The sequence below is a fragment of the Bombina bombina genome, chromosome 3 (genome assembly GCF_027579735.1).
Source record: "Bombina bombina isolate aBomBom1 chromosome 3, aBomBom1.pri, whole genome shotgun sequence".
Taxonomy (NCBI): domain Eukaryota; kingdom Metazoa; phylum Chordata; class Amphibia; order Anura; family Bombinatoridae; genus Bombina; species Bombina bombina.
Window position 1 is genome coordinate 82,912,855 of NC_069501.1, and position 72,089 is coordinate 82,984,943.

The 72,089-nt window shown below is 38.9% G+C and overlaps 2 protein-coding genes across 4 annotated transcripts; one reads left to right on the forward strand and one right to left on the reverse strand.

The window, feature by feature from the left end:
* Nucleotides 1-19,122: 19,122 nt before the first annotated feature.
* On the reverse strand, nt 19,123-24,472 carry LOC128652900 (uncharacterized). Of its 2 annotated transcripts, XM_053705895.1 has the most exons (2): nt 24,463-24,472; nt 19,123-20,234 (listed from the first exon to the last, which is right to left on the reverse strand). In XM_053705895.1, the coding sequence occupies exons 1-2, from the start codon at nt 24,470-24,472 to the stop codon at nt 19,123-19,125; spliced, it is 1,122 nt and encodes a 373-aa protein (XP_053561870.1). The 2 variants fall into 2 exon arrangements, with proteins under 2 accessions (XP_053561870.1, XP_053561869.1); XM_053705894.1 differs by lacking the exon at nt 24,463-24,472 and having other exon boundaries at nt 19,123-20,256.
* A 20,076-nt stretch (nt 24,473-44,548) lies between these two features.
* Nucleotides 44,549-67,886, forward strand: TFF3 (trefoil factor 3). 2 transcript variants are annotated; one of them, XM_053704535.1, is made up of 3 exons: nt 44,549-44,698; nt 66,602-66,973; nt 67,709-67,886. In XM_053704535.1, the coding sequence occupies exons 1-3, from the start codon at nt 44,626-44,628 to the stop codon at nt 67,738-67,740; spliced, it is 477 nt and encodes a 158-aa protein (XP_053560510.1). In that variant the 5' UTR covers nt 44,549-44,625; the 3' UTR covers nt 67,741-67,886. The 2 variants fall into 2 exon arrangements, with proteins under 2 accessions (XP_053560510.1, XP_053560509.1); XM_053704534.1 differs by lacking the exon at nt 44,549-44,698 and adding an exon at nt 62,050-62,153.
* Nucleotides 67,887-72,089: the final 4,203 nt, after the last annotated feature.

Genomic DNA, 72,089 nt, shown 5'->3' on the forward strand with positions numbered 1-72,089 from the left:
GTTCTGGTTGCTTTTTTGTTGGCCCCCCCTACCTCTTCTGGTGGATCTGAATTTAAAGTTACATCTCCATCTAAAAAATTCTTCCTCTTTCTTCCATCAGTCTGAATTTGCGTTTGATTAGATGAGACAGGATTAGGAGGTTCATCACTGGGGTTGTCAGAGTCCTCGCCCTCAGTTTCTGTATCACTTTGAATAATAGTTACCCTATGGCGATTGGAAAAGTTGCCAGTATTGAACTTCTTTTTCCATCTATACACTCTGTTATTCTGAAAATCTTCAATATCTCTATTTAGTTTCCCCATTTTGGTTTGCTTAATCTCAGCTTCATATCTGTCTAATTCTTTTTGATATTTTTTATACGCATTCTCAAACTCTTTCATAGTTTCATATTGCTTCAATTGTGTGTTCTGAGTTTTGATTAATTCCTCCAGTCTATCATACTCAGCGATATCATGCTTTATTAATATGCTCATTACAATATGAGAGAACGCCTGCAAGAGATCGTTAAAAGGACAACTTGAAGAATGAAATTTATATGTGCTATATAACAACTAAACATTAAAATGACATTAAAAAAAGTAGAGGATCTTAAAGTTACATTCTGAAGTTATACAAAACATCAAAACGATATTAAAAGAAGTAGAGGATCCTAAAATCACATTCTTAAGCCACACCAGTCCACCTATATATCACCCATCACATGCATTTCAAGTGCATACCACACACTCCCACTCCTACTCCCCCCTTTTGGTAACTTTGTTGACAATAATATATGTACATCGGCATCACTAGTAATAAATAGACACTTTAATATATGATTAATAATTCTTTTTGTATCAACTAAGCCCATCTCTAGGCACACATTCTTAAGCATCTCAAATCTGAGGTGCCTTTCTTCCACCAGCCCACTTTATTTTCATTCTCACTTTTATTTCACATTTAACACTAATTATTTTTATTACTTAACTTTTTAATTTTAAATTTTCATACTTTATTTTTATTTTGACCTGTAACTATAGCACGAACCAATCACAACCATACTCTTGTCACTATAGTTATAGGGTACCTCCACCAATATATGAAAACATTCAATTAAGAGTGAACTTTACACTAACAACTACTACATTAATAAAATGTTGATCAATACGAACTATATATTCACTTAGATCCTGACGAAATTACTATCCACCAGCATTTATTTATGTTACACTTAAATACCCATTTCTTCTATGACTCTGCAAAAAATGTAAAAAATAAGAATACCTGCTATTAGAAACATAATATCTAAATGGCATGCATAGTATCTTCCACTCATTTATAATAAGCAACAAGAATGACTACTTAATTTAACAACACATCTTGACATAAGACCCATGAGCATAACATCAATATAGTGATAATAGAATATTTGTAATACTATATATCACCAGAAATATACATATACATACTGCACTCCAAGAATGTTTTAAGGGTAATCAGACAAATGATTGAATTAACCAATCGTTTATACTTCCTGCAATATAAACGAAGTCAGAAAATTCTATATAAATGCATAGATTAAACATTCAGATTAGAATAATATTCTGACACTCTCTAAAACAATGACATCGATATTGAGCCAATCAGCAAAAGGCTATTGGTTGGTCATAATGTTAGAACCATTCTCATTGGTTCACAAAGTACAATGAATCTGATAGGACGTGACGTCACCACAAAGGGTTGGACCAGAGTCTATAAGAGACCACGCCAAACGCCGCGCCGTACCCTTTGAGAAAGCCACGTTGGTGGCGAAACATGTCAGGGCTTTGAATATGTTGTTAGGCTTTAAGCCAAACTTTTTTAACTGCTAATGTTGAAATCAGGATATAGTATTTAGTTACACCACTGAAACCTTAGTGTTACAATTACGGAAGGCGCACTGCCAAGTTATAAGTAAAAAGGTTGAAGTTAGGTGTATTACGTTTTAGAGGACATCAATATAGTTTAGCTCACTAGAAAACTACTATAGTGACTAGCCTACACCTAAGCATTATAGAACGGCTAGCAAGCCAAGTGCATGAATGTAAGGTGGACCGCCACATAAATGAAAATATTGAGCTAACTATAAATATAAAGCTAACTGTAGTATATCTTACGATTATAGCAAGTTATGCTAATGGGATTTAACTAATAGTTGCTGACTTTGTGCAGCTCTTGGGCATTTGAGTACGAATGATGAATGAAAGAGTGCATTATTAAATTAAAAGACTAATTGTACTAAAGTTCTAGCTAACAGCAGCACAATTGCTGATATCAGTGCAAGATATCCATAGCATTGAAATACTTGATATTGTTGGCACCAAGCACCAGGGAATATGCGCTAAATACCCTCAGAGAAACATAGCCTAACAATCGGAATAATCCGAATACAAATTGACATTGTGTTAATCTGCATAACGCAGAGTATAAAATACTGGGGGATAAACAACAAATACCTCCATAAAAACATAGCCCAATAATCTGGATACAATTCACACTGTGTGGACTTGTATAACGCTATGTTCTAATAGTAACATTTGTATCAACGTTGAAAATTGCATACAGCCCTATAATAGCTATATATTTATGTTAAATAACGGAAAATTACATACCTAATACTATTAGGGCATACCGTTTAGTTATGCCAATTCAATAGGTTATCTTATCTGTATTAAGAACTTAGCTAAATTAACCCTTCGAAATGGGAGGTATATAACAAGCTCACGATAGCAACTATATGTCCAGAAAGTGATAATTCAACAGTATCACAATAACTAGTGCTATGCATTAATAATATCACTGCTTTAGCAGCATTAATATCAAAGAACCCAAAGCACATGCCCGAGAAGCATATACAATTATATTTATAGGTACTATACTGCAAAATAAATTTATTTTCAAAAGATTTTTGAGACCATGAATAACTACAATATTTGAACCAGGAAATAGTACCATTATTTTCACAAGCATTATATATCACATACAGCAGTAGCTATAACCAGGAGACATCCAGGGAACCAGGAATACCCCTAATCATAAGCCTGAAGATAACTCTCCTTACAGATAGCTACGTTTAGCATCTATATCCTCTTGATATTATCCTCCTCAACATTAAGTGTTTTTAATTCACATATGTTTATGTTTGTTTTGTGGAATCTTTTTTAACAATCCTAATAAAGGTTATATTTTATTTTTACGGCACAGACCGTCCCCCCTTTTGGCACTAGAGGTTCTAAATTTAAAGCCACATCACCACGAGATGTGAGTGCTAATAAGTGTACACGCTTCAATCCTTGTATTGAATCAACCCCTCTTTTGAAGTACAAGGAAGTGTCTGTGTGAAATATATAGGAAAGGAACGGGGGGCGCACAGGGTGCCAAGGTAATGGCACCCCTCCAGGATAATGCTAAATCAATGTAGGGTAAAGGAAATCGTGAAGGATGGTCTCCTCTGAGAGAGAGCCTGCAATATCTGTATAAAATACAGAATTGTAAGTACAAGTCTTAAAAAAAGCGTAAGGGGCCAGGGGCATGAGGAGCAGTATTAAGTGTGTGGGCCAAAATAATTATGCTAGAGTACTAGGACATTGACTATTATAAGAGTATGTGTGGAGATTGACATTTATAGTGGTTTTGTTGTAGCTGGCCTGCAGAAGAGTTAGTGTTGGGATGAGCTAAAGGGAGGTTCGTAAGGGATTTTAAGAACTAGGTTGGTGGGAGCATCGCAGGAAAACTGTTCACAATTACCTGTAGCCCCGTGTTGGTGCGGGGCTGTGAGCTATGAGAGGATAGGGTATAGGAATGTATTGCTCTCTGGAAGAGGTAAGGCCTCTATTTTCCTATATAGTGCCAACCGGGAATGTAGGGCGGATACATCTCCAGTGCCAGATATACCAAAACAAACATTTATGCATAACAATAAACAGTGCCATACAAACCATTAAACAATTAGCCACCTCCACGGCAACATGTATGTAGGTGGTTACTATATAAAAGATATATACTTATCTGAACTATTTCACAAAGGGAATAAAGAAAATTATCTAGCGACATTCTACATGTGAGGAGGGGAGATCTCCTCAAGGCTGAGGGTCAGGGATAAAGTGGAGTAAGCGATTAAGGAATGAAGGTGTATGTGAGGTTATGGCAAGTCCTAGAGTAACTCTTGCCTGTGCTCGCGATGGGAACGGAAAGTCCCGGTAAGGTAATGGTATCAATTTAAGGAAGGAGTATGGGTATGAGGTGGGGTGGATTGTGAGCTTTAGGGGTTGTAGGTGAGGGTGTCCTGGGGAAGGGGAGGAGGGACTTGGACTATGTGTTTCACCTACAGATAGATTACAGATACGTGGTGTGGAGGTGAGAGGGTGACATCCTGAAAGTAATATACATGGTTAAATTTTAATTAAACATAAAACCTTGAATATGCAGTGAGATAGTTAACATAAACAGGTGTTTAAAAGATAAGCCCTAAGAGAATGACTTCTAGTAAATTAAGTCTTAGGGATGCATTGTATACACATGTTAGGTAAATATTAAAGTTAACAAAACTACAAGTCCGGTTAAGGGGGTAGTGTGGCCATTAAGACCATAGTGAGGGGAAGATCCCCTATATACATCAGAGTAATTGTAAAAGAGCTGAAAGTGGGTAAGACATGTACCCATTTGTGAGGTCTGAAAGTACCTGAGTCATGGAGTTCCTCCTAATTGAAATGTGCCACAATAATCACGGTCGACAGAGCTCTCTAAGAGTAAGATATGTAAGCTCTCGTCAAACATGCTCAACTGTGTTTCGATCAGTGAGAGGGCAATGGGATGTACTCCACATTAGGGATCTCTGGGCCATCTCAGTCTTGTCTCTTCACTTGTTGTTCTGTAGCTGGAGGGTGTGGGCTCCAGTCAGGAGCTGAGGCATTGAGAGAGTCAGAGGTTTCTTTAGACTTGAGGTTTGAGTCCCGAGAGGAAGATAGACCCAGTGTATGAAGAAGTTTCATACCCTGCTCTGGAGATGAGATCACGTAGGAATGGTCCTGATGTTTCAGGAATATTTTCACTGGGAATCCCCACCTGTATTTGATGTTATTGTGTCGAAGGACTTGGGTAAATTGCTGAAAAGTCCTTCTCTTGGCAAGAGTATGTTGTGAAAGATCTGGAATATCTGTATTTTTTGGTACGGGTCTTTAAGAGCTCTATTAGTGAAAGATGCTCTAAGTATTCTCTCCCTGGTTGAATAGTAGTGCAGTTTCAGGATGACATCTCTAGAGGTGTCTGAGGTAGAATTGCGAGGACAAAGGGCCCTGTGGGCTCTGTCAATCAGTAGTTCATGTGTTTTTAATGTGCTTTTAAACAGCCCATTTAGGTATTCTGAGAGCTCTGCTGTGGCGATAGTCTCTGGGATTCCTCATATTCTCAGATTGTTTTGGCGGGGTCTTCTAGGTCCGCCAATTTGCCCTCTAAGTCTGTGATCTGTTCTGCAAGATTTTGAGAGTAAGAGAGGAGATTGGAGTGATCTACAGAGAGATCTTCATGCTTCTTCTACAAAGTTTCGGTGCACTCTCCTAATGACAAGATGTCTTTTTTATTCACTGACTGACTGCCGGAGCTCCTTGCGAAGAGAAGTATAGTGTCAGGTTAGGTAAAGTCCAGAAGAAGACCCAAATGCTAGGGCAAACTAAAACAACACCCTTGCACTCTGAGTTTAATCCAGGACGTGACCCCACGACAACTTCTATAAGACAAGGTACTCACGATATGGAGCAGTGTTGGTCTGAGTCCTCTGGAAAGAGTAATGGAAATCTTGATAGCAGCAGGATAGACTTCAGAATAGGGAACTATAATCAGGCAGTTCAGGAATAGTCCTCCACAGTACCAGAGTTGCAGAGTAAGACAACTTATTCTCAGACAGAAGGAGGGTTAAACAATAAACAGTTAATAATGCAGGAGTAGGTAACTTGAAATCAGGCAGTTTGAGGGTTAAGCACAGCGTAGTCAGTAATGCAGAGTCTGGCAACAGGTAATCAGGCAGTTTGAGGGTTAAGCACAAGCGTGGTCAATAATGCAGAGTTTGGCAACTTGTTATCAGGCAGTTTGAGGGTTAAACACAGCGTAGTCAGTAATGCAGAGTTTGGCAACAGGTAATCAGCCAGTTTGAGGGTTAAGCACAAGCGTGGTCAATAATGCAGAGTTTGGCAACTTGTTATCAGGCAGTTTGAGGGTTAAACACAGCGTAGTCAGTAATGCAGAGTTTGGCAACAGGTAATCAGGCAGTTTGAGGGTTAAGCACAAGCGTTGTCAATAATGCAGAGTTTGGCAACTTGTTATCAGGCAGTTTGAGGGTTAAACACAGCGTAGTCAGTAAAGCAGAGTTTAGCAACAGGCAATCAGGCAGTTTGAGGGTTAAGCAAAAGAGAGGTCGTCCAGGCAAAGGTTCAGGAACAGAAATGTATACTTCCAAAGATACTGAATACTCACAACAGCCACGGAGTTAACAAACAAACGGGCACCGGAGGAACAGGAAGACCGAAATAAGAAACCTAGCCTGACGTCTGCTGAAGGGGACAGCTCAGCAGAGCGGGATGTTGCCAGGCAACCAGGCATGCGAGGTGAACCGCCGGAACTCCCGGTGGCCGAGCGTGACATATAGTGAGTGTCCATCTTGTCGGAGAGCATTTTGATTACATCTAGGAATTGAGACAAAGCTGAGCGGTCCATTCTTGGCATGTCTGTTTTGGTGTTTCTACTAAAGAACGTGGTTGAATCTCTGGAGTCATCTTCCGATAGCTCTTGGTCTGATGTATTTTTACTATGAAGGTGATCTGTTAAGGTTCTCTTGGGATTTTCTTGATGTTTTTGTTTTTTCCTCATTGCATGTGCCATTCTGGTTAGGTTGCTGAAAGGCCTCAGGTTCGAGTGACACAATGCAGAGCTGTTATGAAGATAGCATAGAGTGGTTTCCTTAGTTAGGATAGAGCCTGCGGACCATGGCTTTTGTGTAGGACGCAACTAAGAAAATGTCAGGAAAGACCAACTAGAGCAGCTGAACTTTATTTGGGGTTAATCAGAGGCACTTTAAATGATGGCAGGCGTGTGATGACTCTTATTTAACATGGTTTTGAATGTGATTGCTTAATTCTGAACACAGCTACATTCCACACTTATGCAACCACATTATTTTAGTTTTTTTTGTTTACTTCCCTCCACCTTAAAGATTTCAGTTTGTTTTTCAATTGAAAATAAGAAGAAACAGAGGGGCGCCTCATGTGTAGTATCATCAGATATATGTGGATTACAATGAAAGGACAAGCCAAATGGGTACTCTCATATTACAAAAGCACACTTATGTGCTAGTAGGTACAGGCTGTAGATTTGAACAGGTGTAACAGCTCACCCACAATAGAGTTTTTCCTTTGTGCTGCAGTACTGGGAGGGAGTGAAACAGAAAAACAGGCACTACATGTGCAGATCATTCAAAGTGTAATTGTGTTCACTTTAATAAATTCCAAAATGGGTACTCACATTTAAGATGAGCACACATATGTGCTGTTAGAAGCAGGCTGGCAGATTAGGGAGAGGTGTGTCAGCTCACCCCATATATAGAGATCCAAAAGAGGGTGTAGAAGTTTGTAAGATTAGCCTCCCAAATGTTAATCAGGATGGCAGGCAGGTAGGATGATTCCACTCAAAGAGTTGTTTCCATAAAAAATATGTATTTATTAAAAACAAAGTTTAAAATACAACACAGCAGTGTTATAAAAGTGGATCAGGGGTATTTCAATGACCCCCTAAAAAATGCAACGCGTTTCTCGGTTTAAAACCATCTCCTCAGGCATATATACGGGGTGAGCTGACACACCTCTCCCTAATCTGCCAGCCTGCTTCTAACAGCACATATGTGTGCTCAGCTTAAATGTGAGTACCCATTTGGGAATTTATTAAAGTGAACACAATTACACTTTGAATGATCTGCACATGTAGTGCCTGTTTTTGTGTTTCACTCCCTCCCAGTACTGCAGCACAAAGGAAAAACTCTACTGTGGGTGAGCTGTTACACCTGTTCAAATCTACAGCCTGTACCTACTAGCACATAAGTGTGCTTTTGTAATATGTGAGTACCCATTTGGCTTGTTCTTTCATTGTAATCCACATATATCTGATGATACTACACATGAGGCGCCCTTCTGTTTCTTCTTATTTTGTATAGCCTACCCGGACCTGTCGGTGAGGAGGAGGCAGCCAGCACCTGTCCCCTTGGAATCAAAGAGGACTCTGTTATACTTAATGGTCAAAAGAGACATTTTATCCATACCAATATTATATTCTACTGTTATATTTTAAATATCCCCTGTATGCATGTATGTGTTTGTATATGTATATATAAATAGATATATATTTATTGTGTATATAGCATTGCACTATTCATATGATAAGTAAGAATTACACTACTGAATACACATTCAATTCATTTGCATATCGCTACCTTTAGGTCAGCGCCCCTCCCTGTAATTAGGGTCTACCTTTATTATCATGTTTTTCAATTGAGTTGTGTAGTTTATAGGTCACATTAAAGGTGGAAAAAATTCTGAAATGATTTATCTTTGTCTAATTTTTTTACATCACAGAAACCTGACATTTTAACAGGGGTGTGTAGACTTTTTAAATCCACTGTATATAAAAAAAAACCCACAGTGTACAAAAAATATATAAGCGCTGGTAGAAAACTCAGACCGCTAGAAACTGGCAGTTTAAAATATGTAAGATACCTTACTCCTATCCCGTTGAGTTAAAAACAAACCATCTTTGAAACAAATCTCTGTTAGCTGTTTCGTGAAACACCGACCGGATGAAGATATTGTGGCTCACTTCAGGTGACACAACTCCAATCCTATTGGCTGTAGCGTTGCACACCTTTACTCTGATAGGTGGTAGTATGGGTCAATCCAATGCCAACTATTACGCTGTGGATAGATAGTCCGTTTTGTTGCAAAGGAACTTGGTTAACCTTTGTGCATATGTCACTTTATATGTGGAATCTTTGTGTGGAATAAAGCCCTTAACCACAACGTAGGCTGTGTGCTTCTTACTTCTCCGTTCAGTGTCTGCGGTCAGTACACGGAGGAAGTTGATTGCAGAAAGTGCCCTCTGTTCCAATATTTCCAGTTGTTGCTCAGTACTCCCTGATCATTGTCTTGGCTTTCTCTCCTAAGCCATAGAAAAGAGTCCACACAAGAGAATGAAAAGAATTTGATAATAGGAGTAAATTAGAAAGTTGCTTAATATTGCAAGCTCTATCTGAATCACGATAGAAAAAAATTGGGTTCAGAGTCCCTTAAATTAAAGTTACAATTATTAACTAAATAATACCTATTTAAACTAAAAACAAACTTACCTGTGAAATAAAACCTAAGCTAGCTACACTATAACTAATAGTTATATTGTAGCTAGCTTAGGTTTTATTTTTATTTCACAGGTAAGTTTGTATTTATTTTAACTAGGTAGACTAGTTAGTAAATAATTATTAACTATTTACTCACTACCTAGTTAAAATAAATACAAACTTACCTGTGAAATAAAACCTAAGCTGCCTTACACTAAAACCTAACATTACAAAAATAAAAAAAAAACTACCATTACAAAAAATAAAAATCACTAAAATTACAAAAAATAAAAAATCTACCATTACAAAAAATAACAAACGAAATTATCCAAAACAATAAAAATTATTCCTATTCTAATACCCTGTTTAAAAAAAAATACACCCCACAATAAAAAAAAACCTAATCTATAATAAACTACCATTAAAAGGGCCTTAAAAGGGCATTTTGTAGGGCATTGCCCTAAAGAAATCAGCTCTTTTTCTACAAAAGAAAAACAAACACCCCCTAACAGTACTAACAGTATACAAATCCCCACCCCCAAACCCACAAAATAAGAATAAAGTAAAACCTAATCTACCCCTTGCCCTGAAAAGGGCATTTGTATGGCCATTGCCCTTAAAAGGGCATTCAGCTCTTTTGCTGCCCATTAAAAATAAAATGGCTATTCTAAAAAAAAAACACAGCAAAAAGAAAAAAAAAATTACACAAAATAACAAACGAATTATCCAAAATAATAAAAATTATTCCTACTCTAATAGCTGTTTTTAAAAAAAAAAACACCCCAAAATAAAAGAACCCTAATCTATAATAAACTACCAATAGCTGTTAAAAGGGCATTTTGTAGGGCATTGTCCTAAAGAAATCAGCTATTTTTCTAAAAATAAAATCAAACACCCCTAACATTACAATCCCCCACCCCCCCCCCAACCCACAAAATAAAAAAACCTAACTAAAAAACCTAATCTACCCATTGCCCTAAAAAGGGCATTTGTATGGGCATTGCCCTTAAAATAGCATTTAGCTCTTTTTCTTGCTTTAAAAGGGCATTCAGCTCTTTTAAGAAATGCCCAAACCCTAATCTAAAAAAAAACCCTCTTTAGGTACTCACAGCTGCTGAAGTCCCGCTTGAGCGATCTTCATCCCGGCGGCTCCATCTTCATCCAGGCAGCTCCATCTTCATCCATCGCGGGACCGGCATCTTCTTCATCCCTGCGGAGGCAGAGTGGTCAATGCGCGGAGGCAGAGTTCCAGGCGGAAGTCCATCGATCCGATGTGGAAGTCCTCTTTGTGCGATCGTCTGCCGCACACTGAGGTTTAAAATGCAAGGTACCCCTTTTATACTGGGGGTACCATTGCATTCCAATTGGCTGAAAATTTTAAATCAGCCAATAGGATAGGAATTAGGGCTGCTACAATCCTATTGGCTGTTCATTTAAGCTCTCATTCCTATTTGGGTACCTTGCATTTGAATCCTCAGTGTGCGGCGGACGATCGCATGAAAATAGCACTATAAAAATAAAAAAGCCCCCCCCAAAATTAAAAAAACCCCTAGCCTACAATAAACTACCAATAGCCCTTAAAAGGGCCTTTTGTAGGTCATTGCCCTAAAGAAATCAGTTCTTTTACATGAAAAAAAATACAAAGACCCCCCAACAGTAAAACCCACCACCCAACCAACCCCCCAAAATAAAAAACCTAACTCTAAAAAAAAACTAATCTACCCATTTCCATGAAAATGGCATTTGTATGGGCATTGCCATTAAAAGGGCATTCAGCTCTTTTTCTTGCCCTGAAATGGCATTTAGCTCGACCAACGACGTACAGGGTACGTCCTACAAAAAACGGTCGTTAACGACCAAAGACATATGTCTTTAGTGTTTTCAAGTGGCGGAAGCGATTCTGATCACTTTCAGCCGCTTTCAAGTTATTGCATTGATGACTTGATATTAAGACATCCTGCAATAACATTTTTTTAGCCATCCGATGCAGAGAGAGCCACTCTGTGGCCCTCTCTGCATCGGCCATCAATGGTCATGATCGTTGGTGGGTAGGAGCCGTTGCAGGGAGGTGGGTGGGCGACCATCGATGGGGGATGTGTGTCAGAGGGGGGCGGGATCACGCGCAGGGGCGCAGGGAGTACGCACGGGCGGGGGCGAGCACGGAGGCGGGAATGGGTGGGAACGCTACACTATGGCACAATTTGTTTAGGATAAGGTGGGAGAGAGGAGGTGGGGAATTTTTATCTAAGGGATCTGGGGGTAGGTTATTGAGGGGGGCAGCTATACTACAGAAAAATAGCGTTTATATTTAAAAATTAAAATAAATACCAAATTTTATGGCAAACTGGGTACTGGCAGACAGCTGCCAGTACCCAAGATGGCGGAATATAAGGTAGAGGGGGAGGGTTAGAGAGCTGTTGGGGGGGGGGTCAGGGAGGTTGGGGGCTAAGGGGGGATCCTACACAGCAGAATATATCTTTTTTTTTTAAAAAAAAAAAACAAAAACAAAAAAAAAACTTTTATTTTAGTTCTGGCAGACTTTCTGCCAGTTCTTAAGATGGCAGGGACAATTGTGGGGTAGGGGAGGGAAGAGAGCTTTTTGGGAGGGATCAGGAGGTGGCATGTGTCAGGTGGGAGGCTGATCTCTACACTAAAGCGAAAATTAACCCTACAAGCTACCTAATTAACCCCTTCACTGATGGGAATATTAAAAGTGTGGTGTGCAGCGGCATTTAGCGGCCTTCTAATTACCAAAAAGCAACGCCAAAGCCATATATGTCTGCTATTTTTGAACAAAAGGGATCCCAGAGAAGCTTTTACAACCATTTGTGCCATAATTGCACAAGCTGTTTCTTTTTATTTGATCGCATTTGGTGGTGAAATGGTGGCATGAAATATAATAAAATGTGCCTAGATCAATACTTTGGGTTGTCTACTACACTAAAGCTAAAATTAACCCTACAAGCTCCCTAATTAACCCCTTCACTGCTGGCATAATACACGTGTGGTGCGCAGCAGCATTTAGCGGCCTTCTAATTACCAAAAAGCAACGCCAAAGCCATATATGTCTGCTATTTTTTAACAAAGGGGATCCCAGAGAAGCTTTTACAACCATTTGTGCCATAATTGCACAAGCTGTTTCAAAATAATTTCAGTGAGAAACCTAAATTGGGAAAAATGTAAAAAATGTTTTTATTTGATCGCATTTGGTGGTGAAATGGTGGCATAAAATATAACAAAATGGGCCTAGATCAATACTTTGGGTTGTCTACTACACTAAAGCTAAAATTAACCCTACAAGCTCCCTAATTAACCCCTTCACTGCTGGCATAATACACGTGTGGTGCGCAGCGGCAATTAGCGGCCTTCTAATTACCAAAAAGCAACGCCAAAGCCATATATGTCTGCTATTTTGAACAAAGGGGATCCCAGAGAAACTTTTAAAACCATTTGTGCCATAATTGCACAAGCTGTTTGTAAATAATTTCAGTGAGAAACCTAAAATTGTGAACAATGTAACGTTTTTTTTAAATTTAATTGCATTTGGCGTGAAATAGTGGCATGAAATATACCAAATTGGGCCTAGATCAATACTTTGGGTTGTCTATTACACTACACTAAAACTAAAATTAACCCTACAATCTCCCTACAAGCTCCCTAATTAACCACTTTACTGCTGGGCATAATACACGTGTTGTGCGCAGCAGCATTTAGCGGCCTTCTAATTACCAAAAAGCAACGCCAAAGTCATATATTTCTGCTATTTCTGAACAAAGGGGATACTAGAGAAGCTTTTACAACCATTTGTGCCATAATTGCACAAGCTGTTTCAAAATAATTTCAGTGAGAAACCTAAATTGGGAAAAATGTAAAGTTTTTTTTTATTTGATCGCATTTGGTGGTGAAATGGTGGCATGAAATATAACAAAATGGGCCTAGATCAATACTTTGGGTTGTCTACTACACTAAAGCTAAAATTAACCCTACAAGCTCCCTAATTAACCCCTTCACTGCTGGCATAATACACGTGTGGTGCGCAGCGGCATTTAGCGGCCTTCTAATTACCAAAAAGCAACGCCAAAGCCATATAAGTCTGCTATTTCTGAACAAAGGGGATCCCAGAGAAGCATTTACAACCATTTGTGCCATAATTGCTCAGGCTGTTTGTAAATAATTTCAGTGAGAAACCTAAAGTTTGTGAAAAATGTAACTTTTTTTTATTTGATCGCATTTTGTGGTGCAATAGTGGCATGAAATATACCAAAATGGACCTAGATCAATACTTTGGGTTGTCTTCTAAAAAAAAATATATACATGTCAAGGGATATTCAGGGATACAGTGCTACTTGTATTTATTGCCCTATAACTTGCAAAAAAGCAAAAAACATGTAAACATTAGCGGCTAGATTACGAGTTTAGCGTTAGAAGCTGTGCGGTGCTAATGAGCAGTTTATGTTCACCGCTCACATACAGACAGCGCTGGTATTACAGGTTTTTCCAAACCCGGTGTTAACCACAAAAAAGTGATCGTAGAGCAAAATTTTGCTTCCATCTCACCTCAATACCAGCACTGCTTACGTTAGCGGTGAGCTGGCTGAACGTGCTCATGCACGATTTCCCCATAGGAATCAATGGGGGAGAGCCGGCTGAAAAAAACCTAAGACCTGCAAAAAAGCAGCGTTTAGCTCCTAACGCAGCCCCATTGATTCCTATGGAGAAAATACATTTATGTCTACACCTAACACTCTAACATGAACCCCGAGTCTAAACACCCCTAATCTTACACTTATTAACCCCTAATCTGCCTCCACCGACATCGTCGCCACCTACATTATATTATTAACCCCTAATTTGCTGCCCCCAACATCGCCGACACTTACATTATATTTATTAACCCCTAATCTGCCGCCCCCAATGTCGGCGCAACCTACCTACACTACTTAACCCCTAATCTGCCGCCCCCAACGTCGCCGCCACTATATTAAATCTATTAACCCCTAAACCTAAGTCTAACCCTAACACCCCCTAACTTAAATATAATTTAAATAAATCTAAATAAAAATAACTATCATTAACTAAATTATTCCTATTTAAAACTAAATACTTACCTATAAAATAAACCCTAAGCTAGCTACAATATAACTAATAGTTACATTGTAGCTAGCTTAGGGTTTATTTTTATTTTACAGGCAAGTTTGTATTTATTTTAACTAGGTAGAACAGTTATTAAATAGTTATTAACTATTTAATAACTACCTAGCTAAAATAAAGACAAAAGTACCTGTAAAATAAATCCTAACCTAAGTTACAATTACACCTAACACTACCACTATAATTAAATTAATTCCCTAAATTAAATAAAATTATCTAAAGTACCAAAAAAAAAACACTAAATAACAGAAAATAATAAAAAATTACAAGATTTTTAAACTAATTACACCTAATCTAATCCCCCTAACAAAATAAAAAAGCCCCCCCAAAATAAAAAAAGCCCTACCCTACACTAATTTACAAATAGCTTAAAAGGGCCTTTTTCGGGGCATTGCCACAAAGTAATCAGCTCTTTTACCTGTAAAAAAAATTATAAACCCCCCCAACATTAAAACCCACCACCCACACAACCAACCCTACTCTAAAACCCACCCAATCCCCCCTTAAAAAAACCTAACATTAACCCCCTGAAGATCGACCTACCGGGAGACGTCTTCATCCAACCTGGCAGAAGTGGTCCTCCAGATGGGCAGAAGTCTTCATCCAAGCCGGGCAGAAGTGGTCCTCCAGACGGGCAGAAGTCTTCATCCAGATGGCATCTTCTATCTTCATCCATCCGGTGCGGAGCGGGTCCATCTTCAAGACATGCGACGCGGAGCATCCTCTTCTTCTGACGGCTACGACTGAATGAAGGTACCTTTAAGTGATGTCATCCAAGATGGCTTCCCTTCAATTCCGATTGGCTGATAGAATTCTATCAGCCGATCGGAAATTAAGGTAGAAAAAATCCTATTGGCTGATTGGATCAGCCAATAGGATTGAAGTTCAATCCTATTGGCTGATGCAATCAGTCAATAGGATTGAGCTGGCATTCTATTGACTGTTCCAATCAGCCGATAGAATGTGAGCTCAATCCTATTAGCTGATTGCATCAGCCAATAGGATTTTTTCTACCTTAATTCCGATTGGCTGATAGAATTCTATCAGCCAATCGGAATTGAAGGGACTATTAGTTATAGTGTAAAACTCTTAACTACTGACTTTAAAATGCGGTACCAGTCTTGACAGGACAGGGTCTACCGCACACTTTTTGGCAGACTCGTAATACCGGCGCTATGCAAGCCCCATTGAAAAAAGAGGATACGCAATTGACGTAAATGGATTTGCGGTATTACCGAGTCTGGCCAAAAAAGTGAGCGGTACACCTGTATTTTCAAGACTCGTAATACCAGCGGGCGTTAAAAAGCAGCGTTGGGACCGGCCAACGCTGCTTTTTAAGCCTAACGCCAAACTCGTAATCTAGCCGTAGGTATTTCTAAACTCAGGACAAAATGTAGAAACTCTTTAGTATGGTTGTTTTTTGGTGAAGATAGAAGATGCCGTCTGGATGAAGACTTCTGCCCGTCTGGAGGACCACTTCTGCCCGGCTTAGATGAAGACTTCTGCCCATCTGGAGGACCACTTCTGCCCGGTCGGATGAAGACGTCTCCCGGTAGGTCGATCTTCAGGGGGTTAGTGTTATTTTTTTTTTAAAGGGGGGATTGGGTGGGTTTTAGAGTAGGGTTGGTTGTGTGGGTGGTGGGTTTTAATGTTGGGGGGGATTTGTAATTTTTTTTACAGGTAAAAGAGCTGATTACTTTGGGGCAATGCCCCGCAAAAAGGCCCTTTTAAGGGATATTTGTAATTTAGTGTAGGGTAGGGCTTTTTTATTTTGGGGAGTCTTTTTTATTTTGTTAGGGGGATTAGATTAGCTGTAATTAGTTTAAAAATCTTGTAATTTTTTATTATTTTCTGTAATTTAGTGGGTTTTTTTTTTTGGTACTTTAGATAATTGTATTTAATTTAGGGAATTAATTTAATTATAGTGGTAGTGTTAGGTGTAATTGTAACTTAGGTTAGGTTTAATTTTACAGGTATGTTTGTCTTTATTTTAGCTAGGTAGTTATTAAATAGTTAATAACTATTTAATAACTATTCTACCTAGTTAAAATAAATACAAACTTGCCTGTAAAATAAAAATAAACCCTAAGCTAGCTACAATGTAACTATTAGTTATATTGTAGCTAGCTTAGGGTTTATTTTTTTAGGTAAGTATTTAGTTTTAAATAGGAATAATTTAGTTAATGATAGTTATTTTATTTATATTTATTTAAATTATATTTAAGTTAGGGGGGGTTAGGGTTAGACTTAGATTTAGGGGTTAATAACTTTAATATAGTGGCGGCGACGTTGGGGCGGCAGATTAGGGTTTAATAAATGTAGATAGGTGTCGGCGATGTTAGGGACAGCAGATTAGAGGTTAATAAAATGTAACTAGTGTTTGCGAGGCTGGAGTGCGGCGGTTTAGGGGTAAATATATTTATTATGGTGGCGGCAATGTCTGGTTCGGCAGATTAGGGGTTAATTTTTTTTTAAAGTGTTTGCGATGTGGGGGGGCCTCGGTTTTGGGGTTAATAGGTAGTTTATGGGTGTTAGTGTACTTTTTAGCACTTTAGTTAAGAGTTTTATGCTACGGCGTTGTAGTGTAAAACTCTTAACTACTGACTTTAAAATGCGGTACCAGTCTTGACAGGAGAGGGTCTACCGTTCACTTTTTGGCAGACTCATAATACCGGCGCTAATTGACGTAAGTGGATTTGCGGTATTTCCAAGTCTGGCCAAAAAGTGAGCGGTACACCTGTACCTTTAAGACTCGTAATACCAGTGGGCGTTAAAAAGCAGCATTGGGACCGGCCAATGCTGCTTTTTAAGCCTAACGCCAAACTCGTAATCTAGCCGTAGGTATTTCTAAACTCAGGACAAAATTTAGAAACTCTTTAGTTTTTTTCCATTGTTTCATCACATTTTATAATTTTTTTTATAGTAAATTATATGATATGATGAAAATAATGTTATCTTTCGAAAGTCCATTTAATGGCGAGAAAAACGGTATATAATATGTGTGGGTACAGTAAATGAGTGGGAGGAAAATTACAGCTAAACATAAACACAGCAGAAATGTAAAAATAGCCCTGGTCCCAAACGGTCAGAAAATGGAAAAGCTGTGGTCTTTAAGGGGTTAAGAAAAGCCCAAAACCTAATTTAAAAAAAAAAAACACTGAAAAAAAGCTTATAAGAACCTAACACTAACCCCCGACGATCCACTTACAGTTTCTGAAGTCCAGAAATCCAGACGGGGAAGTCTTCATCCAGGCGGCAAAGTCTTCATCCTGGCGGCGAGGTCTTTATCCATCCAGGCGGCGTCTTCTATCTTCATCCAGGCAGCATCTTCTATCTTCATCCCGGAGGCGTCTTCTATCTTCATTCCGGTGGCGCGGAGCGGGTCCATCCTGAAGACATCTTCATATGGTCACCGCCATATACTGAATCTTCAATGCAAGGGAGCCTTTTCAAAATGGCGTCCCTTGCATTCCTATTGGCTGATTTGATTTTTGAAATTCAAATTAGCCAATAGGATGAGAGCTACTGAAATCCTATTGGCTGTTCAAATCAGCCAATAGGATGAGAGCTACATAAATTCTATTGGCTATTCAAATCAGCCACCATATCGCACGCACAAGGCGGCTTTTCAAAAACTTGTAATGGCAGCGCAATGGAGGGTGAAATAACAAAACTTTTGTTGCGTTCGTTTCGCACTCTCTATAGCGCAAAACGTGTAATCTAGGTGATTGTGAAGAACATACAGATTTGCAAATTAGGACTAACACGGTCGGGTTAGCGAACGTGAAGAATTGCTATCTTCAATGTGCGTTATTGAAATATTAAATATTATAAAAAATATTTTAAATTATATTTCATATATTTTCATATAGTATGTAAAGTATGTATAATAATTTAAAATAATTTTTATATTTGTTTAAAAATATTGAATATTTAAATAATGTGCATGGAAGATAGCAATTGGTTTCAAGTTTTGAATCCCGATGCATGTTACGCATATTTTACATTCCTACGTTCTTCACATAGAAAATAATGTACTTTTTTTATTAATATCTATATATAGGTGTTAGTTTTTTTGTTTGTTTGTGCGCTCCAGTGACTTCTATGGGGAGAAGTTAAAGTGGTTTGCGAAAATTTGTTAGTGCGTGCCGGTTTTTATTTTCAGCTTCATTCCGCAATACGCACACTACCTAATATATGCAAAAAACCTACGTTTTGGGCTAAATTGCGCTCCACTAATAATCTAGCCCTATATGGGAACTGAGAAGGAGGAGAGAGGAATGAAGAGAGACCTGTCTGTAGGTTAACTACAGTAGAGAAGCACATAATATTACCTGTGATTCACGCCTTTATCACTTGAAAGCACTATATATACTGTATATATATTTGTCTTATATCTGTGTAGTGTGTCTATATGTGTAATAAATGTAGACACACAAACACACACACACATATATAGAAACAAAATTCTGAATTTACCAAAGCAACAATGACATGAGAAAACATTATTAGTTATATGAACATTTTATTTTAGATTCATGAAACAACCGGATGATGGATTCAGTTGTTTCACTGGAGAGATGTTAAAGACATTTTTTGTGGACTACAGAAGTGCCATATTCTTTATAATCAGGGGATGTTATCCACATTCTTTTGAAGGATTTCAGGGTAGTAAGGACAGATGCTCCGATCCACACGCTGTATTTTCTATCAGGTGGTGCTTTTATCCCCACTGGCATGCCACTTGGTACCTGGATTTGCATCTCCTTCATTAGTCTCTCATCAAATCCTTTAAAAAGAGTAGAGCCTCCTGACAAAAGTACATTACCATACAGATCCTTGCGTATATCAATGCCACATTTCATAATGCTATTAAAGATCATTTTATGCACCCCAGGTGTCTCAAGGCCAATATTAGCCGGGGTAAACATTATCTCTGTAGCGCGGAACCGCTGGTTACCAACTGCAATGACTTTCCCATCAGGAAGTTTATACTCTTTCATGATTTCCTCATGGTTTCTTTTCATTTCCAGTTTTGGATCCAGTGCCACATAGCAGAGCTTCTCCTTTAGCTCCCTTACCATTTCTCTCTCGGCAGTTGTTACAAATGAATGTCCACATTCTAAAAGAAGCCTCATAAAATGTTCTGTAATGTCTCTGCCTGCAACATTAATTCTAGACACTGCATGTGGTAAACAGTAGCCATCATATATGGGCACCACATGGGTAACTCCATCTCCACTATCCAAAACAATGCCGGTGGTACGGCCAGCAGCATATAACGCTAGAACAGCTTGCACTTCCACATACATGGCTGGGACATTAAAGTTTTCAAACATTATCTCAGCCATCTTCTCACGGTTCTGTAAAGGGTTCAAAGGAGCTTCTGTCAACAGTACAGGTCTCTCACTGGACTTCACACGTAGTTCACAATCATACATGTGTCTCCAGATTTTTTCCATGTCATCCCAAGAGGTAACTATACCGTGCTCAATTGGGTAGTTCAGATTTAAGATTCCTCTTTTGACTTGGGCCTCTTCTCCAACATAATATTCAGTACATCCTGCACCAAGCATTGCTGACTTTCCTTTAGAATAACCAATAATTGATGTAATAATTGATCTTGGAGCCCGGTCCCCAGAAAGTCCAGCTTTACATAATCCTGATCCATTATCAAAGATGACAGCCGGCATCTCTAAAATCTTGTAATCAAACATTGTGCTGACGTGATGTTTAAAAAGAATCTATGTAGTGGAGATCCTGGATTCCTGGTGTAATTTCTTATCAGCAGACAGAGAATGTTTACTGCTTATGGTATCAGTGGAATCTTCTGCAGTACTGAATTGTTATAAATACTGACTCACTAAATATCTTGCAAAGCCACTATGATGTCACAATGATATGATGTCATAAGTCACATGAAGCTCTGTCATGGTATCTTAGCAAGTACTTTGCAAATAAGTTTAAAGGAATAAGATAGATGTGTCAAACAAACGTGGAACTTAGAGCCACATCCTAGAGGTTTAATCCTAATCAGGCAACATTTGCAAGCCATACATTTTTTGGATTCTTTTAAATTGTTTTAATATATCTTAAAGGAACATTTAATACTTTGATATGCTAATATAAAATACTTACGGCTAGATTACGAGTTTTGCGTTATGAGCGGCTCGGTGCTAACTTGCAAGTTATTGTCACCGCTCACCTCCCTATAGCGCTGCTATTACAGGTTTTCATAAACCCGGCATTAGCAGGCAATAAGTGAGCGTAGAGCAAAATTGAGCTCCATACCGCACTCCAATACCAGTGCTGCTTTGAGCTGCTTTTACGTGCTCATGCATGATTTCCCCATAGACATCAATGGGGAGAGCCGGCTGAAAAAAAGCCTAACACCTGCAATAAAGTAGCGTAAAGCTCCGTAACGCAGCCCCATTGATTCCTATGGGGAAGGAAAAGTTATGTTTAAACCTAACACCCTAACTTAAACCACGAGTCTAAACACCCCTAATATGCCGCCCCCAACATCGCCGACACCTACATTACACTTATTAACCCCTAATCTGCCACCCCCAATGTCGCTTCCATCTACATTATTCTTATTAACCCCTAATCTAATGCCCCCAATGTTGCCGCCACCTACATTACACTTATTAACCCCTAATCTGCTGTCCCTAACATCGCCGCCACCTACCTACACTTATTAACCCCTAAAATGCTGCTCCCAATGTTGCCGCCACCTACGTTACATTTATTAACCCCTAATCTGCTGCCCCTAACAGCTGTTCCAATCAGCCAATAGAATGCGAACTCAATCCTATTGTCTGATTGGATCAGCCAATAGAATTGAAGCTCAATCCTATTGGCTGATTGCAACAGCCAATAGGATTTTTTCACCTTTAATTCCGATTGGCTGATAGAATTCTATCAGCCAATAGGAATTCAAGGGACGCCATCTTGGATGATGTCAGTTAAAGGAACCTTCATTTGAGAAGAGCCGTTTTCAGAAGAGGATGCTCCACGACGTATGTCTTGAAGATGGAGCCGTTCCGTGCTGGTTGGATGAAGATAGAAGATACCATCTGGATGAAGACTTCTGCCGTCTTGGATGAAGACTTCGGCCTGCTTGGATGAATACTTCAGCCCGCTTGGATGAAGACTTCTGCCGGCTTCGCTGAGGACTTCTGCTGCTTCGTTGAGGATGGATGTCGGGTCTTCAAAAACTGTAAGTGGATCTTCGGGGATAAGTGTTAGTTTTTTTTAAGGGTTTATTGGGTGGGTTTTATTTTTAGCTTAGGGTTTGGGCAAAAAAAGAGCTAAATGCCCTTTTAAGGGCAATGGCCATACAAATGCCCTTTTCAGGGCAATGGGGAGCTTATGTTTTTTTAGTTAGGATTTTATTTGAGGGGTTTGGTTGTGTGGGTGGGGTTTGTTGTGTGGGTGGTGGGTTTAACTGTTGGGGGGTTGTTTGTATTTTTTGGGGGGCAATTCCCCGCAAAAGGCCCTTTTAAGGGCCATTGGCAGTTTAGTTTAGGCTAGGGTTTTTTTTTTTTTACTTTGGGGGGGCTTTTTTATTTTGATAGGGCTATTAGATTAGGTGTAATTAGCTTAAATATTTGATAATTTCTTTTTTATTTTGTGTAATTTAGTGTTTGTTTGTTTTTGTAATTTAGTTAATTGTATTTAATTAATGTAATTGATTTAATTGTAGTGTAAGGTTACTTTAGGTGTTAGTGTAACTCTATTTAGTTAGGTAGTTAGTAAATAGTTAATAACTATTTAGTAACTATTCTACCTAGTTAAAATAAAAACAAACTTAGCTGTGAAATAAAAATAAATCCTAAAATAGATACAATGTAACTATTAGTTATATTGTAGCTAGCTTAGGGTTTATTTTATAGGTATTTAGTTTTAAATAGGAATTATTAAGTTTTTAATAGTAGGTTTTATTTATATTTATTTTAATTACATTAAAGTTAGTAGGTGTTAGGGTTAGACTTAGGGTTAGGGGTTAATAACTTTAGTATAGTGGCGGCGACGTTGGGCGACGGAAGATTAGGGATTAATTAATGTAGATAGTTGGCGGCGATGTTAGGGGCGGCAGATTAGGGGTTAATAAGTGTAGGTAGGTGGCGGCGCTGTTAGGAGCGGCAGATTAGGGGTTAATAAGTGTAATGTAGTTGTCGGCGGTGTCGGGGATGGCAAATTAGGGGTTAATATGTTTATTATAGTGGCAGCGATGAACGGAGCGGCAGATTAGGGGTTCATAATTTTATTTTAGTGTTTGCAATGCGGGAGGGCCTCGGTTTAGGGGTTAATAGGTAGTTTATGGGTGTTAGTGTACTTTGTAACACTTTAGTTATGAGTTTTATGTAACGGCGTTGTAGCATAAAACCCATAACTACTGACTTTCAGTTTACGGTATGGATCTTGATGGTATGGGCTGTACCGCTCACTTTTTGGCCTCCCAGGCAAACTCGTAATACCGGCGCAAAGGAAGTCCCATTGAAAAAGGACTTTTGGAAAGCTGCGGTAGTTACGTTGCATTACGGCCAAAAAAGTGTGCGGTGCAGCTAAACCTGCAAGACTCGTAATACCAGCGGTAGTGAAAAAGAGCCTTAACGCTGCTTTTTCACTCATACCGCAAAACTCGTAATCTAGCCGTTAATTATGTATAGAAAAGCAACTTTGCAACATGCTTCTATTATTTATTTTGTCAATTTTCCTGCAATTTAAGTCTAAAAATTGTGGAGTTTCCAGATCTAAAAACCGAGAGCACATGACATGCTAACCTTGCCATATCTCTCTTCAATTTTCAGTTTGTTATCTTATCCTTTCTGTTGAATCCAATCAGGGAGATGAGTCAAGTCCAGATTGGCTCCTTCAAATAAGAAAAGTTGTGGGGGACCATTGAAAAAACTATTCCAGCAAACAAGATGTTGATCTGTTCCAATAATGTCCAGAGTCTGCTTTTACATTAATCTTGTAATTAGAAGCTGTTTACTGTTCCTTCATTATAGTGTTATATTTTTTCTTATTTTAAAAACACTCTTCTAATGCGGTATGAGTGAAAAAGCAGAGTTAAGGCTGCTTTTTTCACTCCCGCTGGCAGGCCCGGACTGGCCATAGGGCATACCGGGCATTTGCCCGGTGGGCCGCCGGTAACCTTGGCCCCGCCCACCATTACAGCACAGCTGCCAATCAATTATATTCCCCAAATCGGCCGCACACTGACTCACTGTCCGGTGGTGAATGACTGTCTGAGTCTAGAGCACCTGCTGACCAATCACTACACTGATGCTGCGTGCGTGTCAGGCTGTCAATCACAGTGCTAGGAATAGGAATTTATTTAGGAAAGATGCCGGGCCGCGGGCCTGTCCCAAATATCCAATAGTGACCATGAGTCTCTCTGACCTCACCTGGCCACCTGCTGAGTCTGCTCTGAGTCCTCACTGCCTGGTCAGACCGTCATGGACCATTACATATAGGTAGTAAAGGCTGTGTATTAGCTTAATGCAAAATTTAAAAAGCATTAATGCTAAACCTCTGCTATATAGTGCTCCAGACACAGGTGCACTTCTAAGCCTTACTAGATATGATCGTCAACAAAGGATACCAAGAGAACAAAGTGAATTTGATAATAGAACTAAACTGGAAAGTTTTTATTTTAAAAAAAAAAAAAAATTGTCCTCTCTATCTGAATCATGAAAGAAAAATTTTGGGTTTCGTGTGCATTTAAGATTTCACTGATTATTATCATAAAATGCTATAGATGGTGTCTTTAACCAAGAAACCAAATCACAGTTTGTTTAACGTTTGTAACACTAGAAAGTCATGGAATAATCATTTACATAGGAATATTATTAACACAACTACCAGCATCTATCTAATTACTTAGAGCCCAAAGGTCAAAACTTTGCCAGGGCCCCCTTCCATTTGCCTTATTTAAGAAGCAAAACTGGACTTACATATATGTAGCAGGGTAAGGCTGAGAATCCAGCAGTGTGCACTTCCGATTCTCAAAACTGGAAAACCCAAAATATTGAATTACAGAAAAAGGGGGGAAATAATTAATCAATACATTTAGCCTTTTTTTGTTACTACACAGATGGACAGATCACAGTTGTTTAGGAAAGTTTATCCAATAATTTTTCTACAAAATGCCCCATTAAAGTCTATAGGGATTTTTATTGATAAATAACTTGATAATCTTTTCTAAAGGATTTATGTACATATTTTATACAACAAACTCATTGGGGTATATTTACTAAGCAGCGAATGCTGCTATTACCGCACTAGCCTTCCGGTTCACCAGAAACAGGAGTTAAGAAGCAGCGAGCGGTCTTAAGACCGCTGCTCCTTAATTCGTCTGCTACCTTTTAGATCATTGACATGCCCTGCTAGTGGCCGATTGGCCTTGAATGAGCAGAGTACGGCATTGCACAAGCATTTCTTGTGAAATGCTTGTGCAATTTTAAATTCCGACAGCGTATGCTGTTGACATTTAGCGATGCAGGGCGGACATGATTCGCTATAATTAATCATGTCCGCCTGGTGTTTGATAAATCTATCCCTTGATGTCTAATGCCCCTTTTAGCCCTATCATTATAACATGTAGAACTTTATATATAAAATAAATAAGAAATATAAATTTTCACACAATGTGTGACACAAAAAAAAATTGATTTCAAAATATAATAAAATGATAGTTGATCTAAATATTACAATTAAAAGTTCCTCAAAGGGGGGGCGGGGCTGGCCAGCAACAGAGCCGGTCGCACGATCTGGGAGCTCTGTTAATATAGCATCTAAGAAAGCCCAACACTGTGGATATACCCCAAAAAGAGAAATGCTGAACTACCGAATAATCATACTAGGTGCAGTCCTGGATGTGCTGATAAGTGCTTAATAACTTTTCGATTTATGCTGAACTGAAATCTGTTTAGGACTGGGCCGTATCACCAGGCGGCGCCATCTTGGCATGTTATTGCACCCGGCTGGGATATTGCTGGGATATTGCTCACTACATTCTGAACCACCTAACAGATCTTTAAGCACGAGCCACTATGGAATCGCAGATATCGTACTCTGCTGTCAGAGATCTCTTGTAAGAGTATGGGAGAAAGCTATGCAAGAGACTTGATGCCCTTATTTATATGTCTCAAGCCATGCACATGAATAGTGACGGCCTCATAGTGGAGCGCAGGGTGGTGCAAGAACCGCGGAGCAACATGGCCCTGGCAGTTCCTCAAGTGCGCTCTTTCCCGCAGATGCCAACAGATACAGGCTCGGGGACTGCGTACCTCTCAGCTAGCATGCATTTGCGGCCACAAGCAGCTTATTGCAAGGAGGAGGAGAACTGCGGGATGATAGTCACAGAGATTCCGGTACTGCAACATGATACGATCCTCACAGCTCTCCACGCAGACTTCCCTCAGCCGCCGGCTCGTCCGGCTCTCAGAGTGCCTGTGAGGTTGGACTGTATATACTTGTTCCGACTGGATGGCTGTGAGAGCTGGCGGATCCTACAGACTCTCCTAGTTAGAGCACTATGGCATCATGCTTCCCAGGGACCCCGGGCAGGCATTGGATAAGTGATGGGTTATAACTTTAGGGATGTGTTGTTGTCTGAGGGGATTGCCATTGATGAGACACTCTCTCTATGTATATTGCTGTGGTTCCCAAATAATATGTTATGATGTCCGTTGCAGCTTGTTATGACGGCCCTGAGGCCTGATATTTGGACTTCCACACTGAATTTGCTTATTTGCCCAGATTATGCTCTTATGCTGTATATTCATATTGTTTACTGTTACCAAGTTTTCCATTTTTATGTGCCTTGTTCTCAGTGGATTATGTTCTTAACTATTGGGAACTCTTATTAGGAAAGTAACTGCTAATGTATGTCATTTTTTCCCACTCCCGCTTTTTTGCTGCAGTTTATTTACATCTTGTTAGGGGAGGAATGGGCTTTGCTCTAGGGAAATATCTGACTAACTCACTTCCTTATCGGTAACCCCAATAGCTTATAAATATATAGTACTTGCAGAAACCTTTATGCATGGGGTGTTAATCTGAATCAGGTTCCATTGTCTATGATTATTTATCCCACACAACTGATATTCTGAGGCTGGTTGCGGCCTTCGTTTAATTGAATCCAGGAAGGTGCAGGTTTTTGAACTATCCCCCAACCGCGGATCTTCCTAGCTCCTAGACTAATATTTCATTGATTAAATGCCCTAAATAGTAGGAGACGGATCCACATGTACATGTGCTTCAAGTATGTGGATGTGCCTGCTTCAGGGGATGGGTATTATGCTATTGTTTTGAGTTCAGTGCTTGGACTCCCTGCATAACTGTACGTGTACTGAACGCAATGAATCTATACTTATGAAGAATTGTATTGGAGGAGGTGCAGATTGTATAGCTGATTCTTCTTACTGCTGATATTGTATGTAGAACTATTGAAGACTTAAGATAGTAGTATTAAGTGCTTAGTTGCCTGCATGATATGTTGCACTACTATATGTTCCTGTCCTTTATTATGTTTTACTGTAGAAAGTTATTTACTCCCCATGTATAGACTGCTGTTTAAATGCAGCCAGATTATATTAGATGTAGCATAACTTTCAAGCATCACTGGAACGCCCACTACTGCAGGTACCAATTTGTACATGGCCTCCGCTAAGATTAGAGTCACTATGTATTTGTGTTTACAGTTAGATTTAATCAAAATGTCCACTTATTTATTACAAGGATTGGTGGTTGGGGGACAATAGAATGCCAATCTTCTCTCCACTCCCCCCCCCTCCCTTTCTATGCGGTAAGGGATAAGTATTTATCCTCCGCATTCCCTTATCGGCAGAGTACCGTAGCCTTTGCCCAGTGTGAAAACCCCTAGCCAAAGCTTTCCTCTGTACATCAGTTGATAAGCTCTTCAGGCCCTTAACAACCGGAAATGTTATAGTGTCTGCACTTATGTGCCTCGTTATTTACACATTTAGGAGGTCTATTGTATTTGACCAGGCACCCTTAGTTTGTTGGCATATACATATGATGGATAGCTCTACTAGTGTACTTTCCACTGCAAAAAAGCTTATTAATAGTATCCTACTGCACTTAATGTGATGCCTAAACTTTGCGAGGACGTAACATTATTTTTCTTTAGTTTACCTTACACAATGTTATCTGACACTATCTTTGTATGTACTGGGTTTCATCCACGTAGGTATGAGAATTAGGGCCTTTTAATAGACCTAGATGGCTTTGATGACACAACAATTTTCAAAAATTTAAATTGAAGAACAGAGAAGTATGGCCATTAAGATTATTTTTGACTTTACTGTTATGATGCTTGGACCTGAGATATGACTTGTATTTTTTTTGCCAAGTATGTAATGCTGTGTTATGTTTCTTCAATAAAAAGAAAGTTTAAAAAAAAAAAAAAAAAAGTTCCTCAAAGAGAAAAAGAGGTAAAAAACATAGTGTAATATTAGATTACCAGTGCTACCAATAAAGGGGATTTTTATTTTAGTCAAGAAGTATAAAAATCTTCATGCTGAAAGTACCTTTATTTGAAGCGAGTTTATGCCAAACTGAGCACCTCTGGCCACCCATGGAAAAGCGCTATTTTCTAAATGAGGTGACATGTCCAGCTCTTAACCAATAGCGTGCTAGCCATAAGGCATAATGCCAAACGGCTAGCACCGCTATTGGATAAGAGGTGGCAATGTCACCTCATTGAAAAAAATAGTTTTTTATACTTTATTACTGAATGTCCCCTTTTTTTATGGCACTGGTAAATCCTAGCATTTCAAAAATGCTTGGATTTACCATAATTTTAAGTGATTGTAAAGTTTAATGATTTAAAGCCCAGTATTTAAAAAAAAATCTTAAAAACAGGGGCACTTTAATTATACAAAGACGCTTCTTTCTTTTAAATACTTACCATTTTCTTAAGATGAACATACCACTGATCCTCCACACTCATCTCCTTCTGTATTGAACATATCAATGACGAATCTGGCTTCCTCCAATCGTTGTCTGTCCCCTTTGGCGTCCAGCCAAATACATAAAATGATTTATATTTTATAGTTTTACTTTCATTAAGTGTGTCGTATGGCTAGCATGGCTATTGGCAAAGAGGTGGAAACTTTCTCATGAAAAAAATTAGGTTTGCTGTGGGCAGACGGAGGGGCTTAGTTTGTAGTAATGGAGTAACAAAATAAAGGTACTTTTCCATCTAACAAGGTTTTGTAGTTTGCCTCAAAGTTTTCTGGAATTAAGTATTTTCTCAAACTCAAATTATTCTTGACCTTGTAAAATTACAGGAGGGGCAGAAGTTGACACTATTCCAGGGAAAATATTAGGGATGTATGGTTTAAGAAGTGAGATGTGGAAGGTTCGATGAATTAAACACTTATAAAAGGCGTTTGAATTTAAAGCCTTACTATAATATATATATATATATATATATATATATATATATATACTGTTTATATATATATATCTATATTTTATATATATATATATATATATATATATATATATATACACATATATATTATACACAACCCCAATTCCGAAAAAGTTGGGACAGTACGGAAAATGAAAAAGAAAAAAAAAGAGTAATTTGACAATTCAACTCACGCTATACTATATTGAAAACATATTATTAACACATTATTTGATGTTTTACTTTGTGAATTTAATGTATTTTTGAAAATATACACTGATTTCAAATCTAATGACTACAACACACTCAAAAAAAGTTGGGACAGTCGACTGTTTACCACTGTGTAACTTCACCTTTTCTTTCAATAACACTTATTAAGCATTTGGGCACTGAAGACACCAGTTGGTTAAGTTTAGCTAAAGGAATTTTCCCCCATTCATCTATTATGCATGTCTTCAGCAGTGCTTCTGTACGTTGCTTATTTTGCGCTTCATAATACGCCACACATTCTCAATGGGAGACAGATCAGGACTGCAGGCAGGCCGTACTAGCACCTGCACTCTCTGCATATGTTGCTCTAAAATGTATACATATCATTCATCATTAATGGTGCCTTCAAAGATGTGCAAGTTACCATGTCATGGTGTCAGCCGTTTTTTGATCAGTCCAGAACTAGACCCAATAGCTAGAGTGAATATAATACACACACTAGCACACTGAGAGAAACCCAGGATGTGACCCACTCTGAAAGTATTGAGTAATGTAGTGCAGAATAAACAGAATAAATTACTCACAAAGAGGAGCTGCATACTGGATGCAGAGCCGTGGTCAGGTTGGCTTAAAGGTAGGTAAAGGAGTGTCCAGGATATATTCAGGCAGTAATATATAAATCCAAAAGTGTTGTATAAACAAACAGACATCAGATAAATTTCAGGCAAGCACAGGTTAATCCAAAAGAGTTGTCAGGCAAAGTAGAGTTCAAGTTACAGTTCAGGCAGGCACAAGATAACATAAAATAGAACGTAACCAGGATACAGAAGAATTCAACAAACGGGCAGTGAGGATCTGAGATGCCGGGAATTTAAAGACCCGTCTGACATCATCAGAACAGGCCGGCACAGAGAGACTGCATCACGTTGCTAGGCAAGATGACACAGCAAGCAGGAAAACAGATCCAAGAGCTGCATAATGCCAAATGGCTAGCATCACTATTGGATAAGAGGTGGCAATGTCACCTCATTGAAAAAAATAGTTTTTTATACTTTATTACTGAATGTCCCCTTTTTTTATGGCACTGGTAAATCCTAGCATTTCAAAAATGCTTGGATTTACCATAATTTTTAAGTGATTGTAAAGTTTAATGATTTAAAGCCCAGTATTTAAAAAAAAAAATCTTAAAAACATTGGCACTTTAATTATACAAAGACGCTTCTTTCTTTTAAATACTTACCATTTTCTTAAGATGAACATACCACTGATCCTCCACACTCATCTCCTTCTGTATTGAACATATCAATGACGAATCTGGCTTCCTCCAATCGTTGTGTGTCCCCTTTGACGTCCAGCCAAATACATAAAATGATTTATATTTTATAGTTTTACTTTCATTAAGTGTGTCGTATGGCTAGCATGGCTATTGGCAAAGAGGTGGAAACTTCATCTCATGAAAAAAATTAGGTTTGCTGTGGGCGGACGGAGGGGCTTAGTTTGGTGTAATGGAGTAACAAAATAAAGGTACTTTTCCATCTAACAAGGTTTTGTAGTTTGCCTCAAAGTTTTCTGGAATTAAGTATTTTCTCAAACTCAAATTATTTTTGACCTTGTAAAATTACAGGAGGGGCAGAAGTTGACACTATTCCAGGGAAAATATTAGGGATGTATGGTTTAAGAAGTGAGATGTGGAAGGTTCGATGAATTAAACACTGATAAAAGGCGTTTGAATTTAAAGCCTTACTATAATATATATATATATATATATATATATATATATATACATATACTGTTTATATATATATATATTTTATATAGATATATATATATATTGTCATGAGATGCAGGACATATGCAGGACACAGCAATGATGGTACAACTCTATTTTATTACAGAGCATAGCAATACACATCCAGACAGGTTGATTGTACTAAACTAACTGCGACACAGACACCGGACCTAAGCCCCGCCCACCAGCTAGTGACATCACATCCTGCTATCATCACATCTTCCCCTTTTTCAAAGGCAAAGCATACATTCGCATATATTTAATAACAAGGTACACCAACAGGGTATACAACAACATTTTGTTTTAGAACATTATAAGAACAGATAGATTAGAAAACATGAACAAATAAATTACATCCTGACTTGGACATCGGGGTAGACTACCCTAGTCCACAGTGACCATGGGATTATTCTGCCCATACTTCCGGTCACTGTTCTAGCTAAAGTCAGTCCCTGTATCGGGCCGGAAGCCTCACCACTCTTCCGCTTGATGTAACTTTGCATGAACTGTCCTCTGATACAGAAGATGGTGAACAAGAGTCTGCTGGAGGCAAAGATATATCCCCGCTATGATCTTGCTGAGGGGAAGGCACCTCTCTTAGAACAGGAGATCCCACCGGCGGTGGTACTGAGGTATCCGGTTCCAGACTCTCAGGTACAGGCTGAAGATGTCTTCGGTTACGGCGTGTAACCGTCCCTCCCTCTGTAAGGACTGTGTAAGACCTTGGTTCTGGAGAGCGGCCCACTACCGTAGCAGGCGTCTTCCATTTCTTCTCATCATCCAGTTTAATTCTGACACTTTGGCCCGCTTTCAGTTCCTGTAAAGGCCTGACAGAATGTCTCCTGTCGTAGAAGAAACGATAACCCTTTTTGGCCTCTTCATCCCTCCTAAGGACTTCGTCCCGAGGAACAGGGCCAGGCGGCTTGAAGACACCCACTGAGGGTAAAGTGGTGCGAATCTGGCGTCCTAGCATCAGCTGTGCCGGGCTAAACCCGGTGGCTTGAATGGGCGTCGCCCTGTATGACAAGAGGGCTAGGTACGGTTCAGATTGCTTTAGGATGAATTTTGTTGTTTGAACTGCCCTTTCAGCCATTCCGTTGGCCTGCGGATAATGTGGACTTGACGTGGAATGTACAAAATCATATTCCCTGCTGAAAGCACTGAACTCTGTAGAAGCGAACTGCATGCCATTATCACTCACCAGCTCCATTGGAATGCCCCAGCGGGCGAACAAGCTCTTCAGGCGAATGATAACGGCCTGACTTGTGATATCATTCAGGGGTGCTATTTCCAAATACCTGGAATAGTAGTCAATAACAACAAGAAACTTTTTCCCGTGCAGTTCGCACAAATCAGCAGCTATTTTCTGCCACGGCCCCGCAGGCAGCGGAGTAGACATTAAGGGCTCCCTTCTCTGAGTAGGCCGGCGTTCCCGGCAAAAGGCACATTTAGACACGTGATTTGCAATGTCGGAGCTGATCCCAGGCCACCACACAGCTGTAGCTGCTCTTTCCCTGCACTTTGTGATGCCTAAGTGCCCATCGTGTATCCTGTTCAACATCTCCTTCCTCATGCTGACAGGAATTACAATACGGTCTTGGAACAGCACCAACCCCTCCAGCTCCGTGAGCTGTGACCTCTCTGGCTGGTAAGCATTTAAAGACATCCAGGCTGCCCGGCTCTCGGGCCAGCCATCTCTTATGTACCTTATAACTTCTTGCAGATCTGTGTCCAAATATGTCTCTTTCTTTATCTCTTCCAGTTTCCTTGAAGAAATGGACTTAGAGGCCAGAACTGAATCAACATACACTTTTACATCCGACTCTGTGGAGGATTCTTCAGCAGCAGCCAGCGGGAGCCTGGACAGTGTATCCGCCACAACCAGCTGCTTCCCCGGCACATGCACTGCCTGAACATTGAACCTGAGCAGTCTCATTAAAAGTCTCTGGCATCTCAAGGGTGTTTTGTCGATGTCATAAGAATTGATAAGAGGGACTAGCGGTTTGTGGTCAGTTTCCAGACTAAATTTCTCCAAACCCACTAGATAACGCTGAAAGCGCTCACAGGCCCAAACTGCAGCCAGGCACTCTTTCTCAATTTGAGCGTATTTTGACTCTGCAGCCGTCAGTGTGCGGGAACAGTAGGCGATGGGCTGTAGTTTGTTGTCATTCAGCTGCAGAAGTGCAGCCCCCAACCCATAACTGCTAGCATCAGCACTAACCACAGTCTTTTTTGAAGGGTCGTAGAACCCCAGCACTGGGGCAGACCCCAGCAGGGACTTAGCATGCAGGAACGCTTTTTCTTGTGAGGGTCCCCAAACCCAGGCAACATCTTTCTTAAGCAACTCTGTGATAGGGTGCAAAACTGTAGATAAATCTGGAAGAAACTTGCCCACGTAATTTACAAGGCCCAATATCTGTCTCAGCTCATGTACATCAGAAGGGCTTTTCATCTGTTCGATAGCCCGAATTTTCTCGGGGTCCGGCTTGATGCCATCCCCGTTGATGACATGCCCAAAGTAGCATAATTCCGTTTTCCTAAAATGACATTTTTCTTTATTCAGCTTCAGCCCAGACTCTTTGATAGCCTGCAGCACACAACTCAAACGCTGATCATGCTCTTCCACTGTAGACCCATACACTAGAATGTCGTCCATGACGACTGCTGTGCCCACGTGGCCACTCAGGAGAGAACTCATTTCCCTCTGAAAGATCTCAGGAGCGGAGGATATCCCAAAGGGAAGTCTGCAGAAACAGAACCGACCTACCGGAGTGATAAAGGTAGTCAGTTTGCGGCACTTTGGATCCAGGGGGATCTGCCAAAAGCCGCTAGAAGCGTCTAATGTGGAAAAGAACTTCGCCCCAGCCAACTTCGGGGCTATATCTTCCAGTGTCGGCAGCACAAATCTCTCCCTCTTCACTGCCTCATTCAACCTTTTCAGGTCCACACAGATGCGCACCTTTCCGTTTTTCTTTGCAACTGGAACAATGGGGGCACACCAATCAGTTGCTTCAACAACCTCTTCAATAACCCCCATAGACTTCATGCGCATGAGCTCTTTCTCCACTTGAGGCATGAGCGGGAACGGAATTCTACGAGGAGTAGAAATACTGTACGGGACTGCGTCACTTTTAAGTGCTATACGGACAGGTTTGCAGCTCAGTAGGCCCAACTCGCCAAACATATCTTCAGAGATCTCATTCACTCTGGCCACGAGGCCCAAGTCACAGGCTGCTTTTCTGCTCAATAAACTGTTAACACACTGACCTCGGATCACATGCACCCACATGGTGAACTTCCTTTGTTTGTACTCACAGCTGGCAAGAAATTTCCCCACACAATCAATGCGGCCACCAGGACTATGAACATTTGTAGTAACCTTCGCCAGCTGGGGCTGTCGAGGCAGTTTCATAAATTCAGCAAAAGACATTACAGTGATATCAGCTCCTGTGTCAATCTTAAAATCAACATTGGCTCCCATTACAGTAAAGGTAACTTTCCAATCTTCCTCTGAGCTTGTCCGTTCCACCACAGACCCCACAAAAGACACTTCCTGACCCTCCTGGTCACTGTCCACCTGCATCTCCTTAATGTATTCAGTTTTACACACCACTTCAAAATGGCCTATTCTGTTACATTTTCTGCATCTTTTATCTCTGGCCGGGCATATAGCACTCTGATCATGAGCCCGGTAGCACCGTGTGCATCGGCCATGTTGCGCCCATCCACTTCTAGGCCTTTCCAGTACTTTAGATCTACCGCTCACACTGTGCCTTTCACTAGTAATTTTCCTAGACTGTTGCACTTCATCCACAATACTCTCAGACCTCAGATCAGCACTTTGCTTTTTCACCAGTTCACTCTGGCGGGCCATCCTAATAGCCCCGTCTAACGTTAAATCAGGCTCTAACTGCAGCTTCAGGGAGACTTCAGCATCTGCAATTCCAATAACTATTCTGTCTCTGATTTGCTCTTCTTTAGCAACACCAAACTCACAGAATTCAGCTAATTCATACAGGCTGCGCACAAATGACTCCACAGATTCTCCCACACGCTGATTACGTTTGTGAAAACAAGCTCTCTCATGAATCACATTTCTTTTGGGCACAAAGTGGGCACTGAGTTTATCCATAACTATATCAAAGTTAACTTCGTCCCCTTCTTGGAAAGTAAAAGCATTGAACACTGGCTCTACATCTTTCCCCATAGAATATAAAAGAGAATTAACTTGTACTTCACCACTCTCCTTGTTCAGTTTGGATGCAATCCTGAAGCGCTGAAACCGCTGACGCCATGTGGGCCAAGCTGCAGGCTGAGAAAAGTCAAAAGGCTCAGGTGGGGTAAACTTTGACATCGTCATCATCAGAAACAGAAGCGTAGTCCAGAACTTCTGACACCATGTCATGAGATGCAGGACATATGCAGGACACAGCAATGATGGTACAACTCTATTTTATTACAGAGCATAGCAATACACATCCAGACAGGTTGATTGTACTAAACTAACTGCGACACAGACACCGGACCTAAGCCCCGCCCACCAGCTAGTGACATCACATCCTGCTATCATCACATATATATATATATATATATATATATATATACACACATATATATTATACACAACCCCAATTCCGAAAAAGTTGGGACAGTACGGAAAATGAAAAAGAAAAAAAAAGAGTCATTTGACAATTCAACTCACGCTATACTATATTGAAAACATATTATTAACACATTATTTGATGTTTTACTTTGTGAATTTAATGTATTTTTGAAAATATACACTGATTTCAAATCTAATGACTACAACACACTCAAAAAAAGTTGGGACAGTCGACTGTTTACCACTGTGTAACTTCACCTTTTCTTTCAATAACACTTTTTAAGCATTTGGGCACTGAAGACACCAGTTGGTTAAGTTTAGCTAAAGGAATTTTCCCCCATTCATCTATTATGCATGTCTTCAGCAGTGCTTCTGTACGTTGCTTATTTTGCGCTTCATAATACGCCACACATTCTCAATGGGAGACAGATCAGGACTGCAGGCAGGCCATACTAGCACCTGCACTCTCTGCATATGTTGCTCTAAAATGTATACATATCATTCATCATTAATGGTGCCTTCAAAGATGTGCAAGTTACCATGTCATGGTGTCAGCCGTTTTTTGATCAGTCCAGAACTAGACCCAATAGCTAGAGTGAATATAATACACACACTAGCACACTGAGAGAAACCCAGGATGTGACCCACTCTGAAAGTATTGAGTAATGTAGTGCAGAATAAACAGAATAAATTACTCACAAAGAGGAGCTGCATACTGGATGCAGAGCCGTGGTCAGGTTGGCTTAAAGGTAGGTAAAGGAGTGTCCAGGATATATTCAGGCAGTAATATATAAATCCAAAAGTGTTGTATAAACAAACAGACATCAGATACATTTCAGGCAGGCACAGGTTAATCCAAAAGAGTTGTCAGGCAAAGTAGAGTTCAAGTTACAGTTCAGGCAGGCACAAGATAACATAAAATAGAACGTACCCAGGATACAGAAGAATTCAACAAACGGGCAGTGAGGATCTGAGATGCCGGGAATTTAAAGACCCGTCTGACATCATCAGAACAGGCCGGCACAGAGAGACTGCATCACGTTGCTAGGCAACATGACACAGCAAGCAGGAAAACAGATCCGAGAGCTGCAGTGGCATGGTTGGAAGCGGCAGATCATGACACATGGACACTGACACAACCCCATACCATGACAAATATCGACTTTTGGACCTGATGCTAATAACAGCTTGGATGGTCCTTTTCCTCTTTGGCTTGGAGAACACAACAACAGTTTTTTCCAAAACTATTTGAAATGTTGACTCGTCGGACCACAAAACACGATTCCACTGTGCTACTGTCCATCTCAGGTGAGCCCAGAGAAGTTGGCAGCGCTTCTGGACCGTGTTGATGTATGGCTTCTGCTTTGCATAGTAAAGCCTTAACTTGCATCTGAGGATGTAGCTGCAAATGGAGTTGACTGACAAAGTATTTCCGAGCCCATGTCAAGATATCCATTACAGACGGTTTTTGAGACAGTGACGCCTGAGGGATCGAAGTGGTTTTCGGCCTTGTCCTTTACGTACCGAGATAACTGGATTTCTTAAATTTTTTAATTATATTGTGCACTGTAGGTGAAATGCCCAAAATCCTACCAATTTGTCCTGGATTATTCGCTGACGAGCCTCGACCCATCCTTGCTCTTAAAGGGCTTTTTTGGAGGCTCCTTATATACTATGATTACACAATTGCCTCACCTGTTTCACATCACCTTCTTATTTCAACTTGTCACATCGCTATTAGTCCTAAATTGCCCCTGTACCAACTTTTTTGGAACTTGTTTCAGTCATCAGATTTGAAATGAGTGTATATTTTTAAAAATAACATTAAATTCACAAAGTAAAAAAACAAATAATGTGTTAATAAAGTGTTTTTAATATAGTACAGGGTGAATTGAATTTTCAAATGACTCTTTTTTTTGTTTTGTTTTTGGATTTTTCATACAGTCCCAACTTTTTCGTAATTGGGGTTGTATAAATCTAATTATGTGTATGTATGCATATATTTTTATATGGATCGATGTGTGTACATATATATCTAACCCCATAACGACCGCAGCGCACCATGTACATTGCCAGTCTTTAAGGGTTTTCTTTTTTATAATAGCCCATGTCCCGCTGCAAGCGGTGAGACTACAATATTACACCCTCCCTTCTGGTCACCGGAAATAGCCCAGTCTTGCCACTGGTGGTGAGACCGTGCTATTAATATCGCAAACCTCATAGAAAGACCAGTGACGTACAGGGTACATCGCTGGTCTTTAATGGTTTAAGTATTTGTGCGTTTTACTGTACATATTTCACATTCCAATGTTCTTCACTTACAGAATAAAAAAAAGCAGGTCAGTTCAGAATTTCTGTTATGAACGTTAAATTGTATTAGTGTACACTGAAAACATGCAGGGGATCAACTCTTAAAAAGACAAGCAGTCTTACATGTTTAACGTGTCTTAGCTAGGAGCAAATGACCAACATTCTCTATAAAATGACCAAACTCTATAAAATTAATCAATTAACATAACCATTTAAAAAAAAGGGAAAACAAAAATGATTTTTTTCATATTTTAGTACTATACTGCATTGCCATCTAGTGGACTTAATTTAAAAACACAGCCAGTTTATAAGAAAATTTAATGTAACACTCAAAACATTTCTGTCATCTGTATGAAAGAGAAACATCTTAAGATGAAATGATTTATTTAGGGCCAGATTATAAGTGGAGTACTATTTAACGCTTCCGCTCTAGCGTTAACTGCGCTAGAAGTATGCTTTTTGCACACATCGGGTTGCGCTAGTATTACAAGTTGAAAGTAAAACGTTTTTGCTTGTGTGCTAACCCGGTGTTCTCAAAACTTACAATATCAGGCACATGATAACATATCACCCCATAGGAGTTAATGGAGCAAAAAAAAATTGAGAAAAAAACAAACCCCAACACCCTACTCGAACGCAAACATGATCCCATATTCTCAAGTGCACTAACCCGACATATATATACCTATATATACCTGATGGTATTATGCATATATATATATATATATATATATATACATACATGATTATATATAGGTGTAGATATATACATATATATATTGGAATATCTATTTATAAATACATAGAACATATTCTGCTATGTGCAGAAAATTGGAATGTGAAATATTTACAGTAAATACACAGTATAACACTTTATTAAATATGAATATTGCACAAATATAATTTTACATATTTTCCGATGCAAAGGGCTCCAATGCGCATATATATATATAATAGCAAGCAGAACAAAGCACTCACTGGTCTTCAGACATCAAAGGTGAAAAAGCTTTAATAAGTGACGTTTCGGGACCTTTAGCGTCCCTTCTTCTGACAAACACAAAGTGCAAATAAACAGACTTATAAAGGCGTACAAATCCCTCCCCCAAAAAAACTCCAATCATAGGAGAATGTGTGCAAAACTAAAAGACAAAACCATTCTGTAAGATAAAAAACGCTTCTTTCACAAAAAATATATAAACATATATAAACCTATTGTAGTGTCCATAGTGAAAAGTGACCATCTAATGATGTGTTATAATCTCTTAAAACATGTGAAGAGTTGTGTAGAAGCACTGATCCTGCCCCTCAGTTACAGTCCCAAACCACAATATGCCCCCTCAGCAAGTGAATGGAACATTCCAAACAAACTGCATTCATTACGTGGGCAACAAATCACACCGCCCATCTGCTCTGTATGGTTAAACGATGTGTTGCCACGGAAACACTTATAGCTACACCCTGTAGTCATTCCCCTTCCATATTGTAACAGCAATCAGCCAAATATGCAATAAGCATCCTGTGTTTCAACCAAGCCCACCAAGTACCTCTGGTGTCAGAATATCATTGGGGTGAACCGCACTGCAAATTTATATAAACACACTCAGAACAGTATATACAACTTGTCAGATCGTCATTATGGATCAACGCACACCCCCTTTGTATTTTGATAGGGCATACAGGTCACACCTCCTTGCCTATAGGCTAGAACACTGCACACAGTTCCATTGCCACGGTTACGTTTATAGCTGCAACTTGTAGTCACTCCCCTTCCTTATCATATCTACGATCAGACACAATTGCAATACACATCCTTACTTTAACCAAGCCCCCCCACAATACCTCTAGTATGGGGATACTATTGGAGTGAACAAATTCGGAACAGCATATTTTACATGTCAGTTCATCACTGTGAGTCAGGGCACGCCCCCTTTGCATTTTGATAGGGCATACATCCTGTAGTCACTCCCCTTCCATATCGTAACACCAATCAGCCAAATATGCAATAAGCCTCCTGTGGCAACGCATCGTTTAACCATACAGAGCAGATGGGCGGTGTGATTTGTTGCCCACGTAATGAATGTAGTTTGTTTGGAATGTTCCATTCACTTGCTGAGGGGGCATATTGTGGTTTGGGACTGTAACTGAGGGGCAGGATCAGTGCTTCTACACAACTCTTCACATGTTTTAAGAGATTATAACACATCATTAGATGGTCACTTTTCACTATGGACACTACAATAGGTTTATATATGTTTATATATTTTTTGTGAAAGAAGAGTTTTTTATCTTACATAATGGTTTAGTCTTTTAGTTTTTCCCCCAAACAAACTATGATTGGAGTTTGTTTGGGGGAGGGATTTGCAGGCCTTTATAAGTCTGTTTTTTGTTTTAAATTTTTTTTATTGAGGTTATGGAAAAGTACAACATGTGGGAAATGCCACAAAATATAGATATCAGATTACAATACAATCAAAGACATTTTGAGTAAAGCAAAAATAATATATTAAATCTGTATGGCTCGTCCACTGAAACCTCTGTTTTATATTAAATTCTCAAATGAGTTCCTCTATGAAACAACGGGCTACTTTTGAACCCAACGGAGCTGGTGGACATCGATAGAGGAAATTGGCATGAAGGATGGTCACTTTTGGACCTAGTACTTAACAGAACAAGATGGGGAAAAACAGCAGACCAAAGCTGCTTTAGAGAGATGGAAGAGTGGGGAGGAAGAAAAAGAGGTGTGAAGAAGGGAGGAATAGAGGGAGTATGTGGGGGGGGGGGAGGTTAGATTCTTGTTGGAAATATGTTTTGTCTGAAATTATGGTTTCTCTCTTTGAATTAACTTTTCAGGGTATTGCTGACATCAGACCGGCTAAGCACATATAGTAGCTATATAGCTCGGTAAATAAGAGTTTCAAGTAATTATATACGAAAAAGGTACAGGAGTGTTCCTATCCTATGTGCATAAATAGGAAGACGCTAGTAATCACATTCTGGGGGAGGAAAGTTAACTACCCAGTGCATGAACAGCTATCTAGTTATTTTCCATAAGCCAGGTATTTGTACCACAGGTTCTATCATTCTATCGGACGCGTCTCAGCCGGTCTAGCTAAAGCTAAGTATTCTGGTAGAGAGAGTAAAGGAGCATATTTTAAACATGCCAATACAGTAGGTGTCAGCAAACTCTTATTATTTACAGCTAGGAAAACATGATAGAGTTAGTTAAAGTTATGGGATAAAATGTGTTTTCCTGTTGCACAGGTTTGTTGCTCACCTCAGGACAATGGGAAAAGTGTAACAGAAACTAATCTACAAAGAGTTAGTTTAGATTGATCATTTTAATGCTATATGGATTATTTGATGGCGCCTAGTATTTGGGCGTCATAGGGTTAGCGCATAGTATAATAGTTTGTCACAAGCACCATGTAGTGATAGAATATATGTATATGTTACATTGATTTTGTAGCAGGAATTTTTAGTAGATAAGATAAATAGAAGCTAGCTTAGATTAAAGTAAACATTAGGGAGGCACGTCAGTTAGTCTGTAATGTGATTGCTGGCTTGTTCACAAGGCTAACCGTTAGTAGTGTCAGTCATGTTGTGACCTTAGGGACAGCATTTCTTAGCTAATAATTGACAGCGATATCTAAAACCTTATCAATGTTGCATACTTGCCTTTTCAGTGAAGCTATTAGAGGGTCATAATTTTATAAAGGCATAGAGAAGTTAAACAGATGATACACCAGAGATGTGACATTATAATGCTTGGCTACTATTAGGGATGGCATGTGAGAAAATATTAAATATTTATAAACACTTAAGGAGATAATGAACAGTTAAATCTAACAGCTGCATAACAAACAGATCTCAACCTGATATCTATAACATTTGATAAAAGTAAAATAAAGAAGCAGCTCTAAACGAAATTACAGTTCTGCACTGTCTGGGGAGACAGAAGTATCTGGCAATACTGCCATCATAAACAGTTCCCGAAGCTAATAGTTAACTGCCGCTTGTGTATACTTGCCCTGTTCGCCTTACCCATAAACATAAATACAGTCCTGCATCCTATATATTACTTGTACTGATTGCTTCAGGGTAAGAGATGCCTCTAATGAAAGACGTAAGGCAGCAGAGCGGGTACATATCTGGCTCATCAGCCTATGCCATCTCTTCTAAAGACTGAGAGTCTCCAGCAGACTAAATGTGTCCCGGTGTTGGAGCGGTGTAGCTGTAAAGGGGAGCTACATGGGGTGCTCTGTACATGACCACAAGCCAGGTCTGCTACTCGGTCTCCTCTCTCTCTCGCAGTATATACCTCCATAGCTGGAGCGGAACTTTGCGGGAATGGCTTCCGGTGAATGATGGCTGCTGTTGATGGTGCTTCCCTGGTTCTACTGGAGTGGTGCCTGTAAATGCGGTAAGTTGCGTCTTATCAACTGGACTTGAGCTTGCTCCTGGGATCTTGTATATTGGATGTTCCTCCTGCTCCTCCTGTCTAATCCATCTGACATCCGATGGACTGTAGGTAAGTTCTGAGTCAGCTGATGAGAGAAGGGGTGAACCCGCAGCAGATTGCAGGGCAGCCGAACAATCTATATAATGCTGGTCTAAGCGGTCTGTCATATTCTTCAGAAGGGAAATGACCAGCTTCAGGGTCTCTGTCTGGCACACCACGCCATGTGCGCCCTCCATGTTGTTCAGCAGGCCACGCATCTAAAGTTCTTATTTTTCTACACTGTGCGGGTCACACTTTTTTCGGAATCCACCTCAGCCCATATTAATAAGAAGGAGTCTAATATTTACGGCAGCTCTATAACAAAAAGTCAAATCTCCATACTTGTGCTAGACTCTTTGGGCCTGCATCTGTGTTCCGTGTTCACATGATGACTTCAGGGCAAGCATTTCTCGGTAAAGTTCCTCTTTCTGGCCTCCTAGTCTGTTTTAGAACATGATGCATAAGATGGGCTACACTGGATCTTTGTTAGGAGGTTAGAATTAATTGCTTAGTTGCCAAAAAGCTCCAAAAAATCTGCTAAAAATAAGGTTTAATATCAGAGCTCCTGCAGCATGCGTCTGATCCGCCCGGTAGTCGGCTCCGCCCCCCCTCTTATAAGTCTGTTTATTTGCACTTTGTGTTTGTCAGAAGAAGGCACGCTAAAGGTCCCGAAACGTCACTTATTAAAGGTTTTTCGTTTTTTCACCTATGATGTCTGAAGACCAGTGAGTGCTTTGTTCTGCTTGCTATTATATACCCCTTGATAGCACCCTGGCAGTTGAAGTACGGTGGTGAGAGTCCATGTACCTATGAACTTTTTTGTATATATATATGTGTGTGTGTGTGTGTGTGTGTGTGTGCATATGTCTTTATGTGTTTATATGTGTATATATGTCTGTAAAGACATATGTACACATATAAATACATAAATAAATACATATGTACGCATATAGACAATGAAACGTCACTAATACACAGATAAAAAGTGAGTGATGGGTTCATTGTATTTATTTGAAATAATATTCACTCAAGCACCCTCAAGTTGTTTGAAATGAAGTGAGCGTGCACTTAACTGAGTATATGTATAAGGGTACAGATGACCCTATCTACTGGTCTCTCCTCCAGAGGGCTGTTTTGATTTGTAGCCACCTTGTTTGCCAACTACCAGAAATCTCTAAAGCAAATTTTTTTGGCTCTTCTTTTTCCTAGTGCCACAAAACTATGGCCCACATTTATAATTCTGTTAATGGCTTGATGTGTCTCATAGGCCGTCAATTAGCCATCTCTAGTGTAATTCAGACCTCCCAACCTACAGGATTATCACATGTTGAGAGGTCTGTCCATTGTCCTGCCTGAGGTGTCTCCAGCCAGGCCAAATGACCCAGTATTCAGACATTGCACCAGCTCTATCCTATAAACACCCAGCTCTCTCTGGGTCTTCCCATGACATGCCTGACCTCATCCATAACAAGCTCATGAAACCACCCTTACTCACTGTGGCCCCCCAAGAAAACACTAGTGGGTCATCTCCTCTGGCCTACCTGTCACAGAAAACCTCTGAGAAATTTGGGGACTTACGGCCCTTACTGACATACATAGCTCATAAGGTTACATTTCCCTTTAAACAATGCTGTGTAGGACCTAAAAGCAATATTTTGCAAGACTCTAATATAAACTTGAAGATTCAAATCAGCCAATAGAATGAGAGCTGCTTAAATCCTATTGGCTGATTTGAACGGCCAATAGGATTTTAGTAGCCCTCCGCAGGGATGAAGAAGATGCAAGTCCCGTGATGGATTAAAGGGACAGTCTATACCCAGTACAAAATTTTAATAATGTATTAGTGCATACCAGAGAAGCATCCTTCAACTGGTCACACAGCTATAAACTTGTAAGAAGTACATAAAATATTTAAATACTTATCGTTTTTTAGACTCCTAAAATGGTCGCTAAGCTCCGCCCACTACTGCATATATGTTTTGGTACATTATCTTTTTCCAATCACTGTCGACTCGTAAATAACTTTTCCTGCTCGCACACGCTGATTTTGCACATGCGCAGTTATTCAAGAAAGTGTTACAGGCTAATTATTCCCCAATGCTCTTTCTCCTCATTTTCGTTCCGGATATAATTGTGCACTGCTCTGCATAGTGTTATGTTGTATTTTGCGGGGCAGGGTGAAATCAAATACTTGTAGCAGGCATCGCACTCTGAGAATAGCAGCATGAGAGGATCTGTCTGTACACACACAGCACCACTGTATTATAGAAGTGCTGTGTTAGAGCAGCGATGTGGAGGTATGTTTTTTGAGAGCAGTGGGGGCATATTTTATTAGTGGGACAACACTGCTGCTTGTAATCTATGCCGGAGTGTGCACACCTTCCTGTCAGAGACTTTGAGCCTGTCATAGTGCCTCATCTACTTTCAGTCTGCTGGCTAATTTGTTAATGTATTAAAATGCAGCTCTAACTTTCTCTTCAAGGTGCAGGGGGGACAGTTTTTTTCCCCACAATAGCACACAGCATTCTCTCTCTGCGTTTAGCATTAAACAAACAAGCATGGATCTTTCAGTCCAGTCCTGTTCCCTGTTGTTAATCTTTAACCCCACCCTCCCTTCCTTTATGACCTCTTTCTAATCAGAAGTAGAAGAGAGGCAGTACTCGGCTCACCAGTGCTTTTGCCGGTATGTGTGTGAAGTGATTTATTTTACATTGGCTGTTAGGGCTTTCAGGAGTACTTCAGAGTCTGTCATTTTTGTTTTCTTAAGGGGTATACTGCTTTCTCTTTTAACCTATGAATAATTATACAGCTAATAAATGCACATAAACTGCAACTTCTGTCTTTATTTTATTGGAGCCAAAAGAAGGGACTCTTAAGCAGAACAAAAATGTCTGTGTGTGTGTGAGACACTGTGTGTGACTGTGTGTGTGAGACTGTGTGTGTTACACTGTGTGTGTGTGTGAGACACTGTGTGTGTGTGTGTGTGTGTGAGAGACACTGTGTGTGTGTGTGAGAGACACTGTGTGTGTGTGTGTGTGTGTGTGTGTGTGTGACACTGTGTGTGTGTGTGACACTGTGTGTGTGAGTGACACTGTGTGTGTGTGTGACACTGTGTGTGTGTGACACTGTGTGTGTGTGTGACACTGTGTGTGTGTGTGACACTGTGTGTGTGAGTGACACTGTGTGTGTGTGACACTGTGTGTGTGTGTGACACTGTGTGTGTGTGACACTGTGTGTGTGAGTGACACTGTGTGTGTGTGTGACACTGTGTGTGTGTGACACTGTGTGTGTGAGTGACACTGTGTGTGTGACACTGTGTGTGTGTGTGACACGACACTGTGTGTGTGTGACACTGTGTTTGTAAGAGAGACACTGTGCGTGTGACACTGTGTGCGTGTGACACTGTGTGTGTGTGAGACACTGTGTGAGAGACACTGTGTGTGGAACACTATGTGAGTGAGACACTGTGTGTGTGTGTGGAACACTTTATGAGTGGGACACTGTGTGTGTGGAAAACTATGTGAGTGGGACACTGCGTGTGTGTATGACATGAAGTATGTATAATAAAATGAGTTAAGGAAACCTATGGGACCTATAAAACTACAAATAAGGTGATAAGCAGTGAGTGACCTTACAGGATACACAAAATGTAATTTAAAAAAAGGGAGGGAATTGCCTGATTTGTATTCATTTTTTAAAAGCTTTGTTTAAACCTCTAATTTAGCCTAATTGAAATATGCTGTGTGTGTGTTTTTCTGTTATACACTTTAATTTTATAATAATTATAAAATAATAATAATAGTATATGTTAATATTTTAATAGACAACAGCATTCTAGACTAAATGTGCACTTTACAAAAAAAAATATCTTTGTCTACACAGGAATAAAAGTGCACAGGCCAAAACTGTTCTGCACACTGCTTAAAAAATATTGCTGTTGGGTAAAACTTAATGTGGGGGCACAAGTTTAGTAGCAAAATGTCACTGTGTGTCACAGCCAGTGTGAGTATGTGTGTGTATGTATGTATGTATGTGTGTGTCACAGCCAGTGTGAGTATGTGTGTATGTATGTGTATGTGTCACAGCCAGTGTGAGTATGTATGTATGTGTGTGTGTCACAGCCAGTGTGAGTATGTGTGTGTATCACAGCCAGTGTGAGTATGTATGTATGTGTGTATGTATGTGTGTGTGTGTCACAGCCAGTGTGAGTATGTATGTATGTGTGTATGTATGTGTGTCACAGCCAGTGTGAGTATGTATGTATGTGTGTGTGTGTCACAGCCAGTGTGAGTATGTGTGTGTATTTCGATCTGACACAGCAGGTCAATTATGAAGATGTACAGCGCAGGCAGCACATGGAAGACACATGAAGCAGTCAGTGGTTTCTGCTTGGTAGCGGTAGTGCCTGGGCGAGTTCTTCAGAGGAGTGCAAACTTTCTGCATATAAGGTAGGCCACAGACTCAGCAGCAGAACCATATACGCCATAGTGTTTAACTGCATACTGTGTTAACATTATGTACAAGGTCTCTCCCTACAGGTGGTCTCCTTAATTTAGCCAGGTTTGTAGCATCCCTGGTTACCTTAAGGGGACCACATGTAGGGAGAGACTGTGTACATAATGTTAACGCATTATGCAGTAATTTATTATAATAAAAACGTCTCCCACAGTTTTTTAGTGTTTACCTAGAGTTTTATATATTGCTATATAAATAGTTAAATATTTATACCACAATTTACACATCCCAAATGCCTTCACCTTTCTCTAACTATTTTTCTTCCTTCTCTTCTCTCTCCCCTTCTCTTTCTCTACTCTTCCTCTTTCTCCATTCTTTCCATCCCTTATCTCCCTTCTTCCGCTCCTTTTCTCCTCTTCCCTCAATCCTTTCTCTCCCTCCCTTCTCACTAACACAGACACACCTACTCATGCCTTCCTACACTGCATTACTCTGCTCACATAACCTTTGGAGGCATTTCTGCCTAAAAAGAGAGGCGGACCTTGCAGATCCACATCCATTTTTGTCAGGACCATGCTTCTTGTTGTAATTGTCTATTCTATTTACTATATATATATGTGTGTGTATGTATATATATATATATATATATATATATATATATATATATATATATATATATATGTGTGTGTGTGTGTATGTATGTATGTGTGTATATCCTATATTTTATAAAAGGCCAGGTATGTTTGTTCTGGGCATCTCTCTGCCGCGTTCTTGCTAAAAGTAGCAAGTGGGGCAGTGCAGAAATAGTCTTGCAGAGGTACAGAAGCAGAGAGGGACACTCTGTATCCCTCTCTGCATCGGGCAGTCGTGGTGCCGATCTTTGGTGGTAAGGGAGGGTTAGGAGGGAGACAAGTCGGCGGCCCATCGCTGGGGGGGGTGGGACCGCTACGCTACAGAAAGAAAAATGTTTAGAGCGGCAGTGAGTGGGAAGGAGGGAGAGTGGGCTCCTATAGTGGAGGGGGGATTAGAGGGTGTGCAATCGATCTGGGAGGGGGAAGGGGATAGGGTAATGGGGGGAGGCAGCTACACTACAGAAAAAAAAAATGTTGAGATATAGGGATAGAGGGATATGGATAGAGGGATAGAGCTAGAGGGAGGGGGCAGGAGAGGGTGGGATCGCTGCGCTGCAGAAAAAAATGTTGAGAGCGGCAGGAAGGAGGAATGAGGGAGAGGGGATCCGATTTTTTTTTTTATATTCTTTTAATCTCAAAAAACTCAAAGGAGTGACCATGAGGTGTTACCTCAAAAAAATAAAAAAAATATCAATGGATAGTAGCCACCATCTCGCAGCACTACACATGTAATCGATAGCTATGCGCACAGAGCAAAATCAAATTGCTACAGCTGGCACAACTATACACTATGGGCCAGATTACAAGTGGTTATTGCTACCGCAAGTTTGCGGTAGCAATAAGCGCTCACAAAATTAACTAGAAATTAGATCTCTGGTTAATTTTTTTAAAAGTGTCCCAAATGCCCTCAAAAATAAATTTAAAATAAAAAACAACTGCACTAGGCAGTTTTTGGGGTCTAAAGTTGGTGGGGTGTAAAAATGGAACTAAAAAGTGCCTTTACATTGTGGTCTATGGGAACTGGGTGTTCCCATAGACCGCAATGTAAATATATATGTATATTTATGTGTATATAGACATATTAACACATAAATATATATGTATATAATCACATACATATATATTTAAAAATGCTTCCCATCGCTGAGGTGCATCAGAATGAGGCTCCCATAGGAGCCTATGGAAGGGCTCACACTCGCATTGTGATTTACTTGTAAGTGCACATTATCGTGCGCTGGTATTACAAAGTGGAGCACTAATCAAGCAATATTAAGCGCTCCACTTGTAATCTGGCCCTACCTAAGGGGGAGGTGTTGAACTTTGTCTCCCTGCAGAGACTGGGAGATCAGGACAACTGTTTTATAATTATTCATAAGTAATGAGGAACTAAAATTCATAAGACTTTATTAACAATAACATAAATCAGCAATTGAAGGAAATACATTTTCTTACCAAGAGATTATTAAGATTATTTATATTACAATAATCTCCAGCAGTAGAAAAACTTCAACATTATAAAGCAAACAGAATGCCACTAGAAAGCTATAATAACTATTGCTAGTTGTAGGAATTGATGTTGGTCCGCCTACAATAAATGTCCCCTACATTTCTGGCTGAGGTAAAAAAAAAAAAAAAAAACTGCACTGTGCAATTTGAAATCTAACTGAAAAATCTTAAACGTGCACTGCTAAACTGTAATACAAGAAAACAGCTAGCTGGACAAGAAGAAAGCTATGGGCGGAGCTTAGTGGCCATTTTCAGTTGCTAACAAACGATTATTATTTAAAAGTTTCATGTGCTTCTTACCAGCTTATAGATGTGGCACCTGTTGCAAGATGCTTGTCTGATATGTAACAATAAGTAATAAAGACCAAGTATTCAGTGTAGACTGTCCCTTTAAGATGGAGCTGCCTGGCATGTAAGACTGGCAATGGGTAGATTAGGTTTTTTAGATATTTTTATTTTTATTTTGTGGGTTTGGGGAGGTGGGGGTTTGTAATGTTAGAATTTCTTTATTTTTTTCAGAAAAAGAGATGATATCTTTAGGGCAATGCCATACAAAAAGGCCCTTTTAAGGGCTATTGGTAGTTTATTCTAGATTAGGTTTCTTTTATTTTGAAGTGTTTTCTTTAAAATGGGTTTTAGAATAGGAATAATTTTTATTATTTTGGATAATTTGTTTGTTATTTTGTGTAATTTTTTTTTCGTTTTGGGGTGGGTTTTTATTTTTAGATTAGGGGTTGGGCATTTCATAAAAAAGCTGAATGCCCATACAAATGCCCTTTTCAGGGAAATGGGTAGATTAGGCTTTACTTTATTTTTATTTTGTGTGTTTGGGGGGTGGGGGTTTGTAATGTTAGGGGGTGTTTGTTTATCTATTGTAGGAAAAGAGCTGTTATCTTTAGGGCAATGCCCTACTAAAGGCCCTTTCAAGGGCCCACAAAAAAGCCCTTTTAATGGTCCTTGGTAGTTTATTATAGATTAGGGTTTTTTATTTTGGGGTGGGTTTTTTATTTTTTTAAAAGGGTATTAGAATAGGATTATTTTTTATTATTTTGGATAACTTTCGCCTAGATTACAAGTTTTGCGGTAACAGGGGTGCGGTGCTAACGAGCAGTTTTTTCTCACCGTTCACTTTCCTGCAGCGCTGGTATTACGAATTTTTACAAACCCGGCGTTAAAAGACAAAAAGTGAGCGTAGAGCAAAATTTTGCTCCAAATCTCACTTCAATACCAGCGCTGCTTAAGTCAGCGGAGAGCTGGTTGTACGTGCTCGTGCACGATTTCCCCATAGGAATCAAAGGGGAGAGCCGGCTGAGAAAAAGTCTAACACCTGCAAAAAAGCAGCGTATAACAGTAACACAGCCCCATTGATTCCTATGGGGAAAGAAAATTTATGTTTACACCTAACACCCTAACATGAACCCCGAGTCTAAACACCCCTAATCTTATACTTATTAACCCATAATCTGCCGGCCCCGACATCGCCGACACCTACATTATTCTTATTAACCCCTAATCTGCTGCTCCGGACATCGCCGCCACCTACATTATACTTATGAACCACTAATCTGCTGCCCCCAACATCGCCGCCACCTACATTATATTTATTAACCCCTAATCTGCCATCCCCAACGTCACTGCCACTTTAGTAAAGTTATTAACCACTAAACCACCGCACTCCCGCCTCGCAAACATTAGTTAAATATTATTAACCCCAATCTGCCGCCCCGACATCGCCGACACCTACATTATTCTTATTAACCCCTAATCTGCCGCTCCGGACATCGCCCCCACCTACATTATAATTATGAACCCCTAATCTGCTGCCCCCAACATCCCGCCACCTACATTATATTTATTAACCCCTAATCTGCCGACCCAACGTCACCGCCACTATATTAAAGTTATTAACCCCTAAACCGCCGCACTCCCACCTCGCAAACATTAGTTAAATATTATTAACCCCTAATCTGCCGTCCCTAACATCGCCGCCACCTACCTACATTTATTAACCCCTAATCTGCCGCCCCCAACGTTGCCGCCACTATATTAAAATTATTAAACCTAAAACCTAAGTATAACCTTAACACCCCCTAACAAATATAATTTAAATAAATCTAACTAAATATTCCTATCATTAACTAAATTATTCCTATTTAAAACTAAATACTTACCTATAAAATAAACCCTAATCTAGCTACAATATAACTAATAGTTACATTGTATCTAGCTTAGGGTTTATTTTTATTTTACAGGCAAGTTTGTATTTATTTTAACTAGGTAGAATAGTTACTAAATAGTTATTAATAATTTACTAACTACCTAGCTAAAATAAATACAAAAGTACCTGTAAAATAAAACCTAACCTAAGTTACACTAACACCTAACACTACACTATAATTAAATAAATTAACTAAATTAAATACTATAAAATAAATTAAATTAAATAAGCGAAAGTACAAAAACAAACAAACACTAAATTACAGAAAATAAAAAACAAATTACAGATATTTAAACTAATTACACCTAATCTAATATTCCTATTAAAATAAAAAAAGCCCCCAAAATAACAAAAACCCCTAGCCTAAACTAAACTACCAATAGCCCTTAAAAGGGCCTTTTGCGGGGCATTGTCCCAAAGTAATAAGCTCTTTTACCTGTAAAAAACAAATACAAACAACCCCCCCAACAGTAAAACCCACCACCCACACAACAAACCCCCAAATAAAATACTATCTAAAAAAAACTAAGCTCCCCATTGCCCTGAAAAGGGCATTTGGATGGGCATTGCCCTTAAAAAGGCAGTTAGCTCTTTTGCAGGCCCAAAGTCCCTAACCTAAAAATAAATCCCACCCAATACACCCTTAAAAAAAACCTAACACTAACCCCATGAAGATCGACTTACCGGGAGAAGTCTTCATCCAAGCCGGGCCGAAGTCCTCAACGAAGCCGGGAGAAGTCTTCATCCAAGCCATGCGAAGTGGTCCTCCAGACGGGCAGAAGTCTTCATCCAGACGGCATCTTCTATCTTCATCCATCCGGCACGGAGCGGGTCCATCTTCAAGACATCCGACGCGGAGCATCCTCTTCATCCGACGACTAAAGACGAATGAAGGTACCTTTAAGTAACGTCATCCAAGATGGCGTCTCTTAGATTCCGATTGGCTGATATAATTCTATCAGCCAATTGGAATTAAGGTAGAAAACATCCTATTGGCGGATGCAATCAGCCAATAGGATTGTGCTGGCATTCTATTGGCTGTTCCAATCAGCCAATAGAATGCCAGCTCAATCTTATTGGCTGATTGGATTAGCCAATAGGATTGGACTTCAATCCTATTGACTGATTGCATCAGTCAATAGGATGTTTTCTACCTTAATTCCGATTGGCTGATCAGCCTATCAGCCAATCGGAATCTAAGGGACGTCATCTTGGATAACATCACTTAAAGGTACCTTCATTCATCTTTAGTCGTCGGATGAAGAGGATGCTCCGCGTCGGATGTCTTGAAGATGGACCTGCTCCGCGCCGGATGGATGAAGATAGAAGATGCCGTCTGGATGAAGACTTCTGCCCGTCTGGAGGACCACTTCACCCGGCTTGGATGAAAACTTCTCCTGGCTTCGGCCCCGCAAAAGGCCCTTTTAAGGGCTATTGGTAGTTTAGTTTAGGCTAGGGGTTTTGTTATTTTGGGGGGGCTTTTTTTATTTTGATAGGGCTATTAGGTGTAATTAGTTTAAATATCTGTAATTTGTTTTTTATTTTCTGTAATTTAGTGGGGGGGGGGGGTTTGTACTTTAGCTAATTTAATTTAATTTAATTTATTTAATAGTATTTAATTTAGTTAATTTATTTATGTAGTGTTAGGTGTTAGTGTAACTTAGGTTAGGTTTTATTTTGCAGGTACGTTTGTATTTAATTTAGCTAGGTAGTTATTAAATAGTTAATAACTATTTAATAACTATTCTACCTAGTTAAAATAAATACAAACTTGCCTGTAAAATAAAAATAAATCCTAAATTAGATACCATGTAACTATTAGTTATATTGTAGCTAGCTTAGGGTATATTTTATAGGTAAGTATTTAGTTTTAAATAGGAATTATTTAGTTAATGATAGGAATATTTAGTTAGATTTATTTAGATTATATTTGTTAGGGGGTGTTAGGATTAGACTTAGGTTTAGGGGTTAATAACTTTAAAATAGTGGCGGCAACGTTGGGGGCAGCAGATTAGGGGTTAATAAATGTAGGTAGGTGGCAGCTATGTTAGGCACGGCAGATTAGGGGTTAATAATAATAAACTAATGTTTGCGAGGTGGGAGTGTGGCGGTTTAGGGGTTAATATGTTTATTGTAGTGGCGGCAACGTTGGGGGCAGCAGATTAGGGGTTAATAAGTGTAGGTAGGTTGCGGCGACATTGGGGGCGGCAGATTAGGGGTTAAAAATATAATGTAGGTGCCTGCGATGTTGGGGGCAGCAAATTAGGGGTTCATAAATATAATGTAGGTGGCGGCGATGTCTGGAGTGGCAGATTAGGGGTTAATAAATGTAGGTAGGTTGCGGGGATGTTAGGGGCGGCAGATTAGGGGTTAATAATATTCAAATAGTTTTTGCGAGTCGGGAGTGCGGCGGTTTAGGGGTTAATATGTTTATTATAGTGGTGGCGATGTCCAGAGCGGCAGATTAGGGGTAAATAATTTTCTTTTAGTGTTTGAGATGCGGGAGGGCCTCGGTTTAGGGGTTAATAGGTAGTTTATGGGTGTTAGTGTACTTTTTTAGCACTTTACTTATGAGTTTTATGCTACGGGTAGCGTAAACCTCATAACTACTGACTTTCAAATGCGTTAGGAATCTTGACGGGGTAGGGTGTACCGCTCACTTTTTGTCCTCCAAGGACAGACTCATAATACCAGCACTATGGAAGTCCCATAGAAAAAAGGGTTTACAAAGTTTACGTAAGACGTTTTGCGGTAAGGCCAAAAAAGTGAGCAGTGCCCCTAAACCTGCAAGACTCGCAATACCAGTGTAGTGAAAAAGCAGCGTTAGCACCTGTTAACGCTGCTTTTTCAGCTACCGCAAAACTCGTAATCTATGCCTTTGTTTGTTATTTTTTATAATGATAGTTTTTTATTTTTTGTAATTTTAGTGTTTTTTTTTTTTTTTTTTTTTTTAATTTTTAAAAGCTTTATTGAAACATTCTTAATCTTACAAACTTGGCTCTGGTTGCAAAGTGAGCCCCCCGCTGTTCCCACAGCAGGAAGATACATACACATTTTCCACATATTATCAACTTAATTTACCCAGTCTTAAGCGATACATTAATTATATTAATACAGTTTGTAGTTTCTGATTCAGAAGGTGTAGTTACGCACACCATGTATTAGGAACATATCCTGAGGTGGGCTGAATCCTCAGCGCAGATCAGTCAATCTATTTAGAATAAAGAGAAAAAAGAAGACGAGGGAAAGAAGAGCAAAAGAGAAGAGAGAAAAAAAAAAAAAAGGAGGGGGGGTAGGGAAGGAGGGTAGGGTCGGTGGGTTAACGGTGCAGATACTCAAAGGGGTTCTCCACCATGTCAGTGTGGAGCATTATATTAATGTTTTAAGTGTTAAGAGAATTCCAGAGGTCCAGCATGTATTCGTGTATTTCCATCTTACCATCTCTCAAGTATCTAAAGCGTTCTAATTGCAGATATCTATTTGTGAGATTTTTCCAGTCGCTAAGGGTGGGTACTTTGGATGATTTCCAATTTTTGGGAATGAGGGACTTAGCACTATTGAGCATGACATATAGTAGTAGTTTTTTAGGTTTGTCTGTGATTTTAGGTATATCATGAAAAAGTAATAGTCCAAGCCCTCTCTTCAATTTGATTTGTAGTGTAATGTCAATTGTGTCCAGAACTTCCTGCCAAAAAGCTTTAATTAAATCGCAACTCCACCAGATATGTGGAAAAGTTCCCTGCTCCCCACATCCTCTCCAACATTTTCCGTCAGTATGTTTATAGATCTTTTGCAGCCTATTGGGGGTGAGATACCAACGGGAAAGGAGTTTATAGTTGGACTCCAGTGTTCTAGCAGAGACTGAGGCTTTTGTGTGTTTGAGAAATATTTTCTGCCAGTCTTTGTCTGTTGGATGAGGGGTCATCTCCCTATTCCATTGTTTAGTGAAGGGTGGAAGCGGTGCGTCTTTGTGTGATAATAACATGCGATACATCAGAGATATCAAGTGGCCTGGCATCGTAGGGAGCAGACAGAAAGTCTCAAATGGGGTCAGTGGCCTGGTCACGTTCTCAGCATATTTGTGCGTGGTCAAAAAATGTTGGAGTTGTATATGGAAATACCAGGAAATCTGGAGGCCAGAGTCCTCCAGATCCTCCCTTCTCCTAAGTTTTTTGTTCGATAGTAGTCTGTGAAAAGCTGTTTGACCTATTTGTGATTTATTTGCTGTTATTTGGTGTGTATTTGTAAAAGGAATATCCGGGTTATGCACAAATGGGGTCAGAGGTGAGGGCCTCGTAGTGATATGTGGGAACTCCACTAGGGTCTTATCCCATTGTGTAAAAAATTCCTTTAAAATCATATAAGAGTCCACAGTATTGGGCCTAGCCCTGGGAGAAATCCAACCCAGGGTCCCCACACTGCTAACTCCAAGTATTTCCCTCCCAATTTGAACCCAGGTCTTTTGGATATGGTTGTTACTCCATTCAATTTGGTGTTGGAGATTAATAGCACTCTTATATAAAAGAAAATTGGGAACTCCTAGTCCTCCTCGTTCTTTCGCCTGATATAATGTGCTTCTTGTTATGCGAGGTCTGATGCCCCCCCACACAAACTCCTCAACTATGTCTTGCAAACGACGCAAATAAGTGGGCGGGAAAGAGATAGGGAGAGCCTGTAAGTAATATAGCACACGAGGAAGTACATTCATTTTAACTATCCCGATCCTTCCCAACCACAAGACTTTTTTATTTTTCCATGAGGATAGATCACATGTAATTGAGTGTAGTAAGTGTGTGTAGTTGGCCTCAAAAAGTGTTGGGGGGCGTAGCTGTGATGTAGACCCCTAAGTATTTAAGGCTACGGGTTTGTAGTCGCAGTGGGCAGGCGCTCGAAAGTTTACATATCTCTGTTTGTGGGAGGTTTATATTTAAAATCTCCGATTTATTTTGATTCAAGTGGAAATTGGATACTGCCCCATATTCCTCGAATTCTTTTAAAGCTTCTGGGAGTGACACCAGCGGGTCAGTTAATGACATTAAAACGTCATCCGCATATAATGAAAGCTTGTGTTCTTGTTGGCCTATTCGGATCCCAGATATCCTATTGTTTTCTCTAATTCTTTGGGCTAATACCTCTATTGTCAGCGCGAAAAGAAGAGGTGATAGCGGGCAACCCTGTCGGGTACCATTATTAATTTTAAAGGGCTCTGATAGTATATTATTTATTTTAATTTGTGCTGTAGGGGCAGAGTAAAGAGAGAAAACCTTCTCTATAAAGTGGGTACCGAAGTTCATCTTCGACAGGGTAGCTCTAAGAAATGGCCAGCTCACCCTGTCGAAGGCCTTCTCGGCATCAGTAGATACCAATATTGACTGTATGTTGTTATGATGCGCAGCATTTACTAGAAGGGCCGCTTTTATGGTGTTGTCCCTAGCTTCACGGCCGGGAACAAACCCCACCTGGTCTGGAGAAATTAATTTGGGTAATAGTTTGTTTAATCTCGTTGAGAGTACTTTGGCAAAAATTTTGAGGTCGACATTAAGGAGCGAGATTGGTCTAAAGTTCTCAGGGCGGTTTGTAGGTTTACCGGGTTTGGGGATGGTAGTAACATGGGCCAATAACATTGTAGATGGAAATTCTTGCGTGTTCCCTATATCATTAAACAAATTTGTCAGATGTGGTGCTAAAGTGTCTTTAAACAATTTATAATATTTAGCGCTAAACCCGTCCGGGCCAGGGCTCTTGCCTGCTGGGAGCCCATCAATGATGCGGGTAACCTCTTCTACGGTAAAAGGTGTTTCTAATTCCTCAGCCTCTTCCTGTGATATGGTGGGTAGTGAAAGGGAGTTTAAATAGGAGTCAATACCTGTTTGTTTCTATCTTCGTCTTCCCTAATTTGTTTCTTTCCTGTGTCATGTATATTATATAATTGGTGATAATATGTTCTGAGGACTTCAGCTATTGCGGGGCTATCTGAACAGACTTGGTTGTCTCTACTAAATATGGAGTGTATGTGTGTTTTCAATTGTTTCCTCTTCAAAGCCCTTGCTAGGAGTTTCCCTGGCTTATCTCCAAATTCAAAATATTTTTGCTGAAGTTTTAGAGCTATTTTCTGATGGTCTGTTGTGTGAAGGTTTTGTATTTCCTCCCTTGTATTTTGGAGTTCTAGTTTTAGCGCACTATCATTTGGTGACCTTTTATGTTTTTTTTCTAGGTCTTGTATTTTAAGTAATAGCGATGTGTATTTTAATCTAATCTGCTTGGAAATGTGGGATTTTTGTTTGATAAGTACTCCTCTAAGCACACACTTGTGCGCCTCCCAGACAATGTGATTGGAAGAGTCAGGAGTATTATTATGTTGAAAGTATTCCTTAAGCGTACCTTCAACTTGGGTTTTTACCGCCTGATTACTGAGCATAAGCTTGTCAAATTTCCATATGAAGGGGTGTGTGGGAATAGTAGGCCAATTGAGCTTGCATATAACCGGGGCGTGATCTGACCATGTCATAGGGAGAATATGTATGTCCGTGACTAGTGCCAGAGTGGATTGGTCTGTAAATATGTAATCAATTCTGGTGAAGAGATCATGGGGGTGCGAAAAGAATGTATAATCTCGTTTTATCGGGTATAGTGTACGCCAGATATCATGTACTGCCAGTTCCTCTAGTCTATTATTACATTGCTTAATCACTCTCTTAGAAATAGAAGCTGTGGCTCTAGATGTATCCAATTGGGGGTCTAATGGAATATTAAAGTCACCACTAATTATTAGCGCACCTTTACGTAGTTCTAAAATTTTGTTCGTGAGTGTAGTCATGAATTTGTTTTGATGTTGGTTTGGAAAATATGCATTCACCAGGGTGACCATTCTGTTATGCAAGTTACCTACCACTATTAAGAATCTGCCTTCCGGGTCTCTTTCTATGTGTGTAGCGCAGAAAGGTGAGGAATGTTTAATCAATATCCCAACCCCGTTTCTCTTCTGACAGTTTGAGGCAAAAAAAGAGGTGGGATACTTAGAGTTGCACCAATACGGTTCTCTGTCCTTTTTAAAGTGGGTCTCTTGAATGAATAAAATGTCACAATGTAACCTATTTGCATCTCTGATCAAGTGGGATCTCTTTTCTGGAATATTTAATCCCTTAGTGTTCAACGTCATCACCATTAAATTATGTGTCTTGTGTGGAGGCATGCTGATGTAAGGGGAGTACAGGGTAAAGCAAAAAGGAGAGGATTGAGGGGGAGAAAAAAAAAAAAAAAAAAAAAGATAGGAAAACCCTGAAAGATCGGATCAGGGAGCACCTATTAAAGATCAAACACAAAAACACCGAAACAGCACTATACAGACATTTCTTAACCCAACATCAGGCCAAACAAAAAAATCTTAGCTATATTGGTATTCAACTAGTCACACCTAATTGGAGGGGTGGAGATCAAGAAAAAAGACTACTAATAGCAGAGTCCAGATGGATCTTTAATATGGATTGCCTACACCCTAGGGGTTTAAACAACAGGGAAGATCTGTCACACCTATTAAGCCTAAAATGAAGAATTCTGGGAAATAGTTTATTTGGGGGACCATATAACCACACAGCATGTATTTTCATACTATCTAGATTTGTAGTTATCTTTGACTCTCCCAAGGAATTTAATAAATATGAACAGATATCCCGTAGGTATGATAGCTCTTATTCTATCTCCATTGGAATAATTGTAAGTCCGAAACTCCGATTTTCTCCCACAGTTTTAATGTTCTTAATATTTCTATGTATTCCATCCTTTTTAGTCAGTTTCCAAAAACAATACTATCAGTTGATTGTATTTTATACTTACTATGTGGAGGACTTCAGGAATACATCATTTATCATGTTTATGGAACTGTCCCTTCACACATTCCATTGCTCTAATATGTACTTATCCCACTTCCCTAAGAGATTTTATATATTTTTTATATATTTTATACTCTTTCTTTTAAAGAAAATTTGAGCGTTTTGATTATCCCAATTAAAGTATTATCCATGCAGATGTTATATCCATTTTTTATATTTTATATTATTGCTCTTATCCTGTGTTATAAATCATGGGAATCTATATATATATATTTTTCATGAAAACTCACCAGCATTTTTTATCACAGCCATTCTAGTCCACTTGTTTTTATAAACAACCATTTTATGTATTTTTATATGTATTTAAAACATTTGTTATAAAAACTTTTAGATCCTTTCCGATATTTTATCATATATTTCTCACCATTTAGTATATTGATTCTACATATCAGAAATAACAGCGTAGCTTTTATGATTGGCCATTTCATAAAATATCATTAATTATTATCTTTGTAAGAATACCCGCCAAATAAGGCCATGCGACCCGTACCGCCAAATACCAATACCGGAAGTGATAACAAATCTACCGGAAGTAAAACAAAGAGCGAAACCGGAAAGAGAATCTAAGTCAGGTAAACTCTAGGTACTTCCGGTTATATCGAGCGGCAGAAACACTAAGGGCAATCCCGGTACTACTAATTTAAAACAATGAAGATTTAAACAAAACCCTTTAGGTAACCATTGTATAATATCGACATTTAGCCACAAGTCAGAAATATAATCTATGTAGGCTTATTTTGTTTATATTATATTTTACACCCACATCTCCTTCCGGGTTGACATTTGGCGCCAAATAACAAGCGCCAAAACACTGACATCAGTGATTGGTCAATAATATTCTTAAATAGAGCCACCATCACACACCATCCATAGTCTTGAAAAAGGCCCAGCTTTGGGCCGAAACGCGTTGGCAGAATTGGTGAGCTTTTTTCCTACAATACATGTTATCTGTTAGCAATATTGCACTATTGTGTATTTCTTTTACAGGTTGGATATAGGGATTGCATCCTAGGTTTTACCGGACATTCCCTTACCCACCACATCCATATTATTTGGAACCTTCATTTGAGGAGACTTAAGGAAGATTTATTCACATAGACACACCTTCATTTGGAACTTTATATCACTAACTTTGTTTATAATTGACTTTTCATCACGGACACGTATTTATACACAAACTTTTTCTCATTTTTTCATTTTTTCTCACATTTTTCATTTTTTAACTTTTTGTTTGAACATTAATGATCACTTTCACAATGTTTGAATTCTGAGGGGCCCCGCCATTTTTGCATTTTTTATTTTTTATTTATTGTCACCACAGTTAGTTACCCAACTTTTTGGTGCACTTTTCTATGCAATTTTGCACAGTGTTAAGGGAATATCGTACCCATTTCCAGTTATATCTATTCAAATATTTATTTTTATTACCATTTGCATTTTATACAATTCTTTTTTATATTTTATGAATGTGTTTTATGTAATATGTGTTTTATGTAATTTGCATATACTGTACCATGGATCCATGATTTTAACCATTAAGTTTTAATTGTAATAAACTGTATTCCATTTGGTACCCTTTTGTACCCAGGAGCTAGTGGGAACATTGTATAAGCGCTGTGAGATATTGTAGTATCCTGCGCCAAAACGTATGCCATCACGCATACGCACACAATCCCAAATGCTGACATTGGTCAACATGCGTGCGTCAAAAAAAGTATGCATGCAAAGAAAACATTGAGCGTTTAAAAAAAATATACAAAAATGTAGTATGCAGCCAAAACATGACGCAAAATTATAAATACTTAACAATAGGGGAATTACCTAAAACATATATGACTGCCCAAAGGTAATTTACATATATATATATATATATATATATATATATATATATATATATATATACATATATAATACATATATATAACAATAAACTAACAGGGTTATAGAGTGCCAAAAATAAAAAATTAAAAATAAAATACTTACCAGTAGGCACTCTGCTACTGGAGGAAACCTGTAGGAAGCCAAAACCAGTGCTGAAACATAACAGCTGAGTATCTGGAATAGGAGTATATTGACGAACCAACAGAAGGAGGAAAAGTTCCTGTGACTCTGTGGAAAGGCTTTCCACTAAACCCCAATAGGTAAAACAAATGCCACTAACAATACTCCAAATACATCCCTCCATCACTGTACTCTGAGGGGAAATGGACCTCAACTCAGTCTGAGAACCCCTTTCAAATGCACATCTTCATTCTTTAACCTCCTCCAGCAGAGGCAAAAACAAGACTGAGTTGCCAGTGAGATGGGAGTGGTTTTATAGAGTTCCTGGGGTTGGGGATCTTTGCCTCCTCCTAGTGGTAGGGAAAAGTGATTACAAGAAGTAATAGATCATGGACTCTTACCACCTGTATGTAAGAAATATAGTTTAATATTTTCTGTGCCATTCTTAAATTTACCCTTTTAGTTGTTTTCGCACAAGTTTTTTACATGTTAATTTTTTAATATATGCATGTTATTTCAGCTTTTTTTAAATATATTTATTTATTTGACTAGCTTGTTTTGGTATTGCAAGTCTGACTCCACACTTGCATGTTTTCAATTATTTATTTAGCTTAGAAGGTAAAGTTGATTCTGCCAATACTAAACAATTTCTTCTGAGTAAAATAACTGCATTTGCCTTATAGGAATTATTATGCTATTCTTAAAATCGAATGACATTATCAATATATAATCTAATGTTGCAGAAGAGTGTATGATCAGCTAATTTATTTATAAATTAATTAATTAATTAAATTTTACATCAAATCTCAGTTTCTGTTTGCATAATCTCACATGTTTTTGTAAGGTGATTTGTTACAATATTTATTGAAAGCGCTGACATATTACCTAACGCTGATATATATATAGATGCAATTAAACATTTGTCAGTCATCAGGTACATACAGGGAAGGTGAAGGAAGGATAATAAAAATGCTTTCTATGATACTTTACATCCAAACGTTGGCCTTGATAATGGGTGTTTGCAATATAGGGAAGGCATCCGGATATACAGGTAGGTACTTTATAGAATGCAGAACAGATTAAGATGTTGTTGCTACATACTGAGAACTCATTTAACAGTTATTTTCTAGTTGCAGTACGTTATCTGTCAGGTTACATGTTTGCAATTGAATCATTGCAAACAAGACAAATGGAAATGATTAAAAAATGTCTCCTTTTTTTAAGAGCCAGAGAAAAGTTTCACACGCTAAATAGGAACAATATGCACCTATTAGAAGAAATAACACATTATGAGCTTAGATTCTGAAATGCTAGAAATATATAATAATTTACAAATATTTTTAAGACACAAGTGAAATTTATCATTTTAGACTCTCTTGCTTTCACAATTTTTTTCATTGGATTTACAAATAAAAATGCTGAACAGGTTGAAAATGATTACAGCAGGGAATATGTATGGTCAGATAGGGGAGGTGTATAAGCAGCTGAACCGGGTACAATAGCTGAAGTGTGGCATAGAGCTAGGGGGGGCATTCTAGTATAAGAAAAATGCTGCAATTAGAATATTGTATGTTTTAAACAAAATTACTTTATTTTACTGTATTTCTTAAAGTCTTCAAAGAGGTTAAACATAGTCAGTTCCACTCCTAGAGCACCCTTATTCAGTTCCAAATGAGGATACGGCCACTGATTACAGCATACGCATGTATGCTGGCTTCTTATTTGATCACCAGCTGTATCTTTATCTCACGAGAACAAATATATTTTTTGAACCCTCTGCATCTTGTACCTTCAAAGACAGAAAATGAATCAATAAGCTTTAAAGGAACATGACACCCACATTTTTTCTTTCATGATTTAGAAAGAGAATGCATTTTTAAACATCTTTCTAATTTACTTCCATTATCTAATTTGTTTTATTCTCTTGATATTCTTTGCCGAAAAGCATATCTAGATATGCTCAGTAGCTGCCGATTGGTTGCTGCACATAGAAGCCTCATGTGATTGGCTCCCCCATGTACATTGCTTTTTCTTCAACTAAGGATATCTAAAAAATGAAGCAAAATAAATAATAGAAGTAAATTGTAATGTGGTTTAAATTTGTATGTTCTATCTGAATCATGAAAGAAAGATTTTGGGTTTAGTGGCCCTTTAAGCATAATAAAAATATGAAGACAATCTATATATTTTACTCATGCAGTAAATAGGCTAAAAGAGAAGAATACAACATAAATCAATTGTAAAATCAGGTGTCATGGTATGTCAAGTAAAGACTTTATATATTTAGAATATACTGAGGCGTACCCACTTCTCTCTCTGCAGCACAATTAAAAAAATAAATGTGTGATTTTTGTTTTAGAATTCTGCTCTAAAATGTTTACATCATCAAACGATGATAAGAGCAGCTAGACCTACAAAATTCAATAGCCCTAATATGCAATGTACAATATTATAAACCAGTAATAATGTTACTTAAAGGGTAATTAAACCCAAATGTTTTCTTTCATGATTTAGAAAGAACATGCAATTTTAAACCACTTTCTAATTCACTTCTATTATCTATTTTGCTTCATTCTCTTGATATCCTTTGCTGAAAATCATATCTAGATAGGCTTAGTAGCTGCTGATTGGTGGCTGCACATAGATGCCTCATGTGATTGGCTCACCCATGTGCATTACTTTTTCTTCAGTTAAGAATATCTAAAGAATGAAGCAAATTCGATAATAGAAGTAAATTGGAATGTTGTTTAAAATTACATTCTCTACCTGAATCATGAAAGATTTTTTTTGGGTTTAGTGTCCCTTTAAAGGGACATGAACATTTTTCTTTCATGATTTAGGTAAAACATACAATTTTAAAAAAACTTTCCAATTTACTTCTATTATCAAATTTGCTTCATTCTCTTGGTATAATTTGTTGAAGGAGCAGCAATGCACTACTGGTTTCTAACTGAACGCATGGGTGAGCCAATGACAATCGGTATATATATATGCAGCCACCAATCAGCAGCTAAAACCTAGGTTCTTTGATGCTCCTGTGCTTTCCTAGGTAAACATTTCAGCCAAGGATAACAAGAGAAGGAAGCAAATGAAATAATAGAAGTAAATTGTAAAGTTGTTTAAAATTGTATGTTCTATCTAAATCATAAATGTGTAATTAATTTACTGTCCCTTTAAATAGCTGCTAATTTCTAGAATGCTGCAAAAGTAATATAGGATCCACCTATGGATCCCATGTAAATTTATAATTAGAAGTAAATGGAAGCTCTGCAGGTCATAATACATAGAGGAAATACATGTTCACTCCTTCACACCTATACAAGCACACTGCCACTCTCGATCTATCTATCTACTGTATCTATGTGCATTTGTATCGAAAATCAGATATCTGAATAAATGCATCAATGAAATTAAAAGAGAACGAAAAAACAACTGATGACATATGTCAGTATTTATTAGTTTCCTTTCAATTAATTTTGCAAAGCTTTATGCGCACTAACTTCATCCTCTTCTTGACAGGTCCCTCGCCGTGCTAACAGGAGAAAGCGCACTCAGCACCCAGGACCTGCACTAACTTTAGTGCAGGTTCTGGGAGCTGAATTGCTAAGCCTCCTGTTATTGTGGCCAGGAATCTGGCAAGAAGAGAATTGGATTTGAGCGCTCTCCAGAATGCGTTAGGGTTAGTATGTAGCTACAGGTGAACTTTTCACCTGTAGCTTCAAAATATTTGACATTCATTTTAATGAAAACTAATGTAAATTTTGAATGAAAATTCATTTTTTTAAACTAAATGAAAACTAAACAGTCATAAATAAAAAGAGAGAAGCGCTCAACCTGGGAACGAACAATAGCATAATAGCTTGTTCTATGGCTAGTTACCACCCTAGAAGCAGCCTCTTTTCACAGAGAAGAACTATCCTGAAGCATGGCAGTCTGATCCTGACTTACATGCAAACAGGTGTATAATATGTATTAATACTTTCCCCTTCTGGTGAACCGCAGCCGTCCCACAGTCTCTCCCAAGGTCTGTGTGAATAGATCAGGTGTGCTAGCTGGAGGCGCTGGTTCAGCTTGTATCAGTCGTTGGTATCTTCCTTTCCTTCCTCGGTTGTATAACTCTAGGTGCAAAATAGTGGTGCTGAAATATCAGACAATACACCATACAAAGGTGAATATCTACTCACAGTGTATATTGCAGGTTAGTGGAAATAGTGGCAACGGTGTTAGTTTAAGCAAATATCAACCCCTTCATAATATAGTATGCTGAAATAATAGTAGATATATAATCTATTCAGTAGACTATGTGTGTGTGAGACTTCAAAAAACAGAATTACTTCCCTGGGTAATAGTTCAAATACACCGTAACCCTCAGGGCTCAAAGAATACACGGATTGCTCTAAAGCTAATCTAAAAAGGGGATTGACCCCAACAACATTACCTAATCTGAGCAATACTGGTATCTAGAGCAGGAGAGGAAACGGTTTGTAAATTACTGATTAAGGAAGGCAATTGCCACATCAATATGAGCTTAGAGAGGTCCCAGGTAAACACAAATTAGCAAGTCTCATGCACACAGACAATGCCTGATGCACATTTCGCCGCTAGCACGGCTTTCGCAGGTTACCGGCTCCTTCCCAATATGAAAAGACAATATCACAGATTGAGTAAAAAAGTTTGTCTTTATTTGGCTCAACGCAAAAAGCGTTTCAACGGTCCCAGCCGTCTTTCTCAAGAGCAATAAAAGTGCTATACAAACCAAAGCAGCATGCTTTGGTTTGTAAAGCACTTTTATTGCTCTTGAGAAAGACGGCTGGGACCGTTGAAACGCTTTTTGCGTTGAGCCAAATAAAGACAAACTTTTTTACTTCCCGCATCACACTTAGGGAGTATTCCCTAAGTGTCATAATTTGCGTAAATAAAAAGAGAGAAGCGCTCAAAAACCAAATAGTGCAGGCAATGAATATTCAGGGAAATGAATTTCCTTATATGTTCATTCCAAAAAACAGTTTTTCCCCCTGCACATCCCTACTATCTATATATCACAAATTCTATTGTTTATTTGAAATGAGCCCCTAAATTCAGAACATAAGGGTATACAATGGCACTGTGTATGTTAAAAATACAGATACATAAAACAGACTAAACAAACAAATACAAGAGGAGTAGGGGCCTACTCTGAAGAGCTTACAGTCTAAAGGGTGAAGGGTGAAGAGACACAAGATGTTGGGTAGTTTGTCACATGGATTGTAGTTGCAGCAGTGAGACAAGTCAGTTCAAGATTGATTTTGGACTTGGATGAGGAGGACCTTAGAAAGTAGAGGTGGTGGGCTTCTTTAAATAGGTGGGTTTTCAAGGTAAACAAGGTTACAGATATCTGCTAGAGTGGGGTGTAGAGTACCAGAGAGTAGTTACAGCAAGTTAGAGGTATTGGAGGAGGGAGAGGAAGCAGTTTTGATAAGACTTAAATACAGCAGGCTTACCTGTGGTTTGTTCTGACAGCTGTTTACAGATGTTCATCCCTAAATCCGCAAGAAAGAATTGAATGTGGGAATCCAAGGATTACAAAAGAGGATTGTAATAGCAAAGGATGCTGCTTTGATTCATATACACCAAGCAACATCGTCTGCTTCAAGCCAACTCTCATTAGAACAGAAGGAGGTGCGAATGCAGTGATAGTTAATCCTCAACCAGCCATTCAAGTTATACATAAATGGGTCCCAGCAGAAAGGAAATCTCCATGTCAAATATGTAAAGAAGAGAAAGCAAACAAGGAATCGCCTGGTTTGATTAAATCTGTATTAAATATTTTTATTGGGGAATCTGAATCTGAAGCTTGTGCTCAGTGCAGGCAAGAGGTTGGATTAAGCAAAGGTAGGTGTTTTACTGCGCTGGCACTTATGTACATATACAACCATAGAGATATTTTTTTTTCATCTCAATCTTGCATAGCAGTGTATAAGAAGGATATTATTACTTTGTAGTTATAGTACAAATTATACATTTCCCATAACACAAATAGTTATCCTTCTCCAGGATCATGGACAAAGTGAATTATTTACAGAGCTTACAACTCCCACATTTTTCAGGTTTACTTTGTTAGCTCTGTCTCATTAGTCTTCTTTCCACTGCTTTTTGTACAGTTAAACCCCATAAAGAAATGGCTCACACTGGGCTCAGGAAAAACTACTGACCGCCACAGCTATGCCTCTAGGCCAACAAAGCTTCCTTACCTATGCATACTCGGCCCTGTACCCACTCCCAGATTAGTCTGGCTCTCAAAAGAGCTAAACTAAATAAAAAGTATTTTTGTAATAGAAAAATTAGTACCCCAAATACATCACTTGCACCCTGCAGTGCATCTCACTCATATTTAATGTAGCCTCACTGGGAGTAAAAAGATCTTATGTGGCTGCAGGACCATCTTTGATCTTCCATGCTTTGCTCATGCATCAGTACATCTCATCTACTCTCCTGCATCCCAACAGTACCCCTTAAATCACTGCAGCGCAAAATATACTTATCTCCTCCCTCACCTATCTATCTTCAATTTATCTGTCTGTCTATCACAACAGTAATATGTACTAATTCATTTATTTTGTTTTTCAGATACATCAATATTTGGCTCATTCTTAAGTTAATCCCAAGATATTAACAGAAACACTAGGATGGATGCAGCTGCTATATTCAAACATAACTGACGCAAATTCCAGAGTTGTTCAGGTCACAGGACCGTGGTGTATCTGATATCAGTATAAAGAATTAAAATAAACTAAAAAAAAAACCAGTGTACTGATCATTTTTCCTCCTGTTGGATGTATACTTTTTTTACACTAGTATAATTTAATTTATCAAATTAATTTTAAGGGTTTCTGTGCCTCTCATTTTCTATATGAACTTGCTAAAATCTACTTTAAAACATGACAATAATGGGCACGATTCATAGATTCTAATGAGATCATGCTCAAAATTCTTTCCAAGCTAATTGTTAGCGTGTGTCCCTGCCATTAACCAGTTATGGTTGCCTTAAAAATGTCCAATACATAAAATCTTGCACATGAAACAAGAATGTATTGTTAAGTGGTTAAAAAAAACAAATATCTTCAGAAAGACACATGAAATATGGTAAATGTCTGTAAGTGTGAAATAGGGGGATATTTATTAAAGCATCAACTATGTTGCATTTGCCGGCATCAATACGCTCGCCTAATATCGCCAAACATCGAGGCCGTGGATCTGAATACGATCTCCATATTTATAAAAAAAAAGCTGTCAAAAACATGCACACCAAATACGGGGCGATGAGCATCGGACTGTTGTTAAATAACAGTCATCGATGACGCTGATATTCGTGTTTTTCCCAACTTTATTTAGATTAGATTAGATTCGTTTTATTGTCATTGTACAAAGTAAAAAAACAGAGAGAACGAAATTATGATTGAAAATCTAACCAATCCCATACACAGATAGCACTATAATGGTAAGACAAATAGATAACAAAAATTCAAGTGACTTGTGCAAAAAATTTCTATACCGCAAAAAAAAAAAACACAATGCAAGTGTAATAAAGTGCAAGTGCGAAAAAATCAGTTCTATACAAAGGAGTATATATATGTGTAAAAAAAATACAATATAAAAAGTTGGTCATCTTGCTCACATATGTGTATATTTGCATTATGTCTATATTGTGAATCGTGAGTGTTTTATATAAATCACATGTGTATTTTATATTATATGTGTTATGTGAATAATAGGTGAAGTGAAAAAGGACCATTAATAGGATGATCAATTAGATTAAATTAAGACCATTAATTTAGCACTTTCTTCATTATAAATAAAAAAATCTAATCATAAGAAGGATAAAAAGATAAAAAGTTAAAAAAACTATGGCATAAGAGAAATTTTTAAAAGTTATTGTTTAGCAGGGTAATGGCTCTTGGAAAGAAACTATTCCGAAACCTAGCAGATTTTCCTTTTAAACTTCTGTAACGTCTCCCAGATGGTAAAAGGGCAAATAATCTGTTGCTAACATGAAAGGGATCATGAGTAATTCGATAGGCCTTTAAAAGGCTACGTCTGCTTTGAAGATCTTCGATGGAAGGTAATTGAGCACCTATAATATACTGGGCGGTTTTAACTACCCGTTGCAGAGCTTTGCCATCAGAATTAGTACAATTTCCATACCATACTGTGATACAGTTAGTAAGAATACTCTCAATAGTACAACGATACAAATTAATTAAAATCTGAGTAGATAAATTAACTTTTTTCAGTGATCTTAAAAAATAGAGACGTTGTTGTGCTTTTTTCACTAAAGTTGAGGTATTCAAAGACCAAGTCAAATCCTCAGAGATGTGTGTGCCCCAGAAACTTGAAACTTGATACACGTTCAACCTCAGTTCCATTTATATAAATGGGCAAATGTAAACATCGATTGGATTTCCTAAAATCAATAAAGATTTCTTTAGTTTTTTTGGTATTTAGGTCCAGGTTATTCTCAGCACACCAAGTAGCCAGATGCCTTATTTCTTCTCTATAAGCTGATTCATCGTTGTTACTGATTTGGCCTATCAAAGTAGTGTCATCAGCAAACTTGATGATACTATTGGATTCATACTTAGGCAAACAGTCATGAGTGAAAAGAGAGTATAGCAATGGACTCAATACACACCCTTGTGGAACACCAGTATTAAGGGTCAGAGTAGATGAGATGTGATTACCAATTTTTACCGATTGCGGTCTATTTGTGAAGAAGTCCAGGATTCAGTTGCATAATAAAGTATTAATGCCAAGATCATGGAGTTTGGCAACCAGCTTAGTAGGAACAACTGTGTTAAATGCCGAACTAAAATCAATAAACAACATTCTAACATAAACGCCGCCACTATACTAAAATGTTTAACCCCTATCCTGCCACCACTGTAACCTAAATAAAGTTATTAACCCCTATCCTGCCGCTCCCCGACACCGCCGCAACCTAAATAAAGTTATTAACCCCTATCCTGCCGCTCCCCGACACCGCCTCAACCTAAATAAAGTTATTAACCCCTATCCTGTCGCTCCCCGACACTGCCACAACCTAAATAAAGTTATTAACCCCTATCCCGCTGCTCTCTGACACTGCTGCCACTAAATAAACTTATTAACCCTAAACCTCTGGCCTCCCACATCCCCAACACTAACTAAACCTATTAACCCCTAAACCGCCAGCCCCCCATTTCACTAAACGCCGCCACTATACTAAAATGTTAAACTCCTATCCTGCCACCGATGCAACCTAAAGTTATTAACCCCTATCCTGCCGCTTCCCGACACCCCTGCAACCTAAATAAAGTTATTAACCACTATACTGCCGCTCCCCGACACCGCCGCAACCAAAATAAATTTATTAACCCCTATCCCGCCGCTCTCTGACACCGCTGCCACTAAATAAATTTATTAACCCTAAACCTCTGGCCTCCAACATCACCACGACTAACTAAACCTACTAACCCCTAAACTGTCAGCCCCCCACATCGCCAAAAACAAAATTAAGCTATTGACCCCTAAACCTAACAACCCCTTAACTTTAAATTAAAATTACAAGATCCCTATCTTAATATAAATTAAAACTTACCTGTAGAATTAAAATAAACTAATTTTAAACTATTAATTAACCTATCATAACTATTATACTAAAATTTAATTAAACTACCAATTAAATAAACTAAATTACATATTAAAAAAAACCTAACCCTACTAAAATTATTTAAATTTACAACTAAACCTTATTAAAAGTACTAAATTACAAGTTACAAAAAAACCCACAAAATTATGAAAAATAACAAACCAAATTATAGAATATAAAAAAAATTGCACCTAATCTAATAGCCCTATCAAAATAAAAAGCTCCCCCAAAATAAAAAAAAACCCTAGCCTACAATAAACTACCAATGGCCCTTAAAAGGGCCTATTGTGGGGCATTGCCCCAAAGATATCAGCTCTTTTACCTGTAAAAAAAAAAATACAAACACCCCCCCAACAGAAAACCCACCACCCAACCAACCTCTTTATCCAGACGGCCTCTTCTATCTTAATGAAGCTGGCAAAGTCATCATTCATGCGGCAAGAAGTCTTAATCCAGAAGACCAATTCTATCTTCATCCAGCCGGCACAGAGCAGGTCCATCCTGAAGGCATACGACGCGGAGCTCCTCTTCTTACGGTCGCTGCCGTAAATTGAAGCTTCAATGCAGGGGACGTGATTCAAGATGGCGTCCCTTGCATTCCTATTGGCTGATTTGAGTGTTTGAGCTACTGAAATTCTATTGGCTGTTCAAATCAGCCAATAGGATGAGAGATACTGAAATTCTATTAGCTGCTTAAATCAGCCAATAGAATTTCAGTAGCTCTCATCCTATTGGCTGATTTGAACAGCCAATAGGATTTTAGAAGCTCGCCTCCTATTGGCTGATTTGAATTTAACACTCAAATCTGCTAATAGGAATGCAAGGTACACCACCTTGAATCGCGTCCCTTGTATTAAAGAGGAGCTCCACGTCGGATGGGTCAGAATGGACCCATTCCGCGCCCGCTGGATGAAGATAGAAGAGGCCAGCTGGATGAAGACCTCTTGCCGCATGGATGAGGACTTCGCCGGTTGGATGGATCCTTCAAGCGGGACTTCAAGAACTGTAAGTGGATCATCGGGGGTTAGTATTAGATTTTTTTAAGGGTTTTTTGGGTGGGTTTTATTTTTAGTTTAGGGTCTTGGCAATGTAAAAGAGCTAAATGCCCTTTTAAGGGCAATGCCCATACAAATGCCCTTTTCAGGGCAATAGGTAGCTTAGGTTTTTGTTAGAGTTAGGGTTTTATTTGGGGGGATTGGTTGGGGGGTGGGTTTTTCTGTTGGGGGTGTTTGTATTTTTTTTTTACAGGTAAAAGAGCTGATATCTTTGGGGAAATGCCCCACAAAAGGCCTTTTAAGAACCATTGGTAGTTTATTGTAGGCT

Excerpts from the sequence above, each read along its gene's own strand:
- LOC128652900 (XM_053705894.1), bottom strand. The coding sequence starts at position 20,256 with ATGTTTGATTACAAGATTTTAGAGATGCCGGCTGTCATCTTTGATAAT.
- TFF3 (XM_053704534.1), top strand. The coding sequence starts at position 62,072 with ATGCTTTCTATGATACTTTACATCCAAACGTTGGCCTTGATAATGGGT. Across the intron at positions 62,154-66,601 it reads GAAGGCATCCGGATATACAG|CTGTTTACAGATGTTCATCC; the intron begins GTAGGTACTTTA and ends TTGTTCTGACAG. Across the intron at positions 66,974-67,708 it reads AGAGGTTGGATTAAGCAAAG|ATACATCAATATTTGGCTCA; the intron begins GTAGGTGTTTTA and ends TTTGTTTTTCAG.